We start from the raw sequence: 70603 nt of genomic DNA, 5'->3' as shown, positions 1-70603 counted from the left end.
TATGTATCTTTTCATAATGTATCTTTTTATTTATCTATTTACAATGTATCTTTATCTTTTTATGTATCCTTTTATAATGTATCTTTTTACACCTGTTTGGAGGCTGTAGAAGCTCTACACAGTGCTGAAAAAAACCCGAATTTTTCCTCCCATTGACTTTAATAGTGTTCGAATTCGATGTTCGACGACCCGAATAATTATGCATTATTGGGCCGAATATCGGTCGAATCGAATAGTGACCTATTCGACCAACACTAATGTCTAATCACAGAGTGTTTGTACATTTTTAGGGGAAATGAGTTGTGCTGAAACAGAAAAAAGACAGGTTCATCAGGGATATTTTGATCTGAAATCTGCTGAGCAATAAACCTAATTAATGACCAAAAATGCGGCAATCTAGGTCATTCCCTGAAAATGTGCAGTAAGGATCCTAGCTCTGTCTGACATCTACAACACCTGTCAGACACACAGGGGAGTAGCTGGTGTAATTTCTCCAGAGTGCGATACCATCTTGACAAGACTCTACAACTGGTTTCCTGGAACCTGCTACTAATGGACGCTTTATGTGTCCAATATAAAATCCTTTCCCAATGTTCTGAGGACAATGTAAGACCTAGATCGGACTCCCAAGATAGAAGGTAGTTAGGGGTGTATTCTGGGGGCATGGAATGTAGAAGCCCATATACAGCCGGATCCCTCCCCTAACCACACACAGTTGTTCAAAGGATATTCCGCTGCTGGTAGAACAGATTGGTGGAAAGTTGTACTGATCTTCAGAAACCCAAAATATAGTTACCAGATCTGTCACTTAGTTCCAACCTCCCCATCCATTTCTCGGATTGCAAAAACTGTTGTGCTCTGCAGATGCTCTGCAGATGTCTGCAGACAATAAAGCCAAGAACACCTTATCCTGCATCCAGGGGGTGAAGGACAGGTTGCTCAGAATCTGAAACAGGTAATGGGGAAGGGGAGAGACTCAATCTGTGGAAACTTTGTGCAACAATCCCCCATGTATAACTAATTGTGGGGTGTAACTTAAGCAATGAAATAGACGAAGGTGGCAGCCATGGCAGGAGAGGGAGAGGTGTAGGGGAGAAAGATTGTTCCAGCATCACACACTGTTTAGACCTGAATTGCGACACCAATCAAGTATACGTGCCAGGTGCGACGCTAGATAATGGTGAAAAAAGCTAGGAACCCCCAACTCATAAGTAGTGTTCTACAAATCTGTGGGGATTTGTTCCACCAGATAAACCTAAAGATTTTAGAAGTAAGGGTCTTAAAAAAGGAACCCAGGACCTTTACTGGCAGGGCTTGAAAAATATATAAGAACCTGGGGAGTATATTCATTTTAATGATACTAGTCCACCCAAGAATCCAGGAGAATGGCGTTTTATCCCACCTCTGCAAATCTGCATGTAGCGTGGAGAGAAGGGGAAGGTAGTTTTCTGAAAACATTTCAGATAGGTCTCTGGGTATCACAGTACCCAGATGTGTGATTGAATGAGGTTCCTACTTGAAGGCAAAATAGCTCTTCAAATGGCATAATATAATTACTGGTAATGAATTATCTAGTGCCGCCGATTTGGCATAATAAATCCTTAAATTGCATAGTAAGCCATAGTCACCAAGGGCTTTTTATGAGGTTTGGCAGGGAGATCTTAAGCTTGGTTATGGCAAACTTCGCATAATCTGATTCTCGGCTCCCAAGTCTAAACCTTCAATGTTTCCGGAAGCACGGATGGTATGGAGCAGAGGTTGTAGCGTAAAGATGAATAATAATGGCAATAGAGGCTAGCCTTGTCTTGTGCCATTGGAGTCATGCAGGGGAGCTGAATGTACCTCATTCAATCTAACCGTGGCATTGGGATGTGAATTTATGTCACGGATCCAGGATAACATGTGTGGCCCGAGACCGATATGGGTCAAGGTTTGGTTCATAAAAAGCCAATAAACAAGGTCGGAGGCTTTTTCAGCATCAGTGGATAATAACATTAAAGGGATATTTCTGGCTTGGTCGTAGTGTATCCAATTTAGAACCCTGGTTGTGTTGTCCCTGGCTTCAATCCTACATGGTCATTATGAAAAAGGCCATGCATGACCCTAAGCAGTCTAGTCGCAAGAATTTTGGTGAAGAGTTTGAAGTCCTGGTTAAGGTGGGAGATGGGACGATAATTAGCACAAAGTGAAGGGTCTTTGCCTTTTTTGGGTATGACAGTGATTGTAGCCTGTATGGAATCCAGGCAGAACCTACTCCCTTCAGAATGGTATTATAGACATGCACCAAATGAGAATCCAGAATACCCTGAAAAGTCTTGTAGTATGAGTGTGGCAGGCCGTCAGGACCTGGAGTTTTGCCCGTGGGAGTTCCCTTTAAGGCTAGTGAAGGTAGGCCCGATTTAGAGAGGAAAACCTAAATGGTTCTAAGCCTTTCATCCGTCCCAGAGGGGGGTTGGGGGTCCGAAATGTTATATAAATTCTCATAGAATTTGCGGAAGGCCTCTGCTATATAATTAGTATAGAAAAGTTTCTTCCCATAACTGTCCGTGAGGAACGGTATGAATGACCTGGACCTTTTGTGTCCAGAGTGCATTGGACAGCATTCCGACACATTTGTTGCCATGTTTATAAAACATGCACTTGCATCTGGTTAACACAGCCTTGGCTTTTTCAAGGCAAACCAGGGAGAGTTACTCATGGAGAGCGTGCAATTCTCTGGCCTCCGTGTCCTCTAAAGTGGCTTTATGGGAGAGTTCAAAGGCAGTGTTTTGTTGGTGTCCACTATTTCTTTTTGGTGTTCCCTCTTTAACCTGGCACCATGTTTTTAAGGACAAACATTCAAAAAGGAAAGGAAGAACGGACTTTAAAGGCATACTTAATCACATATTTTACTGACTGATGTTGCATAGAAAACAATGATTTACAGTTTTTATTTTGTACTAAAACCAACTTCCCAGATCCTAGGGGTGGGGATTTTGATAAAATTATATTGCAAAAAGAGACTAAGTGGATCTTTGATTTAAAAGCAAATAAGTATCCTGGACTAAATGAATGAATGACCACTATATGGTCTATGAGACATTGATAAACAGAATTGGCAGAACAGAGTTCTGCTACATGATTTTTGTATTCAATATAATTTTTTGTTCATTTTCTATTGAATAAATTCTGTACTTTACAAAGGAATCATTTGCCCTTTCTGCTGTGTGTGTTTTCCTTCTTCCAGGATGGCGCCTTCTTGATTTTTTAATCAAACAGAGGCAGCTTGGTGGAAGCTTACTGTGGAAAACTTCAAAGAGAAACATTCTAACAGGACTAAACAGGGATTAAGCTGAAACGATATAGCTCTATTTAATGTTTGCTGGTATGCCGTGCATCTATAAGAGGAATTAATTAACCACCTGGCCGGTAAACCCGACCTTGGTACGGGGTAATAACACTTGCAAAAAGCGTTAAACCCATACTTTTTTCAGGTGGATAACAAACGTTGTATTGTAATCTGATTGTCATACATTGTATGACAATCGGATTACAATTGTAAAAATATACTCACCCGGTCCCCGCAGCTCTTCCAGACACATCCTCTCTTTTGCTTCTTCTCCCGGCGAGTGCAGTGACGATCTCCGGAGTTTCCCGGTGACGTCGCTGCATGCGTCGGTGCGGGAGGCGGGAAATTCAAATAACTTTTTGTATTGAACTCAATACAAAAAAGCTGTATTGAGTCCAATACAAAGAAATCTTTATATATTATATATATAATTGTATTTAATATATATTATATAAGCTACTGTACACATACATTACATTTTACACATTTTTTTTTTAAGATTTTTTTTTTATGTTTTATAGAAAAAAAATTTATTATTAAATTTATAAAATTTTGGACATATTTCGGCGAGTTATGCGGTAATTCGGTGCATTATAGCCTACAATCTAAAATAAATTTCCATGCAAAAAATTTAACACTTTTTGCATGGAAGTTTGGAAAGAATTAGAATACCCGGCGTTCGCGTATGCGCCCCTCGGCGATTCCTAATGATGTCCGTGCGTGCGCCCGTCGATGGGGGTCGTAGCGGGAAATTCAAATATTTTGTATTGGATTCAATACAAAGTCCTGTATCCAATCCAATACAAAATAATACAAAATATATTTATGTAGTTTTGTCTATAGCTTTGTGACGTTGGACACTAGGGAGGTGTTTTAGAAAAATATATTACTATACAGTATACCAAATTATTGCATTTTCAGTATTTTTTTTTTGAAATTGTATTTTTATTGAAAAGTTTTATAATAGGGTACAGAAGGGAAGAGAAGTTACACAAAGGGAAATTAACAATCTTAAACCAGAACAGAACACAGCTGAATTTCAAACAGCCAATAACCATGTCACAGACATAATGTATAATATAACCATTTTTAAAAAAATAGAAAGGAGGTAGGAACAATGAAAGATGTTGTGACAATAGCCAACAAGAAGAACGACTGGAGGGTCAATTGGACAAGTTAGCATAATAACGGTCCCAAGCCTCCCAGACCACCTCAAATTTATCCACTGTATTTCTAAGGAGCGCCGTAAGGTACTCCATTAGACGAATCTCTTGGATCCGTGCATGAAGATCACCCATGGAAGGAGGCATAGTCGTCTTCCATCTAGTGGGGATCAGTGTTCGTGCTGCAACTAGAACATGAGTTGCTAGTTTGCGAGACACGTTAGGCAATGTTGGGGAGGGTTGACCTAGGAGGTGTGAGAGGGGGTCTAATGGGACCTGATGCTGGACCACAGCTGATAATAAATCATTAACCCGTGACCAATACGGCTGGATAAGAGGGCAGAACCAAAATATATGTTCTATCATACCTCTATGTTTTCCACATCTCCAACATGAAGGGTCTACATCAGGAAACAGTCGGTGCAGAACTGCCGGAGTGTGGTACCACCTGAGCAGAATTTTATACTGATTTTCTTTATATAAAGTGCATTGAGAACGTTTGTGTGCGGCTTCCCAGATGTCCAACCAATCTTCTGGGGGTAAGGATCGACCCAGCACCTCCTCCCATTTGAGCATATAGCCAAACTTATTTGATAACCCCTGTGTAGAGGTGTGAAGTATACGATAAATAGCCGAAATTGTACCTTTAGAAAGGGGGCCTTCCATGCACAATCTTTCAAAAACAGTGAGGGGCTGGAAGGTAGCCGTAGGTTGAAGAGACAAAATATAATGTCTTATATGCGTAGAAAGAGGTGCGGGGGAGCTCCACTCTGTCACTGAGTTCAGTAAAAGAGAGCAACCGCCGTTCAATTGGATCTAGAATCTGATTTGGAATAGACCTCTATCCCTCCAGGGGCCTGACATTGAACCAGACAGACTATCTGGAATCTGTGGGTTTAGAATTATAGAGGTTAATCTCGAGGCTGAGGATACCAGGCCAAATTTGTCCTTGCAGGACCTCCATATGCTCCTCGTAAACACCATCGGGGCCTTTAGGTCCGACTCCGCTAGTAATAAGGAGGAGCTCCACAGCATGACATTGGGGTGAATAGGGGCTATCCATTCCCCCTCCAACTCTACACCGATACTAGGAGGGTGAGGGGATGTCCACTGCAAAACATGCCGCAGGTGGGCCGCCAGATAGTATTTGTGAATATCCGGGCCTCCCAGTCCTCCCCCCTCCCTAGGAGCACAAACAATATGTTTAGGTACCCTGTGTCTTTTGTAGGCCCAGATAAAGCGCATAAAGTCAGTTTGAATTTTTTTCAGTACATGAGACAGGACTCTGATTGGTAGTGTCTCAAATAAATATAAAATTTTAGGGAGAAGCATCATCTTCACAGAGGCTATCCTACCCAGCAGCGACAAAGGATGTGCTTTCCATTTAGATAGAAAGTTATTCACCTCCCTTAATAACGGGGGAAAGTTGTGGGAGTACAGTTGAGAGTATGTGGAGGTAATTTGGGTCCCCAGATAGCTGAGAGAGCCCGCTTGCCAGGTGAAAGAGAAAGAGTCCCTCAGGGCCTGTAGCTCCGTTGAGGTGATGTGGAGTGGTAAAGCCTCTGTTTTAGAACAATTAATCTTAAATCCTGAGACTGCACCGTAATCTTCCAGTACTTTCCATAAATTGGGGAGGGAGACAGTCGGTTGGGAGAGAGTCAAGAGGATATCATCAGCGTATAGTGAAAGCTTATATGGTTTCCCTTTTACGGGCACTCCATGTATACTAGGGTTGGAGCCGATGCAGGCTGCCAATGGTTCTATACACAGGGCAAAGAGTAGGGGCGATAATGGACACCCCTGCCTCGTTCCATTTTTGATAGAAATCATAGCGGAAAAGGCATGGGGCATTTTGACCGAGGCCGAAGGAGCCGTATATAAAGATGTAATCGCCTTAACAAAGGGACCTGTAAAGCCCATTTTATCCAGGGTGGCTAACATAAAGGGCCAACTGAGGCGATCAAAGGCCTTTTCGGCATCCAGACTGAGAATCAGAGACAGGGTCTTTCGTTTATTAATGATATCAATAATCTTGACAACTCGTCTGGTATTGTCACCCGCTTGTCTGTATGGAATAAAGCCAGTTTGATCTCCATGGATGAGAGAGGAAAGGAACCTGGACAACCTAGAGGCCAGAATTTTGTAAAAATGTTTAAATCACCATTGAGAAGGGCTATCGGTCTATAACTCGAACAATCCAGTGGATCCTTGCCCGGTTTCGGTATCACTGTTATATGAGAAGCCAGCATAGAGGGGGGGATCAACTTGCCCTTCATAAAATCATTAAAGAGCTTCAGGAGATATGGGGAGAGCTCTGGCAGGAACGTTTTGTAGTAAAAGTAGGGCAACCCATCAGGGCCAGGAGCTTTAGAGGAAGGCAATTGGGCAATAATTTTTGTGAGCTCCTCTTCTGTGATGGGACTATTAAATTGCTCCAGATGGTCCGACTCAATCCTAGGAAGGGCAACCTGTGCCAGGTACGAGTCTATTTTAGGTCTCAGTGAATTACTCAAAGGAGCTTGGGCGCAGTGAACCGTTTGGTATAATTTTGAATAATAGGCCTCAAAACAGGAGGCGATTTGGGAGGGATCGTACCGCACCTTCCCGTTCTCATCTCTAACCGCTCCAGGAAAAGAGCGGACCTGCATGTCCCTCAGTTTATGAGCTAGCAGTGTATCCACTTTGTCACCTTTATAGTGGTATTGTTGGCGAGTACGTTACATCCACCAACTAACCTTCCGCAGTTCCAGAGCCCGCAGCCTAGACCTGAGGGTGATTAATTCCCGCAAAAGGCCCAGGGATGGTTTCGTTGAGTATTTTGCCTCAGAAGACTTTAAGGCCTGTGTCACAAGTGTCCGCTGGAGATTAGAGTCCCTCTTAAGGCGTGAACCCAGGGCTATACAATGTCCTCTGAATACTGTTTTATGAGCTTCCCAGAGCGTGGAGTTATGGGCTACAGTGCCTTCATTTTCTCTAAAGAAGGCTTTTATCGTTGTCATTAGGGACAATTTAGAGTCTAGATGCTTCAATAGGTACTCATTTAGTCTCCAGTGACAAATTCTCACTGATTTGGGGGAGAGGGTCACATCCAGCGTGAAGGGGGCATGGTCAGACCAAGTAATTGGATGTATCTCCACGGAAATACTGTTCCTCAGGAGAGGAAGGTTAGTGAAAAGGTAGTCAATTCGGGTATGAGTACTGTGCGGGGGGGAGTAAAAAGAGTACTGTCTCCCGGAAGGGTGGTGGATCCGCCAATTGTCATAAAGCTGGTATTTTCTAAGTAATTGCCTAAAAGCCCTGGACTGTTTGGACACCTGCGCCGAAGGCTGAGAACGGAACAGGGTATGTCTGTCCCTAGAGGGAGAGAAAATTAAATTAAAGTCTCCCCCCACTATCAAAAAGGTATGGGTGAAATCTTGAAGGCGGGAAAATACTTTACTGATAAAGAGAATTTGATTGGTGTTAGGGGCGTAAATGTTACACAGTGTAGTAGGCACGCCATGCACCGCACCATTTAAAATAATATATCTCCCTTCAGAATCTACAATAGAGCGGGACAACGTGAATTTGAGGGAGTCCTTTAAGAGGACTGCCACTCCAGCCTTCTTCTTGCCTAGGGAATTAGCAAGATACGTCTGAGGGTAAAGTCCAGAGGCAAAATTAAAAGTACCAGATCTATCTAAATGGGTCTCCTGCAGGAATACAATATCTGGAGCTATATGTTTGAACTCTCTCAGGGCCAGTTTTCACTTCTTGTTAGAGTTTAAACCCTTTACATTAAAAGATAATATCCTAGTAGCCATAGGGAGCACTAGAAGACCAAAATGCCACACCCAAGATCAGCCATGCATGACAGTAGCCAATAGAAAACCCGCAGAGTAGTATCCATAGCCAAATTCTGTTCCACAGCATGTCACATTCAGGAAAGGGGAGGAAGGAAACGGGGTCACAAAACACCTCCATAACATCAAGAAATAAAACCGAAAAACAAAAGTAATAACATTTAAACCAATAGGTGAGTACTCGCCAAACGGCAAGTGGGAAGGAGTCAGCATCCGCCGGTCCCGACCGTCTACAAGATGGGGACAGGGGACAAAAGCGCCTGGCGGATGCACGAATCCCCCCAGAAGGATCATGGAACCAGAGGGCCAGAGGACGCCAATCAGTAAGTCCCATCAACAACAGAATGGTGCCGGCCAGCGCCGACCACAATAAGTATCAGGCCTCTAGGGTGAGGAACAGGACCGCCCCACCAAAAGTTGGGGATCGGCCCGAACCCCCCCCAGGACCTCGGTGTACCCAGACATTTCAATAATAGAGCAAAACTGTACATATAGTAAAGCTTTTGGGCAAGACAGTTATAAAAACAGTATCACATCAATTAGAAACCATAGTGAGATGCACAAATAAAAGGTTATGAGGACCAATAGTGTAATGAAAAACCCAATATGAGGCAAGGTGTAGCGTGTAATAGGCCAAGCCACCATAAGGTAGCGATTTGCGTTATAGAGGTGTAAACCAGATATGGGAGACCTTTAGAAAGAGTGACCAGAGCAGCTCCAACATAACAAACAAAGATAGCATCTCAAAAAGGGCATTTTGCAAGACATTAGTCCATTGCTTTAACAAAAATTAAAACACAAGAAAGGCATTTTGCAAGATACCAGTTCAATATGTCAGCGATGTTGGTTAGGGGAACGATCAGTCTGAGATGCGGAGCCCCGATGGTTGCCCCTGGATCTTTTCCGGGGCGCCACTGTCTGCCATGGTGGGGAGCGGGGTCGCAATAATTCCTCTCGCTCCCAACCCGGGAGTTTAGGGCGGGATAATCCCAAAGCACTGCAGAAAGAGGGCAAGTCCTCTGGAGACCGCAGTGAGGCCGTTTTCCCTTCATGGTGGGCTGAGAGGCTAAACGGGAATCCCCATCTATATGGAATACGTTGATCTCTGAGCACAGTCAGCAGGGGTTGAAGTAAACGGCGTTGCTGTAATGTATGCCAGGACAGATCCTGATAAAGCTGCAATGGGGCTCCATCAAATTCAAGATTGCGCATATTTCTAGCAGTGGTCATGATTGCATCCTTCAGATCCACATCCATTAGTTGGCAGATAACATCTCGAGGTCTGGCTACAGTCCCAGGTTGCTTGGATGTACGGAATTCTCTGGATATTTGTACCTCCTGGGAGGATGGGCTCCCCAGCACCCTGGAAAAAAGGCTTGCAGGACCGCTTTAAGATCCGAGTCTCGAGTTGCCTCAGGGAGGCCCCGTACCCTAATATTATTTCTTCTAGTTTTATTGTCCAGATCCTCAAGCGAACGTTGAAGCTCTCTTATTTTCTGGTCGTTATCCCCTACTTTGCGTGAGAGCATTGTAATATCCTCTTTGGCAAGTTGTACATTTTCGTCCAGGTCATCAACTCTAACAGCCAAGGAATGCAAATCAGCACGCAGGACCCCAATTTCAGAGCGGCATGTCGCCTGGACCTATGCCGCTAATTTCTGGAAATCGTCCTTAGTAGGTAAGGATTGTAAGTAATGTTGCCATGGGGGGTTGGGGCAATCATCCAACAGGCTATGATTTTTCTCTCTCCTCATATTAGGGCCTGGCCAGGCCTTTAGGCCAGGTGATGCTATCAGCAAATCTCCACCAAAAACTGAGGGGGCACCCAAAGGGGGGGTCCCAGGAACCTGAGGGGGAGCCTGGCTCCTGAATATCCCCGATCTCCTCAGGAGAAGTGGCCTGCTTAGATATATGGGGGCCGCTTGAACGAGCTGTAGACCCCCCTGTTCCTCTAATTGAATCCCGGGTGTCAGCTAGGTGGGCATTCATCCCGGTGGGGGAAGCTGTGGGAGAGCAGGTGTCCCCATTGTGATCTGTGTGACTCACTGGTTCCAGTGGAGGAGAATCCGGGCTGGGAGGGGGAGAAGATGATGACTCCCTGTCATCCGAGTAGCGATCTGCCGGCTGCTGCTCTGTGTTAGCTGGGCTCCGTTCTCTCTCTCCCCGCTGCCACGTGTGCAGGGAAGGAGTCAGCGCCATCTTAGATGCCGGGGAGGAGGCCGGAGAGGGATCCCCAATGTAAGCCCGTATGGAGGGCTGAAGCGAGAACTGTTGCGGCGCTCGGGTGGGGGGAAGCTTCCCCACTCTCGCCCTACGTTGTTTGCCCATGATAACATCTGCTGCTGTCGGGGATGCCACGGATTGTAATCGGCGCCAGCGGAGGACACGGATCAAGCATCCATCTTAGTAGCCCGCCAGGCCACGCCCCTGCATTTTCAGTATTTTTTATTTATTTATGTATTCTTGTTTAAGCTGATTTTTGTGTTTTTTATTTAATTCTATTAAAAGTAAATTTTTTTTTATTTTTTTTACATGATCGTGTTTCAAACTTTTTTTTATATTTATGATATCTACTAGACCCTTGTTCGGACATATTTCTGTAAGTTACAGGTCTACAATTAAAAAAGAAAATTTCATGAAAAACAGTGTACCGCTTTTGGTACAGAAATCTAGACATCAGTGTAACGCCCAGGTGGTTAATATGAGAGTCATATATACAGTGGTCACTGATATGATTAATTGGTGGTTGGATGTTTGTATGGGCTGGGGGAGATGGCTGGTTCTGCCCCAAGCATGGAGATTCACTAATAAATGGATGGCTAGTGGGAATGGAAAGGTGTTTGGAAATGTGATATATATGATGAATTATGGGTTATTTTTATTATCATTTTTGATATTTATTCAAGTTGGAGAAATTTGTTTAAAACCTAGAGGCTCTTTTATTACTAGGGGCAGATAGGGGATGTCTATATGAATAACTAAGGGATTGAAATGAGAATATGACATTTTTAGCATTGAATCACAATTGATCTGTTTATTAATGGAATAAATATGGTCGTTAAGTCAAAAATATGAACTCATTATTAATTAATAACAATGTATGACAAAACAATGAAAGAAATCCATTATTAAATAAATATAGTAAAATGAAAAACATTTATTTGTACTAAAAGGATCTCCAAAATCCAAAATATTAAGAGCTACCTGTGGATGCGTGTTACAAGTGTGTGTTTCTACCGTGTCTACTGTGTCTCTCACTCTGTGCATACTGGAATATCCAAAGGAGTTTGATTCCACTGAATCATGGGGTATGTAAGAAAGCAATGAACACAATGCCCCTGATTTATCAAGCAGAATCGGATGATCGCTCGCGCAGTCGTATTCGCGCAGTCGTATTCGCGATCCGAAATCGTACGCCGTCGCGCTATTCAGCAACTGAAAAAGCTTGAGGCCGGAGCCGCGCATCTCTGGCAGCTTTACACTGGTGAGCTTGCATTAAAAGTCACTGTTCCCCTAAAAAATCATTCTTTCTATTGGCACACATATTACCCATAGCCCTAAAAAAAAATGTTTGCGCTGTTTAAATGGTTTAAACATTTATGTGCGCTAAGATTGCTATGATGGCACCATTGAGCTTAACAGATCCTCCTTAATCGCGCAGCTGAAATCTAATCGCCTTAATTGGAAAGATTCGCGCCCCCTATTGCTCATTATTATGAAGGCAGGAATCCGGCTGGCAGTGAGGAGGCGCGTGTACGAGCACTCGAGTCCGGACCGCGGTAAACCGCGATCGCTGGCCGCGCGTACTTTCGCGCTTCCAGCGAGCGAGGATTTTATTGATGAATCAGGGGCACTAAGTGAATGTATGTATTATGAGGATTTGTATGTAAATATATATGATTCTAATTGAGTACTATTATATTAGAACTTACTTTATGTTCCTCCTGAGGAAGTGACCAAGGTCATGAAACGCGTTGAGGTAAAGTCCGATATGTCAATGTAATCAGGACAACATAAACATAAGTCTGGAAAAATTATTTTTAAAAACATTTTATTAAAGTTGGTTTAAGTACAAAATATAACTGTAAATCATTGTTTTCTATGCAACATCAGTCAGTAAAATATGCGATTAAGTATGCCTTTAAAGTCCCTTCTTACTTTCCTTTTTGAATGTTTGTTCTTAGAAAAATTATGGGATGTGTCATTGAGAAATTAGAGCTGAAGCTCAATTGTGCTGTTCTGGCACCATGTTTAATAAAAGCGCCACGTACAGTGGCCTTATGGGCCTCCCGGATCGAAAGCGGTTCACTTTCGGGAATTGAGTTGACATGAAAATAATGGGTAAATTCCGATCTTATCAATTTGGGTGAAGAATCTGCCACACATCCATCAGCTGGTAATTAGAAAGAACTTTCAGTTCATGATCAGAGTTGCGTGAGGGGAGGCTGCAGGCAACACGGGACGAGTCTATTAATGGGTCAGGGGTGAAATTAAAATGTCCACCCAGGATTAGAGTGCCCTCCCAAAAGGTCCCCAGTGTCTGACCCAGAAAGGTAGCCTGACAGGTGTTGGGAAGACACACCGCGGCAAAGAAACCACACAGATTTCTATTGAACCTTTAGCAAAAACAAATCTGCCCTCCGGGCAGCACAACTGATCTCTATGTTGCCAGGCATCCGAAGAGGCCACCAGAATACTGACTCCGTTGGATTTGGAAGCATCAGAGCAGCTATGATAAACCATGGGGAACTTTCTGTTTCCCAACTTTGGTATCTGAAAATGCATCTCCTGAATAAAGGCCACTTGTGCCCATTGTCTATGAAGATCTGCTAATAACATGGAGCACTTTTCAGGGGTATTCAACCCCTTACCATTCTATGAGATGATATTCAGGACACCCATATCAAATGCTTAAGGCCCTCTAGAGAGAGGTGGGGCAAGGTGGAGGGTAAAAGAGGGGGGAGATAGACAAACACATAAATACAATACAAAACGATGTAAGCGCAAGTCATCTGTGTAAATTCCCTTAGGGTGATTCAGATGGTTGGAGCGGGGCTTTCACCACCCGGCCTGAGCTATTATCTTGCTAGTGTAACGTTCAGTGATCAAGCCAATAAAAGCAGTACAGGGGGAGTACTAAAAATATTTATCAATCAGCTTGGAACAAAATCTTAAGAACAACCACTACCCAAAATGGTAGGCATAGAAACCTAGAGTGGAAAATATAGGAAAAAAGCCTTTGAAGTAATAACATTTACAGAAAATGACAGTAATGTGGTATACATAAAAACCAGTCCCTGAGAATCAGGAAAGAGGAATATGTCTTTAGATCCCATATATAGAAGTAGCAGCCGCATGTAGCTTCTTTGGATTAATTGCTTCCGGAAGATTCCTGATATTGTGACGGCTGCGGTTCTCAGGATCATCCTGTTGGTACAGTAATTGCTGTAGCAGGACTGAGTGCTCTTTAAGGGTATGGGCATGATTCTGAACATGGCTGAGGAGGTCCTCCACAACCTGCTCCACCTCTTCAATTCTAGAACCCAGGTCGGATCGCAGGGTTGTGAGTTCAGAGCTGAAAGAGTTCTGGATACAGTAACTTTTGCTTTATAAACAATTGAGGTTTTTGTCCAGCAATTAAAGCAGTCAACTGGTATTTGGCAACAAAAATATTTTCTTCCAATAGGAATTGTTGGATTTGTTTCTCTCATAATAGTGTATCTTCTCTAGTCTTGGAGAGCTTTAATAAATCAGGCCTTTAAGTTTTACCTTCCATAAAAATATTGATAAAATTATGTGATACAAGCTGCTACAAATAAACCTAGATTTAGACTAACAATAGACCTGGATGCTAGGGACAATGTAATTATGGTGCACAACATAAATCAGCAGTGGCTGCCCAGTGGCCAAAGAGAATCATGATAGACCTAGAAGAGCCTTTGGCAAAGATGTATCATCAAAGATCGTGGCTTTGGGACATGCATCGTGACAGGATCCTGGACCTGAAGTACGTGCTACAGTGCTGTTAATAGGTAGGAGTGTGCCATGATTATAACAAAAGCTATCCCATATCAATGGGAGTTTAGTTCTGCTTCATCAGCTTTACCATTTATTTCTGTGATCTCCTGAAGACCTCCATCTATGTAGTGGAGATGAGAACAGGACAAGGTCCTTGTAGTTTAAATAAAGAGATAGGTACACTACAATCAGTGAGTGCTGTCGCCCTAGGACAAGAAGTGTAATAATTGTAGGTTAACTAGGTAACAAAAAAGATAAAAAGCCTAAAAAGAAAATATATTACATATATTGTCCTATATTACATTTTTGTTTTTGAGTATGGATACAGTTTAGCCCCCAGGGCCAAATATATATTTGAAACTATTGAAAATGATCTAAGTCACATACATAGTACAATGTTTTTAATTTACAAGCTTGTGTTTTAAGAAGGAGAGTTAAAGCATAATATTAAATAAATATATATATATATATATATATATATATATAACATGCAGTAAACAAAGACATTTTAATGGATAAACACATATTGATAAGAATTGTTACATCAAGTGGATCGTTTTTAAATGTACATCGATAAAATAAATGAAAGGGCAATGCATCCCTATAAAAGAAAGGATGTACACATTTTGTGTGTGTGCCAGCTGTACTATTATATTCAATAAATATCATGTAATAGTAAAACCAATAAAATTTACCAAGCAGATCATTGTAGAGGTAGAGTAAGCCATTTGGGTACAAATGCACGCAATGTACTTTAAAGGTTTGGCTCTGACACCCTAGGATTGGTTCATACTTAAATCAGATATTTGATATGGTTAGAACTAAATATATACTTGACCACAATGTGAGACAAGGAATTCTTTTTGTATGTGTGCCAGGCTTCCATACCACCAACGAACATAAAATCAAATCCAGACAGAAGTTATGAGCTATATCACCTAATTTATCTAAAGCTTGTGTCCACCATTAATCGTAGTGTATTGCCACATTTACGTCATTTGTGGCTGTTGAAAAGGAGCCTTGCACTGACCAAAACTGTTTTCTCTGTCACTTTCATATGCAAACTGAGTTAATCGTTTGAACTAAGTCCAACCACAAATTCCTCCTTTTTAAAGTAAATCAAGTAACAACATACAGTATAAGAGTTCGGGAAGTCAACATCTTTCAGACTCACCAAAGCCCCTAAAATTGGGTGTTTCTGGGTAATGAAATCTACAGAAGTTAACTTTTTTTCTTCTTGTGCATTTTTTTTTCTTCTTTTCATCCACAGTAAATCATTTCCAAAGGAAAGCTGAAAATGTAAAATCTATATTTGTTTTAAATACCCTTATAAAATAGGATAAGCAAAGCAATGTTTTTCAAATAGCTCTGTAATTTTTAGTTGTGGTTTCAATGACTACTAGAAAATATACTGTTTTACTTCTCTAATGTGGTTCAATATACATTTATAGTTTTAAATGTATAGAATAAATTAAAAATGTTTGTGCATATTTTTCTCTGGAAATGGGAACCTAAACCATCCAATAAATGGGGCAGGAATTGTTAAGCAGAAACTTTTATATTTCTAGCCGGCTGAAAAACAATAAGTTTGACACTCCAATGTGAAATCTATACTTTACAGAAGCTTGTGTGCCTTGTTAATTGCAGAGTCTGAGTTAAAAACCCCAAGTCATAAAGTCTTTGTTCCTTTATGCACCAAGTATGTTATTAGCTCTCTTCCTAACATCTGATAGTATATTTTTAGAGCAGGTGGTGAAATCTCAGAACAGTTCTTAAGCCTGTGTGTGTTTTTGTCCATGTGTGTTTGTAAATGCCCACCCAAGTAGATCTTCTAAAACATGTATGATACTATCCTAATTTGACTTGTTAAACCACAGAAAAGAGTTTTTGCAGTAGTTTATAAAGCTCTCTTTAATATATGTTACTGAATGCTTTTATTGAACATCTGTACTTCAGAATGTACTTATTAATTTCCTGATCGATGTAACATGTGTGTACCTAAAAAAAAAGTCTAGTATTTAAAGCCTATGCCAGTAAAAAAAATTGGTAAATAATGTTATGTTTATTAATTGGTCAAAATCCTTAAAAGTTAGGGTACTATTGGGGTACCTACCAGTTTTGCTGGGTCAGAGTGGTGCTTTAGTCAGAGGAGAACAACTGTAAAATGCAGCAATAGTCCTCATCTAGATAGAAAAATAGTTCAAAAAGTTTTTTTTTGTTAAGTTGCCTATAAAGAATGAGGTATAGTAAAGTATAGTATTGTACCCTAACAGGTACACTTACTGTGCTGCAGCAGCTGTCCAAACAGGTTGTCAATTAGTTGTCCAGCTGCGTTGCATACTCATTCTAACACACCTGCTGGTAATGGAAGGAGGTCCAGGTTGCCAAGCACAACATCAAACCACATTGATGCCAAGCTCACAAGTAGGGTCAAGTGCTCCTAAAAATGAACAGATGTTTTAATGTCTAATTAAATGCTGGATTGTATGCATTATTTAGGTGTTTACATATATTTTAATTGTTTTATTGATGTACATAAATATATATGTGTCAAAATATAAATGTGTGTGTGTGTGTGCATGTGTGTATATATTGTGAGGGGTTAAGCTCAGGATGGCCTTTGCTGGGGTCAAAGGACACTTGTCTGGTTCATCCAATTCAGATCACACACTGAGGTATAAGTGTTAAGCTGACTTGTAGCCAGGTTTATTTGAAGGTTGCAGATAAAATAAAAAAAACAGCAAAAAAAACCTCGCCTGTCCGGCAGGAAGCAAACAAGAATGTGTGTGTGCCTGTGACTTTTGTTGAAAAAATCTAGTTCGCTGGCAAAAGCGAGCTCTCGCACTCCAGAGCTCGCTGGAATTTATCACCAAGCGGATCTTCGGGTCCGGCATAGTATGTGTTTAGATAGGTAGATAGGCGCCTGTGTAAAGAGCTGAGATCAGTTGACTCTTTCTGAACCTAAAAATATTAGGTAATTTAAAAATATGCTTATTTCTCACCTAATATAAATGTTTGAAACATTTGAACAGCCCGAGCATTTTTATTTAGGTCTAAGTGAAAGATGTGTGCCACTGGAAAGATGTTTTGGAGAACAGTGACTTTTAATGCAAGCACGCCAGTGTCGAGCTACCGGAGATGCAAGGTTCGAAGCGAGCGATCATTTCAGTTGATAACTGGTGGGAGAATACGCCAGCATATTATCACTGTCCGAAATTTGTTGATAAATAGGTTTTTGCGTCCGATTGTGGAGTGCGATTACGCGCACTTCTCAATGACTACCAAGTTAAGAAGGCCCCTATCACCAACCATAAATTACCACTGTATTTTCTTTGTGTCTATTCATATTTCCCCTGCTGAAAACAAATTTGTGTTTATGGCTTTTAACTTCCCATTCTCTAATGAAATCTAATATTTCATGTGCTCCCTAGAAATTCCTGTCTAGAGCATTTTCTTATCTCCTACTAAAGGAAAATCTTTTCCAATAAATTTCAGTAGAAGGATAATTGCATGTTAATAGTAAAGAGATATGACTAGAGTGACGGTTATGATGTTTCAACTAATAATAATAGTAGTGATCTATAAATAAATCTGCCTGGATACCTTGGAAAATACATTTCCTGTAATTATCTCACCATACGCATCCACTGTCCATAAATCTTTTGAATGTGACTACTTTCTAACAAAAAAAGAAGATACACTAAGCCAATGGCATGCTCTAATGAATGCTAGCCAGCCAACAATGTTTTAATCCTGTTAATTTAGAAAGGTGTTGCACACCAGACTGTGTTAGCATTACTGCTGAGGTGATACGGATTGGCCTCATGTTCTAATACTAAAACTAGGAAAAGAGATGACAATTTTCTAATTTTTGTTTAAACTTATAGAAGAGCATATCAAAGAGATTACAAACTGTGTGGTCCACAAAAGAGGCCACCACCAAAGATTTTCATGATTCATTCTAAAAAAATAAAGCCTGCTTCAGTGCTACTTTGTCAAGCATATGTAGATGAAGCTAGAAGGAGTGTGCTTAATAGGAGAATTTTCTGTATAATAGGGCAATTTATACCACACATTTGATTCTAAACCGGCAACGCTCATGGTAAATTGCTGTTGTAAGATGTCACATACTGATATGGTTAGACATGCACCTTAATGGTAAAATCAGGCTAGTGTTTAGTAGTCAAGATCAAACAAGTTTTGTTGGATTTAAAATATTAATTTTGTAGCACGAATAATTGAGATCTATTGGGTAAATTTTGTTTAAAGCAGTGGTCCCCAAACATTTCTATCTCGCGGACCACTCAATGCATTGACTCCAGACCGCGAATAAACGGGGGAGCCGTGCGCCACTCAAAGGGGAAGAAACTTTCCCTGTAATGATGCTGGAACTAGTGTTGGTGTTTCGAATTCGGGTTGTCCTTATATTCGACCCGAATGTGGCTGTTCAAATTCGGATAGACCCGAACCGAAAAACACGGGATTTGACTGCAAAAATTAACATAAAAAAAAATCTTTAAAAAAAGTTTAAAAAAAAAGTGTATAATGTAATGTACCTGTACAGTAGCTTATATAATATATATATATAATACAATTATATATATATTATATAAGGATTTCTTTGTATTGGACTCAATACAGCTTTTTTGTATTGAGTTTAATGCAAAGGATTTTGAATTTCCCGCCCCGCCTCATGCAGATCGTCACTGCACTCGCCAGATGAAGAAAGAAGACAATAGACGTGTCCGGAGGAGCTGCGGGGAGAAGGTGAGTATTTTTTTTTAGCGATCGACGCTGGAACAGAATGGATCATCACAGCAGGGACCAGGTAAGTGAGGGGATTTAAACAGTGAGAAAAGTTGCACTAGAGGTTAAATGAGGACAAGGCTCTCCATTCATCCCTAGTGCTCTGTGATTGGCTGAGGTTTTACGTTTCTCAGCCATTCAGCACTAGACTTGAATGGGGAGCTCATTCATCTCTAATGCTCTGTGATTGGGTGAGAAATAGGAAACCCTGATGACAGCTCCAGCATCATCAGGATTTCCCTTTCCTCAGCCAATCAGGGAGCAGAGCAGTCAGCAGGGCTCTGCTATGCTTACAGCTCCGCTCCCCTGATTGCTCCCGCAACCCTAGAGGAGCTGTGACATGTTCTGTATCTGTACCACATACTACAGCTCCTCTAGGGCTGCGGGAGTAATTACATTACCTTTATAATGTATCTTTTTATAATGTATCTTTTTATGTATCCTTTTATAATGTATCTTTTTATATGTGTTTGGAGGCTGTAAAAGCTCTACACAGTCCTGAAAAAAAAAACAAATTTTTCCCCCATTGACTTTAATGGTGTTCGAATTTGACATTCGACCACCCGAACAAATTTTCTCTATTCGAGCGAATAGCTGATGAATCGAATAGTGAGCTATTCGACCAACACTAGCTAGAACCCACCCACTCAGACTCAGGCTCAGACCAGCGATGGGAGAGTGGGCGGGTTGTGTCCAGAGACACAACCAGCCCACCACCCCAAGTCTGCGGTCCGTATGGCTCTGGCTGGTGCGCCCCCCCCCCCAGTGCGGAGCCCTTGTCCTGGAAAGGTTGCCAAAAGAAAGCCTCTTCTTTTTAAAAAGAACATGGCATCACAGCTTACATTTACAAAGTTGTATCTGAACAAACCACAAGACTTCTTGGACAATGGCCTTTGAACAGATGAGACCAAACTTGAGATGTTTGACCATAATGCACAGCGCATTATGTGTGCTATGCACAGTGTGCTGGTTATTATATGTGTTGAGAAGGTTGTGCTGTATACAATGATGTGTGCTGACTGTTCTAGTAATGTTGAGTTGAAATGAATATTGTGCTGGGAATTAAATGTGTACAGTGTGTAAAGAATGTTGTGTGCTGTGTACATGTGCTGGTTTATATGCTTTGGAAATTATGTACTGTGTACAAAAGTTAGGAATGATATTTGCCATGTGTGGTGGAAATGATGTGTGCAGTGTTTTTATCATGACTGTTTTTTTTGTACATTGTGTTGGAATGACATATATTAAATACTGTTTGCAGGGAGTGATGTGTGCCCTGTACAGTTTGCTCAGAAGAATAATGTGTGCTATGTACATTGTGCTGGTTAAGATATGCGCTGTGTACAGTGTGCTGTGAATGTTGTATACCACGTAAAGTGTACTGAGAATGATGTATGTAATGTACAGTGTTCTGAGAAAAATGTGTGCAATGTACAGTGTGCTGGGAAATATATATGTGTATTGTGCTACAGTATGCGTGCTGCTTTGAGTAACTAAAACTGTACCTGTAGTACTTCGCCTCAGGTTACAATAATTATCTCTAATAATGAGATCACTTTAGCTCTAATTGGAAACAATCAATACCAACTGGAATGTGAAAAACAAATGGCTATGGTGTCACTTAAAAAACCTTTATGTAGTTTTATTTCTTTTTTTAGAAATACAAACACTATTAGATAATTCTGTTTTGGTGTGATTTCATCAAATGTAGGAAATCAAAACATTATTAAAAACATATGATATTGAGGTAATAATAAAATCAAAAATGATTTTCACTACCATTTAGTTGGTTTTCAAGCGAAAGTAATGTTTCATGAGTATATAGAAGAAACAAAATGCAGTAAAAACATTATCAATATGTTTGTACAACACAAATCATAATAAATCCAACATATATCTAACATATCTTGCAAAAAAGTAACCCAATTATAGAAATGTTAGCTTAGTGCTGCACTATAAATAGGAAATACATTGTAAGGTAAATGCCTGTAAATTGAAGTCTGGCTGTGGAATTACAATATATATTAGTAAAACATGTTTTGTGGACTGAGTGGATTTCATAGGTCATATATTACATTCAACAAACATAAAACAGTTTGTACTGTTACCTTAGCTCAACTAAAACAATTTTTAATGGAATCAAGAATTACATTTTCAAGTGAAGTGCATCCACGTAGTGCAACATATGCTGCCTGCAGCAAACATCTGCAGCAAACATCTGACAGTCAACCAATGAGCGGACCACCAGAAAGGAGATTGTGTCCAAACCTCCTGAAATCTGTCTGTACAGATATAGGGGAAAAATCAAACACTGGTTCTCATCCAGCATACCTAAAACCTATTTTCTGGAAGGTAAAACGTACATTATGACCCGTTCCAATTAAGAAAAAAAGGTTATGAATGTCTAGAATATTTTTTTTTCTTTGTTTTAAATAAAAGGTAAAGAGAGGGGAATGAGTAGAGTTAAATACACTAAAAATCCGAAATCCTCAGGGGTAATAAACAGACTGGCAGGTGTTGATGAAGCATTGTAGTATCTGCCTCTCTTATCGGGTCTACTGCTGTAAGTGTTGTATATAACTTTCTGTTCTGTCTGAGCTAAAACTTTATTGAATAATGGTGTGCAAAGTGTTACATTTAGAGACACAGATAAGTTGTCCGTTTTTGAATACCATATATTGGCTGCTACATAAGGGATGATTTGGGGAGCCATGAGGATAAGACAAGGCTTTGATTGGTTAAAGATGAACTAAAGTCGTTGTTGGGTGTTGAGCTACTGCCATAATGCTATGCATACTTGCCAATTATGGCACATACCATAACCAGCTTTATTGCCAAACAAGACATAAAGAAATAAAATAAAAAATGATCCACCTGTAGCTGATGTACTTTTTACAACAGCAAGCAGCTTGCTCCCTTTTCTTTCCTTCACATTCATGGCTAGTTTGTACAAATGGGTAGATTCTCATTGTAGGTTATTTTGGGATTGAAGACAGTAAGCTAACACATTAGCTTCCCTTATCCTTTATGAAATCTCTAAAACAGTTGCTTTACCTTCTTATTTTTATATAGTGGGGGGTTGATTTCCTAAAGGAGAAGAGTAAGTTCTTTTTGCAAAGGTAATGTTTACTGTATTTCATAAATGAACCCCAATAAATCTTACTTATTTTGCATTGATACAGTAACCAAATAATTTATGCTATGAAAAATAACAACACTGAACATATATTTCACAAATTAACACCCATAAGTGAAAGCAGGCACTCATAAATAATTGCTCTGGGAAAGATTGTGTAATAATTATTCAGACAATAGATTTACTGCCAGGGTTCAAAATGGGAATGTAAAGTTGCCTGCTAAACAAATACCACTGTTCGAAAAAATACCCATAGCCTATGCACAGTTTTCCAAAATTGAATTCCTGTAAGACACAAGAAAATCAGATCTGTATACAAAGATTGTTCTGTTTTGGAATCATCTTGGCAGCAAGTTTAAGGTATAGTGTATAATGTTTTTTTCATTACAGAGAAAATCCCCCACCTTGATCCTAAGTTTTATTAAGATTGGAGACAACAGGATTTAACATTTAAATAATGAGAGACAGCTCAAAAAAAGCAATAAGCAGAACATGGCACAGAATGTGAAGTAAAATGATTTACCTGGAACAAATTTCTTTTTATAAATATTATCTTTATAATCTCAGTTTTCTGTGTTTATATTAAACGATAATCTTTTTACTTTCCCTGAGACGTATTACTCTAAAACATATCAGAGTCTCCATGAGAGTGACAGACAGCAAGGCTGTCCAAATTTTCTTGCATTAAAAGAGTCCTGGACCCGGAGTTGGGAATGCCTGACAATATCCCCTACTATCAAGCCTCTTTTTGGACGCGGCTGGGAGCTGGTTGGAATTGGACTACTCCCTGGTCCCACTGGATTTATGCTTGATCCTCTGGATAGCTCAACAGGCATAAAGGTCTTGATATCATGATCTCCCTCTAGTTACTGGGGCCCTTCTAAAGTTTTTGAACCACCTCTTGCACACCACAACTAAGCTGGATCCGCTTGCCCCACTGTTTAATAACCCCGCTTTCCCTCCTTTTCTGGGCATTCTGCAATACTTTGAGCCATTTGCCTACAAATTGTGCAGGCCTCTTGCCCAAATCACATGCTTTCGTGGTCCCTTTACAGACAGGTTCTTTATTTCTTCTTTGTCAGAGCTACAGAGTCTCTTCTCTCGCGCCACTTCAACACTCCTACAACAGCAGTGCACTCAATTCAGTTGATGCCCATATCGCACCACCTATTTTCCTTCGGCAATGAGGGCGGGCATTGGATCACTCCCTCTCCGCCGAGGACTGGGGGAAGTAATTTCAATTGATGCATATCCCTTGATTGCAAAGCTCAAGAAAGAAATGATAAAATCCTATCTTGTTGGTACTGTTGCCCCCTTAAACTCCTGAATCTCTGCCAACTGTCAGAGATTTTCTGCTTTGATAACATCTTGATAACATCCTATATACATGATTTGATGATGACAACGTTGGGCTGAGGTCCCTGTTCGAAGTGGGCCAGCATGCCCTCTATGTACTCCTGAATCTCTGCCAACTGTCAGAGATTTTCTGGGGATGCTGAGCCCACAAGGGCACCGTGCTACACATTTGGTGGTAGTGCTCGATGATACATGCCTTTTGGGACAAAGGATTTATGTATGTATATGTTTTGGTACCAAACAAGCCAGCCCTGACTCTGCTATCTTTGCTTTCTTGATCTCTTAAAACTGTAAAGAAAGGTATCCTTAAAAATGTCCTAACTGCAGAACAAACTGTTATACTGGAACATTGGTGTTTCCCTTATCCCCTCTTCCTCTATGAATGGCTTGAGGAATTATGGTATATCCAACGTATGGAGGAGTTGGTGGCTGATGAGGATTATTGTAGATAAGTGTTACTTTGGTACTAGTGCTGCTTGGCTAATGTTTAAACACTCACCCGCTTCAATAAATTACTGGGATGACATGTTGAGTTATAATATGAAACAGGGCCGTCTGGCTGGGGATGGACATGATGTGGCACCTCCCCCTATTTTTCCCTTTCCTCCCTACTCTTATTCTCCACTTTTACCCTTCCAGATCTGTTTTCTCTACTTTGCTCCTCTTTATTTCTGGTTCTGTCCCTTTATGTGTGTTAGGCTCCTCATACTCCCTCCTTATTATCCCCTACTTCCTTGTGGACCAACTGGCTGATGCCTAGTGTTTCACAATTGGGGTCTTGGCTTGATCTCAGTTATTTGCAGGGGGACTTTTTCTAGGCAGCCTACTCTGCCAACACATTGAGCCTGATTTATTAAAGCTCTCCAAGGCAGGAGAGGATACACTTGTTTAAGTGAAGTTGGGTGAACCACCAAGTAATTTGCTATTTGTTAGCAAATGTTTTGAGTAATAGACCAGATCCATTCCAAGATCCATTCCTCTGATTAAAGTGTATCCTCTCCAGCCTTGGGGAGCTTTATTAAATCGGGCCCATTGTATTGGGCCCACGAACACTTTATTATTATTAATAATAAACAGGATTTATATAACACCAACATATTAGGCAGCGCTGTACATTAAATAGGGGGTGCAAATGACAGACAGATACAGACAGTGACACAGGAGAAGCAGAGGACCCTACCCCAAATAGCTTACAATTTAGGAGGTGGGGGAAGTAACACACAATAGGAGGGAAGATATGTACTGTGGGAAGTAGTGAGGGTTGAAAAAGACAGGAGAAGACGGGTAGGCAACTTTGCAAAAATGGGTTTTGAGTGCTCTTTTAAATGAGCAGAAAGTAGGAGCAAGCCAAATAGGATAAGGAAGACCATTCCAGAGAGTCAGGGTAGCTCCAGTATTCTCCAGACACCAGTCCCCCAATCTAACACCGCAGTCTTCATACCAACCCTCGCTTAGCCTCGGGAGACTGGTTTCGTCTCCCAGCACTTGGTTGCCCCCAGGACAGCTGACCAGGAGCCCACAGATGCACAGTACAGAAATGATCATGGAATCCCAAACACAGGAGATCAGTCCACCAAACAAGGTACAAAGGACAAGGCACAAGCAGGGTCGGTGTCACAAGCAAAGGTCCATGCAGGCTGAGTTCAAGCAGAGTGCCAGGAACAGATAAAGGTCAGCAACAGAAAAACATTTAGAATCTTTTTTTTTTTTTTTTTTTTTTACACATTTTTATTAGAGTGTAAATTGCCTATTTACAGATAAAATATTTTATCATATTTTTACATATTATTATCATTTTACATATTACAATAAAGTACCAAAGCAGAGCAGAAAATTTGCATACATTTTGCATATTCAAATCAAAGAATCGGCACATTTTTTCCAAAAAATAAAAGTCCATGATCCATGGCTAAAATAACAAAGTCCATTTCATAGCAGAAAAAGAAAATAACATAAAGTCCATTTCGTAGCAGAAAAAAAGGAACATAAGGTTCATTCCTGAAAGCAAAGTATGAAGTTTCAAATTTCCCTTTTCCTACATTTGAAAAAGAATCAAGATTATCTTTTGAACAGATAAGTACATAGCATTTTCCAACATATACAGAACATTTTTTACATATATTTTTGACCATAACCAAAAACCATTTTCACAAACACACATTTTTTATTTACCTTTTTCACAAAAAAAAACATTTATTTCGGAAAATACACAAAAAAGAAATTACACAAGTGTATTCCACTTATACATTCCCCAGGTTCTCTGGGCTTCTAGCTTACCCATTTTTGCAATTAAAAGAAATCAAACATTGCTCAAGGCATACTTAATACGCTCCTTTTCATTTATGAAATCATCTTTGTACAAGAAAAAAAGGAAAGAGGAGGACTGTACATGACAACCTGGTAGTCAAGTGTTTGAAGGCCTGTTAAAGTTTTCAGCAAAGGCCCGGATGACCGCAACACAGCCCTTACATACAGGCAATTCCAGAAGAGATGTAGGGTTGATTTTTCCACCATACATCCAGAAGGGGGACATACAGGAGAACTCACAAATCCCCTTCTATGCTGAAAGGCAGGCAGGGGCAGGCACTCATGAACACCCTGCCAAGCAATGTCTTTAATTCCTTTGATATAAATTTTTCGTCTACTTTTTTCAGATTTGTGCTGACCTTTCTGTAGTAAAAGTGGGTATAAGTGCAATTTACTCATTTTTTTTTTTTGCATCCAATAGGGTGTTTTGGTCCATGTTTTGTAGGTTTCAGATATGAATACATTTTTCCAAAATTGTGTACAGTTTTGAGGAATGATGAGTGTTGGAACTGCTTGGGGTGGTTGATATCATCCTATTCTCCTAAACACATGATCAGCTGCATACTTGAGAAAATATGACCATTTATTAGATTCGGTTTTTGAGGCACATGAAGCAGAGGGAAGAAAAAAAGGATCACAGAAAGATCTTAATATCCAGGAGGTCTTTACTAGAGTTGACCGAATAGCTCACTATTCAATTCGACCGCTATTTGGTCGAATAGAGCAAAATTATTCAGGTGAACGAACGTTGAATTCGAACTCCATTAAAGTCAAGGGGGAAAAGTTTGGGTTGTTTTTCGGGACTGAGTAGAGCTTCTACAGTCTATAAATACTTTTAAAAAGACATGTCAAGACTCCCCCAGCTCTGCACAACACTGTACAAGTAAAAAGAACAAATATAAGGAAGGCATTTTTATGTTGCTATCAAGACCATTTTATGGGGCCGTCAAGGAAACATGCAGGATTTTATACTGGCCTCCGAGTAGAGGCAGAGAGGGCCACGAGGGGGGTCCTCTGGTCCAAAAATTAGCCACCAGGTTTCACCACTCCATTACAAGCCATACACAGGCTTCAGTGTACAGGGAGAGGTCCCCGAGGGGGGTCTTTCAGTCAAAAAATTAGCCAGTTACACCGCTCTGTTATAAGTTACAACTGACAGGTGGCACCAGCAGGAGGAGGAGGCAGTGGGCACTGAGACAGAGCAGGGACTGCATTGGTAACTGGCATCTAGAGCTGGGTGTAGTGCATCATCAATGCCATCTGGATGTCTGTAATACCATTTTTAAGAATGGAATACTGACAGGTGGCAGCAGCAACAGCTGGAGGAGGAGGCAGTGGGCCCTGAGACGGAGCAAGGACGGCAATAGAGGTTGAGGCCATCACCTATATGGACCATGTAGAAGCTGTAGCTATTGGAGACATGAATAGATGAATGAGATTTCAATCTGTCTCTACCTACTATGTAGCGAAACCACATGAAAGGGAACGGGTTTGGCAGAATCAGCGGGGAAAGAAGACCCTGTTGAGCTTGAGTCTAGTCTGCCATCTAGAGCTGGGTACTGGGCCGTCCTTGCTCTGTCCTCATGCTGTTACTGCTATCGCCTGCCCAGTATAAAGCGCTAGATGCCAGTTACCAATGCTGTCCACACTCTGTCTCAGAGCCCACCGCCTCCTCTTCCTGCTGCTCCTGCTGCACGCCCCAGGCTTGATCAATGTGAGCCATCAGAATGCAGGTATACTTCCGATGAGCCAGCTGGTTCGAGTGGGTGGCATCTTTAACCCTGGAGCGCATCTTGAAGCGGAAGTGGAAGTGCATGTCATCAAATTGGTGCAAGTCTGCCAGAGTGGCGCTGTAGAAATTCCCTTCTATGATGTCCCAGCGCACATTAGGAATTGGGTACTCTAGCACTTCACCAGCTTTGATAACATCTTGATAACATCCTATATACATGATTTGATGATGACAACGTTGGGCTGAGGTCCTTGTTCGAAGTGGGCCAGCATGCCCTCTATGTACTCCGAAGAGACACAGGTCAGGAAATAGAACCATACAAGGTGACGGTCAGTTCTTTAATGACGCACTTCGTGGTAAATTATGCCATTGTGCATTTCACCCAGAGATCCCACAACGTGTCGTTTGCAAATGACATCTCACCCTTCTCTTTCAGCTGGTTCTCAGTCTGAAACTCATCATTCTGCAGTATTTTCACAAAACCTTTGTTGACTGATCTTTGAATGGAGTCTCACAAGACGGCCACATACTTGTTGTGGAGAAGTCTCTGGACATCTGCTGAGCTAAATAACTTCATGGCTCAATATGGTCATTCAGGACCTCTCGGTTCCCGTTACACATACCGGTGTCTCCCATTTTATCCCCCCGAAATATACAGAGGGACTGCTGTCCCAGTTCCGGGGCAACAGACACAGAAATTCAGTCCGATGGATGAAGAAGAAGATGTGGCTTTCTACATTCAATCACAAATTTCAGGTAACACACTTGCATTACACACTTCAGGGTGTCATTAAAGATTCACTGCACCCAGCTCTAGATGCCAGTTACTAATGTCGTCCACACTCTGTCTCAGGGCCTGCAATCTAGTGAAAGCACATGAAAGGGAACGGGCTTGGCGGAATCAGCGGGGAAAGAAGACCCTGTTGAGCTTGAGTCTAGTCTGACATCTAGAGCTGGGTACTGGGCAGTGGTCATGTGGCAGCAGGAAGAGTAGGCGGTGGGCCCTGAGAAGTGTGGATGGCAATGTTAACTGGCATCTAGAGCTAGGTACTGGGAGGAGGAGGCGGTGAGCCCTGAGACAGAGCAAGGACGGCATTAGTGGTTGAGTCCATAACCTTTATGGACAGTGTAGAAGCTGTAGCTACTGGAGACATTGCTGTGTAGGGGACTGCCTTTTCCGATCTTCTGATTTCGACAGTAACAGCATGAGGAGGAGGAGGTAAGCCCTGAGACGGATCAAGGATGGCATTAAAGATTGAGGCCATCACCTACATAGACAGTGTGGAAGCTGTAGCTACTGGAGGAGACATTGTTGTGTAGGGGACTGCCTTTTCCGATCTGCTAGCTGTAACTTTGTAAAATGTGTAATGGACAGCATTGTTAACTGGCTTCTACAGCTGGGTACTGGGTAGGCGGCAACAGTAACAGCATGAGGAGGAGGCGTTAGGCCATGAGACGGAGTGTGGACAGCATTTGTAAGTGGCAGCATCTATAGCTGGGTGCTGGGCAGGCAGCAGCAGTAACAGCAGGAGGAGAAGGAGGTGGTGGGCCCTCAGACGAAGTGTGGACGGCTTTAGTATCTGGCATCTAGAGCTGGGTACTGGGCAGGCGGCAGCATCAGTAACAGCAGAAGGAGGAGGCGGTGGGCTCTCAGACAAAGTGTGGACGACATTAGTAACTGGCATCCAGATTTGGTTACTGGGCAGGCGGCAGCATCATTTACAGCAGGAGGAGGAGGTGGTGGGCTCCGAGACGAAGTGTGGACGGCATAAGTATCTGGCATCTAGAGTTGGGTACTGGGCAGACAGCAGCATCAGTAACAGCCGAAGGAGGAGGCGGTGGGCTCTCAGATGAAGTGTGGACGACATTAGTAACTTGCATCCAGATTTGGTTACTGGGCAGGCAGAAGCAGTAACAGCAGGATGGAAGCCTTACCAAGTAGTCCTAAAGTTGTTCCAGATGGGGAAGCCAGACCAGTGGAGGCATCTGCAGGGACTAACCCCCCGACACCTAGACAAAGGAGGACCAGGCGTGAGTCTCGGTCCAGTTCGGATGAGAAAGAAACCACAGTTAAGCGCAGCTGCAGTGGAAAGTCTGCTGCAGTTGGCGTATTGGCACAGGTTAAGGACCAGGAACCCTATTCAGTTGTCATTGAAGAGTTGACTGTACTGAGTGAACAGGTTCCACCATCTGTGGCTATTCCACCTTCGATCAGTTTAGACGAGGAACCGTTCAGTCCAGCACCCGGTGTCTGTATAGAGTCCTACCACTCTAAAAATGGGGGAGTTTAAAATTTGTTCCCTGAATGTCAAGGGTCTGAAAAGCAGAGGGCAGCAATGTTTAGCTATTTAAGTAGCATTAGCTGTGAATTTTTTTGTCTTCAGGAGTGCAAAATAGACCACCACCCAAATTATGAAGAACTCAGACAATCCTGGACTCACGGCCCTTCAGTGTGGTCAAGGGACAATGGAAATTAAGCTACAGGTATTGGCATCCTTGCAAAGGGGAACAAAGTCACTTTTTCATCATTTTGTTGCTCCCCTGCAGTTGTTTGTGGTGATTTTACCTGCGTATTACCAGGTGAAAAGCGAGCCGGCTGTAGAACAAGGAGACACAATAAAACATCAGTACAACTGAAAAACATGATGGCTGATCTCGAGTTGCTAGAGGTCTGGAAAAAGTTATATCCAAATGATGCTAGTTATACATGGTCCAGCAATGTAAGCAAGTCTCGCTTTGACTTTGGTTTTTGCCATCACTCTATCACTCCAGGGAAAATCACTCTTCAAATCAACCTTTTCTCTGATCACAAGTTATTGTACATTCATCTGAATTTATTAGTTACATCCAAGGGACCAGGGATCTGGAGGCTAAATACCACTCTTCCAGAGGATCCTGGGATCAAAACACAATACAAATCAGTATACAAGTCATGGCGGAGGGACATAGGAAAATTTCCCAACCTCATAAGTTGGTGGGATAACATCAAAAAGAAAACTAGGTCCTTATTTATCCAGAAAGAAATACAGGATACAGGAAGCAAAAAGGAAAGTAAAATGGTTCCAGAGACTAAACACACAGCTCCAAATCTTTATCAAGTTTAGCAAAAATGGCATCCCAATGGAGGAAGAAATTAATAATTTAAAAAATAAAAAAATAGCAGAGGCCATAACTGCTAAAGGGAGACAAATTATTTACAATGCAAAAAAAAATTGGAAGGCAAGCAAATATACAATTGTATCACAATATTAAAACATACATATATTTTCGAATAATTATTTTTGTGTGTCTAATAAATCTCTACAAGTAAATTGTGTTGATTATTTTTGTGTGTGGCTAGTAATAAGACAATCATATTGGATCATATAGGCTATACAGCAGTATTATGTGTTATGGACTGTCCAATAGATAAATACACTTGAAAAACTGAAAAACTTGAAAGTACACTTGAAAAAATGTTTTTTGCTAATAAGACAATCATATTAGTTCTAATAGTTTGCAATTTTGTATGGTAATGGTTTGTTAAATCAATGATAGTCAAATGACAGTCAAATGGTTGTATTTTTGGTAATTTTTAGTAAATAAGGACATAACTAACAGGTAATTACAATTAGAAGCTTATGCAAAGAGATTGCAAAGAAATCAGCGGTGCGGCTCATCCATCCAAAAACCGGAAATTGTAAACATAATGTAGCATTAATATCTGGGAATAATATTTTGTGGGAGGAAAAATTGATTGAGATGGAGTGTATATATAGGTTCCTGAAGGGATGTTAGTACATTGGAAATTTACGCAAATTTATATCTGGGCGAGTGGGAGAGGGAAATGTTTACTAACCTAGACATGCATCTTAGTACTCACATCCTCTCATCGCAAAGATATATCAACGATATTCTCATGTTTTGGATGGGTCCCACCCACCTCATTAAACAATTCATTCGAGTCATCCAGGCAAACAGTTACAACCTCAAAATCACGTTTGAATACAGCAAAACCAGTCTTCCACTCTTGGATGTCCAACTGTTTATAGATCTGGATTTAAAAATCTTACCTCCCTGTTCAGAAAACCTACAGCCGGCAACACAATACTAAATGCCAAAAGATTCCATCCCAGACCTCCAGTGAAAAGCATCCCCTACAGTCAATATCTACTTTTGAAATGCAACTGTTCCAACAATTCATCCTTCCACAAGGAGACATAAGCCCTACATGTAAGGCTCTCCCAACGAGGCTACTCAAAAAAACCCCCTCAAAAAAGCATTTCAGAGAGCCTGAAATTTATCAAGAGACGATCTTCTATCCAATATTCACAAACCACTAAGGGAAACAACCCCAGTGACCAGAATCATCACAACATACAGCCAACAATAAAAAATCCATTCCAGGACATCTGCTCAAAACATTGGCAAATCCTTAGATCCGATCCGACAGCAGCCAAGTTTATAGGACCAAATCCATCAATGGTCTACGGAAAAGCTCCATCGCTTAGGAACAGAATAGTTTCCAGCCATTTCTCTGGCAATCCTACTACTATCCGGAATACAAGGGGAACATTCAAGTGTGGCCGATGTCCAGAATGCAAGTGGATATACAAATCCATGAACATCACTCTCCCAAATGGCACCACACACAGACCTAGACATTATATTGACTGTGCCACACCTGGGGTCATCTATTTACTTCTTTGCCTATTTGGGGCCTTCTATATAGGTAAGACCAAGAGGCCCTTACATAAACAAATTTGTGAGCATATATATGCCATTACGAATGGAAAAATCACCACTCCCGTTAGCTACCACGTAGCTATGAAACATAAAATCAATCCCCAAGGGATAAATTTCTTTGGCCTAGAACATATCCCCCCCAACCCAAGAGGAGGGGACATCAACACACTCCTACTACAATTGGAATGTAGATGGATTGTAAACCTGCAAGCAACAAAATATCCAGGACTAAATGATGTATTAAGCTATAAACCCTTCCTACCGAAATTATAACACACATTACGGGATATGTTTTGCATAGAAATTTTTTATTTTTATAAATCTTTTTAGAATTTTTCAGAACATACATATAACAGACAATGATAAAATAAAACTATCATTATACATAGAAAAAGAAAATATAAAAAAGCATAAGTAAACAATTCAACAAAAACAGAGAAACAAAACAAATACAGGTAAAATGGGTGTACTCCAAACCTGCAGTAGTATAGATAAATTGAGAAAAACAAATACTACAAAGCCAAATTAGGGACAACAAAAATGAATAAACAAAAAGGGGGAGGGTGGCTACTCATCATAAATTAAAAAGTCTGCGATCTAACACCCCACAAATTCCAGATAGTTTGTTGGGGGTTATGTCGGGGCCATGGAGGGAGAGAAGCCTTTTTCAAATCAGACATCTGTTACACCCTGTGGACAAACGTTTGCTTACTTTTGAAGAGCTCTGTGATAAGGTTGAGCTTAGTGTTGGTCGAATAGGTCGCTATTCGATTCGACCGCTATTCGGCCGAATAATGCAAAATTATTTGGGTCGTCGGATGCCGAATTCGAATCCCATTAAAGTCAATGGGGGAAAAATTGTAGTTTTGAGAGATAGGTCATTTTGATCGCATGTATGCTGCCCAGCCGCGACAGTGGGAGATGTTGCCACTTGGAACGTAAAGTAGAAAGTTCACAAAATAATGGCGGATAGTTGGCTTGATAAATGGAAGACAAGCGAGGCTTAATCTTTATACTCAAATAGGGGATGACTCCCAACCATTTATAGGCAAAGTGGGATTGCAAGGCTTCGACTACTGAGGGTGGCAAAGAAACATTAAGCGTCTTAGATTTTTCATCGTTCACCACTAAACCAGAGATCTCTGAAAACTGAGTAAGCAATTTATGCAGGTTAGGCAAAGTTGTAATTGGCTCTGTTAAGCTCTATAACATATCGTCTGCAAAGAGCATGATGGTATGTTCCATCACACATCAGGCAGTTTTTAAAGCGCCAACGCAGCAAGCCTCTTGTTGTTGCTGCTCTCCTACAACAGCACCACCATCTGGCGCCCGCGCCCCCAGGATTTTGCCTTCCATCCACCACAGGTAATACTCAAAGACCACTCTTCAGAAACTGAGATAATTCCAACTATTCCATTTTCTCCTTACTAAGACTACCTCCCTAATCCTCAAACTGCCATCATCTCTTGTTATATTCAGTTTAACTACACCTTTTTCACTCACCTGCTTCTTTATCTTCTTTATCTTGATACCATATGCAATATACTAATGGCCCTTCAATAACCTATATACACTCAATTTCAATCACTTTTTCCCCCCACAATAATATTCCCAGATATTAATCCTACATTATATTTACAATTTCCAGTTTTTGGAATGCATGAGCCTGACCAACGAACTAATAGTAAGTACCTGTTAGTTATGTTCTTATTTACTAAAAATTACCAAAAATACAACCATTTGAGTTTCATTTGACTATCATTGATTTAACATACCATTACCATACAAAATTGCAATTGTCTAATACCGCTGTATAAACTATTAGAACTAATATCACTTTCTTATTAGCAAAAAACATTTTTCAAGTGTATTTTATCTATTGGACATTCCATAACACATAATACTGCTGTATAGCCTATCTGATCCAATATGATTGTCTTATTACTAGCCACACAAAAAAAAATTAACACAATTTACTTGTATAGATTTATTGGACACACAAAAAGAATTATTTGAAAATGTATGTATGTTTCAATATTGTGATACAATTGTATATTTGCTTGCCTTATATCATGAAGTTAAATGTCAATACATGGTTTGTCTTTCGCATACAGTTGCACTTTTGATGTCCACAAGTCCCCTGAGAAAGCCATATAGGGCGAAACGCTTCGGGACAGGATATCTACTTGCTTTTCCCATTTAGCTCATGTGCACCTAGGAATCAATGTCCAGTATTTATACTCTATTTCACTGAAAATTAGGTGGCAACGTTCTATATATATATAATTGATACGTGTACTATTGTGAATTGTAACATTGTACATGCTTTATCCATACGGATTAATACATTGCTGCTTCCAAAAATACCCTGTGTTTGTCCTTCTCTCATTTAAATTTTACTGTGCTTTCACCAGGGTATGCAGCGAACCACAACTTAGAGGAGAGAAATTAATGTTACTTACAACTTACACATTCGACTTTCAAAAAGCGTTTGATAAAGTTTCACATATCTATCTGTGGAAAGTGTTAAAAAAAGTGGGTGTTCCTGTTACACTAATAACCAAATCTAATGTCTTTACAGTGGAGTTTCTAGCAAAGTCTTAGTCAATGGCTTCCTATAGGATGACATTCAACTCAAGTCCGGAGTTAAACAAGGACGCCCTCTCTCTCCTCTTCTATTTATCTGTGCCTTGGAATTACTTCTGTCATCTTTAAGAAAGAAGAAGGTAATCCAGGTAGTTCCTATATCAGGGGGTGGTGGTTAGTCTGCCAAAATTTGTGCATACATGGACGATGTTACTGTCCTCTGTACCACAGAGGCTGCTCTCAGCAGGGCAGTACTAAACATTGACATTTTTTGTACAGGCTCAGGAATCAAGCTAAATATCAGCAAGTGTAAATGTTTTTATCTTGGCAAAGGGCAGCTTTAACATCTAAAAATTGCAACATCTTGTCAAGCTATTAAATTTACTGGGAGTGTACTTTGACCATCAAAACAACGGGCGCCAAAGCTAAAGCATTGTCAAAGGAAAAATAAGGAAAAATAAGGAGAAAATAGTAGTGAAAAGAAAGATATCCAAAGAACAAAAGAGAGAAAAAGACAAAAGAACATAGAGAACAATCTTTTGCCTGGACTCGTACATTAGGATTCCTGCATCCTGCAAAGAAAGAAAGAATGAAAGAGCATAGAGAACATTCTTTTACTAGGACTCGTACATTAAGATTCCTGCATCAACACAATCAAAAATGGGTATCAATAGCACATTTAAAGTAGGCAAACCAAGCCTACCAGGTCTTAGAAAAAACAGCATATCTCCTTTGAGCTAATGCAAATATTCTTCCAAATGAACATTGTACATTTATATCGGAAATCACTTCAGTTAGCTTGGGTACTTCTATATTTTTGTTTTTTCGTACAATAGCCAACTTGGCACTTAAAAGAACGTGTATCACCACCGGTCTTGCTTTCAATGATACCTTGTCCATGTGTAAATGTAGTATCGCCATACCCGGATTAGCCTGCATGGAACATCCCGCCAAATCAGACATCAGCACAAAAATCTGATTTCAGAATTTTACATAATGTGTAGCAAAGTGCCAAGATCGCCACACTCCCTCCAACATACATTAGTGCCTGAAGTGGAGAAATGTGCCATCTTTACTGGAGTCAAATACTAATGGTTGAGAACCCTCTGAAAAAAATCCCAATGATCTGCGCATCTAGAGTAATGATACATAACCATCAGAAAGTTTAACCACTCAGAATTCGATAATTGCAATTTAAGATCATTTTCCCGTTTATGCATTGTTTGTTTTTTTTCAAATTCCAGATTGGAGCTGTACAGTGAGTAAAACTTAGGTATCTCTTTTGCCGCTTATGAGGATTGGTTAAATAGCCATAAATGGAGCTTTCCACAGGGAGTCTAGCATATGTAAGGAACTTACCTGTCCTGCGAGCCCGCGGCGTCCCTGGGGATCCCAGCCGCAGAGGGAGACGCCGCTGCAGCAGGCAGCATGGCCGAGGCTGCTGCCCTGCTCACAGCGTGTCTCTCTCTGCAGGCGGAGGGATCCGTCCTGGCCAAACTACGGTTCGGCCAGGCGGCAACCCTTGCATCTCTATGGACGTGTTTACAGAAATTCCTGTTCTCAGCACTCCCTTGGATATGCAAAGTAGTGCAAGTCCCAGGGGTGCTGTGGGAAGAGGAGCGAGCGCTACCACGCATGCCTCTTGTACCCCCCGAGGGCGTGGCCCTCGGCTGCCTTGCCACGGGGCGGGACATAGTTAGTTTGAATTACCTGCGGCCAATCGGCCGCAGGGGATTCAGTTAGTCTCCAATCAAATGGTGCCAGGTGGTGCAAGGTCATTGGTCACTCTGGCCATTTAAGGCGAACCTGTCCTGACAACCATTGCCCGCTATAAGCCTCTGTGAACACCGTGTGCTTGGGTGCGTTCTTGTGTTGGTTTATGCTAATCCCGTTTGTCATTTCCATAGCGACCTGGTCTGAAACCTGACTCTTGCCTGAACTCTGCCTGCCCTGACCTCAGATTGTTTGTGACCATTCTTGTCTGCCGCCTGCCCTGGCCTCGGATTGTTCCTGACCTGCCTTTGCCTTACCCTTCTGTAGTAAGTTTATCGGACTTAACCCTTGTCTTGTTTTATGACAACAATAAAACTTGATAAAAGGATATTTGGAGTTGGCTGTGGTTTGTGTGCCCAGGCGCATTACAGTATAGCGGGCCACTCACACACCATCCAGCCCTAATGGAGGAAATCCAGCGGTGCCTGGCTGAGTACACGGCCCGCCTTTGTCTGGGAATTTTCTCCTTCACGATGGGACTTTCCATGAACTGGTAGCTATGTTCAGCGATCTTTATGTGTTTACTGAGGCTTTTCCTGCTGTTAATCTGTGTTTCATTATGTTTTGGGCCCACTGGGGGGGTGCACAGGCTATATTGCTCTCGCCTCTCCAGTTAACCCAGTTCATGGCACATGGGATATAGCATCCCAGTTTCACCAAATTACTTTGGACAGGAACCCAGTGCGCTGCTTACTATATGTTAATGTTATTTTTATTTATGGTCCTCTAGATTTTTATTTTTTGTTTTTTTTAATTGTGGTTGATATGCAGTAAGGCTTCTGGAGGGCATTTGAGCTATTGGAGCCTTGCCTATGCTGCCTAGCACAATCGGACTACACCCGATCCTGTGCAAGACGTCTTTCCTCCACGGTGGGACTCCTCCATACTGGTAGTTATGTTGAGCGTTATTTCTCTAGTGTTTATTGCTGCAGATTCTGCTAGTTGTCAGATTGCTATTCTTGAATGCCCTCTAGATCCTATGGTTGATTATGTTTGGGGCGCACGAGCTATACTCGCCTCCCTAGTTGGCCCTATTATGGGACCTGGGATGTTGTTTCTAATTGTTTAGTATATTCGGCAAATGCTAAGAATTTGCTCTTATTTTATACATTATTTATGGTCTTGCGGGTTCCCCCAGGCGGGATACACATGTTTGTTTCTGATTGCTTGTTTGCCTTGCCCCGCCACTCGCAGACACTTCCCCACATAGGCCTGCTGCCCTCTTGGGCAGTGACCTGGGACCTTTGGGGTCCCGCTTTAGTTTTTTCACCCCACGGTCGAGGTTTTAGCCCGCCTCACCCGTCTTGTGCCCCTTCCCGTGCCCCTTCCCCCTAATGTCCTCGGTACATACCCCAGCAAATGCTTTGAAAATTCGTACCCTTAATGCGAAGGGTCTAAACAGCCCGAACAAATGCTCTCAATTGTTATATGCTCAACACAAAGCACGGGTGAATATCTTACTCCTCCAGGAGACCCACTTTCATTCCACTAGACTTCCCTCTCTCTGCAATCGCTATTATCCCCTGTGGTACCATAGCTCCAATCCTGAATCTAGAACTAAGGGAGTTTCTAAAGCTTTTCATAAATCGTTACCAGTACAGATACTAGATTCTCGCTCTGATTCTCAGGGCAGGTATTTGTTTTTAAAAATTTCTCTCTGGGATAAGAAATTTACATTGGCTTCTTTTTATGCTCCCAATCACCAACCCACAACGGCCCTTTCTCAATATTTAGAGTTACTGAAAGGGTTTGCCGAGGGATCTATAATTGTGGGTGGGGACTTTAATTGTGTTTTGGATCCCCGCATAGATACGTCATCAGGGAAAACCCCGATCTCATATTCCAAATTGAACACCCTTTGTTATGTTTACCTGTTATTTTTTTTTATTTCTCTGAAAACCTAATAAAACTGATTGAAACAGAATATGCAGCAGAATTTCGGCGCTGGGCCATGTGTACCCATTGGGGAGACGCTGCTCTACTCCATCGCTTCCGTCAAGGTCTCAGCGATCAAGTCAAAGACCTGCTGTTGGGTCTCCCTTCTCCATCCACCCTGGATCTTGCGATACAGCAGTCCATCTGTGTTGACCGGAGGATCCGGGAAGGGTGTCTAGAAAAAGCCGTCCGTAGAACCAGGAGTCATTCTCCTCCTCAGTTGAAACCTAGACCTCTGGTGAATACTTCCAACGCCTCACCACCTGCGAAGTTTCCATTCTCTATGCCTGACCTGGGAGAACCCATGGAGATTGGGTCATCCAAACTCGCCCCCGCCGAGCGCAATCGGCGTTTGCAAGGTGGACTTTGTCTTTACTGTGGCGATCCCAGTCACAGGACAAGGACATGCCCTCGCAAAGGACCTGAAAGGTTCCAGTGTATCGGGGGTGCAGAAGGGAGCCTCTCAGACCCGTTGGCTTGGTCTACTTGACGCATCCTGGTGCGGGCTACCCTATCCTGGAATGGGAAGTCCCGCCAAGTCATGGCCTTTCTTGACTCCGGGGCAGATGGTAACCTACTGGACCACCTTATTGTGATCAGGATGGTAAAAACCCCCCTGATTCTAGGCCTCCCTTGGTTGAAATCCCATAACCCTATCATTAATTCAGAGTTGGGACAAATCATTCAGTGGGGAACCAAATGTCAGGCTAGATGCCTGACTCCAGTAATGCCAGTATGGGCCCTTAAATGGGTGTTAAAAAAAACTGCCCGAGCCTTACCAGGAGTTTGCTGATGTCTTCTGCCCCCGATCAGCTGACAAACTCCCACCTCATCGTTCCTATGATTGCCCCATTGAGTTACTCCCGGGTACCATGCCCCCTAGGGGTCATTTGTTCAATCTCACTGGGTCAGAGATAAAGGCCCAGAAGGAATACATCCAAGAAAACTTAAAGAAGGGCTTCAACCGGCCATCCTCTTCCGCTGCGGGTGCTGGCTTCTTTTTTGTGGAGAAGAAGGATAGTGGGTTAAGACTTTGTATTGATTACAGGGGCCTAAACAAGATCACTGTAAAGAATCGGTACCCTTTGCCCCTTATGGATGACCTGTTCACTCAGGTCAATGGTGCCCGATACTTCACCAAGTTAGACTTGAAGGGGGCTTACAACCTTGTCCACATTAAGAAGGGTGATGAATGGAAGACTGCCTTTAACACCAGGGATGGGCATTTCAAATACTTAGTAATGCCCTTTGGTCTGTGTTATGCCCCGTCAGTCTTCCAGGAATTTGTGAATGATGTATTCCGAGAATTTCTGGGTAAATTTGTGGTTGTGTATCTTGATGATATTTTGATTTATTCATCTGATCTCCAATCAAATGGTGCCAGGTGGTGCGAGGTCATTGGTCACTCTGGCCATTTAAGGAGAATCTGTCCTGACAACCATTGCCTGCTATAAGCCTCTGTGAACACAGTGTGCTTGGGTGCGTTCTTGTGTTGGTTTATGCTAATCCCGTTTGTCATTTCCATAGCGACCTGGTCTGAAACCTGACTCTTGCCTGAACTCTGCCTGCCCTGACCTCGGATTGTTTGTGACCATTCTTGTCTGCCGCCTGCCCTGACCTCGGAATGTTCCTGACCTGCTTTTGCCCTACCGTTCTGTACTACGTTTATCGGACTTAACCCTTGTCTTGTTTTATGACAATAATAAAACTTGATAAAAGGACATTTGGAGTTGGCTGTGGTTTGTGTGCCCAGGCGCATTACAGCATACATAATAATTTGTAACAAACTTTGCCTAATTCGCAGATATGTGAAATATTCTTTTGATGGGAGATCATAGATCTTTTGCAAAGATTGACATTATTTAACCCTCTGAAAAAAATATAAATCCTTAGTTTTGTTGATATCCGGTTGACTCCAAGAAGAGAATTTAAGATGCGGAATAAATATTTCCAAAATTCGCAAATCAGGGGTCAGGGATACAGTGTTGTGCATGGATGGTGCGTAAAGTAAATAACTTTCCCAAATCTGAAGTGTCACTTGAATAGACACGTGTGTTATTAGGGGCCTGGTGTCCCATTTTCATGGCAACTAACAGCCACTGGAGGTTAGGGCAATTAAGAAACTGAAGCTCCATCTCAACCCATATTTTAGTGATATCATGATTCCAAGTTTCTCCTGTTTCTTGATGCCTGCTAATTCCACTGGCAAAGAGGATAAGAATGTTTTATAATTATAATCATATAATTTGTGAGAATGCACTGTCAATTTTATCCCCAAAAAAGAGATAGATTCATTTTCCCATAAAAAAGAGGAATCTTCAGAGCGTAATTTAGCCAGCATATCCTGCTTAACATTGAGTGGCAATATGTGTGATTTAGTCATATTCAGTTTATAGTGGGATGCCCTGCTATACTGCAGTAGGAAATCTAGAACTGTCTTCGGGGAGGTTGGATGATCTGCTAAAACCAGCATAATGTCGTCAGCAAATAGGCTAATCTTTTGTTCCCTCCCTGTGATACACAAGCCCTGCACTCCAGAGTCTAAACGTATTCGCTCAGCAAGGGGTTCCACTAATGAAGTGAAGATAATCGGGGACAATGGGCATCGTTGGCGTGTCCCATTAGTTGTATTAAATAAACACCGTTGCAATGGGTACAGAATACAAAGATAAAATAGCTGATTTGATCCACCCAATAAAACCAAATTTGTCTAAAACAGCTGATAGGTATCCCTAACGTACTCTTTCAAACGCCTTCTCTGCGTCCAAAGAAAACAACAGAGAAGGACATTTATGTAGTTCGGCATATCGTATGATCTTAATTAGTCTCCTAGTGCCATCAGGAGCTTGTCTGTTTTTAACAAAGCCCACCTGGTCGGGTTGAACTATATATGGGATAACTGAGCCTTTGGCCTTAGCGCAGATTTTTATGTCTGAATTTAGCAGCGAGATAGGTCTATACTGGGTAGTGAGAGTGGTATATTTGCCTTCCTTAGGTAATGTGATAATCACGGCTTTGAGCATTTTTTTTTTTGGAAAGATCCCTAACATGGCTGCTTTATTAAAAATTTGAGCTAAGTATGGAGAGAGCTTGATACTAATTTTTTATGGTACTGATTTGAAAATCTGTCACCCCCCGGGGATTTATGATTCGGTAGTGTTTTGATGACAGTTTCTATTCCAGAGGCCATAAAGGGCTGAGATAGAAATTGTAGCTGGTCCGCCGTTACTGTGGGTAGTGAAATGGCATTTAAGAAATTACTAATAGAAATATCGTTTGGTTGATACATACTGGTGTCATCCTGTAAATTATATAAGCCTTTGTAGTAGTTACAAAAGGCCTCCGCACTCCCCTGAGGACTAAACAAACTCTTTTTGCCGACAGGGTCAGTCACCGAAAAAATATGGGATTGGCTCTGCAAATCTTTATTTTCCTAGCCAAAAGTGGCCCCGGTTTATTCCCTAATGAATAATGGGTAGCCTTCAATCTCTTAACATATGATTCAATGACTGAAGTCGCAATCTGGCTTTCGCCAAACTTGCTGATACTTGAGGAGAGGGATATCTCTTATTTACCTCCTCCTGCCCCTCTATAAATTTCAGCAACTCATTAATCTGGCGTGTCCTGCATTTCTTTTCATAGGCACAATATTCAATGAATACTCCCCTCATGTACGCCTTATGGGCGTTCCATTGACTAAATGGATCAATGTCCACCGTATCGTTTACAGAAAAATACACCTCTAGATCGTGTGCAAAAGTCCCTTGGTACTTCGAGTGGTCCATAACATAAGTATTCAACTTCCACAGTCTATCTGGTCGCAATGGTTGTTTTCCCCATGTAACCGACACTGGTGCATGGTCCGACCAAGTTATATTCCCAATAGCCGAGGAGCTGAAATGCGGAAGAGACCAAAAATCCTTCAAAAAAAAGTCAATACGCGAGTGGGAGAGATGGGTAGAAGAAAAATAGGGAAATCCCTCTCAGATCCATGCTGGCATTTCCACACGTCATGGAGTTCAAATTCAGTCACAAGATTTAGCAGGTCTCTATGTTTCCTCTTAGCACTGGAGTTAGAGTCCATAGTGTAATATGGGGTCATATTAAAATCTCCTTCGATTCTTAACGCTCCTTGCTTAACTTTTTTAAGTAAATTCTTGAGAAACGACTGTTGATTGTAGTTTGGCGCATATACATTCACTAAGGTGAAAAGCTCAGACTTTAATTTACAAATCAGAATACCATATCGCCCCTCCCCGTCTACAATATGGTCTAGATGTTGAAAGATTAAGGAGTCCTTGATGGCTATTAGAACTCCGCATTTCTTTTTAGGGATGCTTGCCATGTAGACATTAGAAAATGACTTGATGTTCCATTTGGGCGTCAAAGTACTATGAAGATGCATTTCCTGGGCAAAAAGTACATCTCTCTTTAAACGATGAATCTCCTTTTGCAGTAACGCTGTTTTAAATGGGCTATTCAGGCCCCTCACCTTGAGGGACACAAAACATGTCATCTTGTATGGGGATATCCGCAATGAAAATCAGGGCCCATTCTCAATTTTTGAGACCCCACAGCATGGTGACATTTGCATACACAGAAAAGCCTGGCACCTGTTGGCCTTCCATTTATTTTTTATATAAAAAAGGAGAGGGAAAGGGAAAGAGGAGATCATGTGTTAAATGCTCCCTTGTGAAAACGAAAAAAGAACTGGCAAAACATACTGAAAATAAAAGAATTTTTAAGAACAAAGAAAGTCTCCCTGGTTGAGAACCAGGTGAATTGGGCAAAACCAGAACCTGGTAGAACATTCACGTGAATCAGGCGAAAAGCCAGAACATAGCCTTTACTGGGCTTTCTTTAAAATAATCACTCCAGACGGCTTCAGGTCCACTCATGAGCCACTTTTCTTGGGGATCTAGGTGAGCTTGTCAAAAGATTAATGTTGCCCAAATTCCAACTTTCGATAAGTTTCATCCCTGTTTCCACAGATAACACTAGGTGCAATTTCCCTTTATAGGAAATCAATCGCTTAGTCGGAAAGCGCCATCTATACACAATTTGCTTTTCCCTCAAAATTTTTGTAAGATGTGCAAGCTTCCTACGATTTTGAATCGTTAAGGCTGACAAATCTGCAAAGAGTTGTACATTGCGATATTGCTCCGGTAGAGTGGCCGCCTTCCTTGCCACAGCCATTACTTTTTCTTTGACATGAAAAAAATGCATACGAACTAGAACATCTCTGGGTACATCCGCAGATAGAAAGGTTGGCTTGGGAATTCTATGCGCCCTTTCAATTGTAAGATCCAGTTGCACCAATACTTGGCACATGGATTGGACACAAGATATCAAGTGCCCTTGTGCTACTGTTTCCGGTATTCCTCTCACTTTGATAATATACCTTCTAGACCTGTCCTCTAGGTCCGACACTTTTGATCTAAGCCAAGTTATCTCATCCTCATGACCATGATGTGCATCAACTAAATCATTGTGGGCCTGATAGAATTCATCCAACTTAGATTCCATATAGTGGATTTGTTTCCATCAAATCCATCAAGCGTGCTGTTAAACTTGCCCAACATAGAATTTAAATTTTGTTGAATAGAGTGTCTGAGTGACAATAACATCACTCAGAGTTGCTGTAGATAGTGAGGACTCTCCTGCTTGATAGTGCTCTAACTCTATTCCCCCTATAAGGCCTGTCTGCAAAGTAGCATTCCCGGTCATGCCTACAGCGGTATCCAGGGCCCCCCATAACTCTTGCTGTGCTGAGGGGGGAGATACTGAGGGAGATACTCGTTGATGTGGTATGTGGTATTCGTATGCAGAGGCGACTCCTGTGTTTTATGTGCAGATGATGATGCGGTCTGCCGTGTCGCGGCGCCATCTTCAGAAGCGTGGGAGTGCTGGGGCCAGGAAAAAGTAAGAGAGCTTTTGAGCTTTTTACATTTTAAGGAACCCCAATTTATCTGGAATGGTGGGGTGCATAAACCAGAAAATGTAGGTTCAAGTGGAGGACACTTGCTCTTTGCTATGTAAGTAAGTGGGCCCGGGGGTCCACTTTTGCAATTAAGGACTCCTCTGCACACTTTGTTTGGACAAATCTTCCCAATGTAGGAATTTCTAGAGTGTTTTAAATTGTGATCACCTTATCATCTTAAAATCTTAAAATCTGGTGGACTGTGATTTTGTATATATATTTTGGGACTAGTAGCTAAGAGGGTCCTTTTTGCTTGTACACAGAGTTGTAAAGGCTGCAGAATCTAACATGCAGCATTCCCACATACAGCTATCACATTGTGCCGATGATGTTATTACACATGCCCACAGAGTGAATATATTTTCCCAAGTATTTTTTTATTTACAAGCCACAGCACAGCTCTAGAATGGGGGAGGGACAGCCTGTGCTCACTGCCCAGCTCTTATCAGCAGCTGGAATCCTCTGCATGGATGACAGCTGAGAATGTAGCGGCCTATCTATTGTCTTTTCAATGGATTAGAGCGGCGGATGAGAGCTGGGTAGAGGAGGCATGTCAGCCGTGCTCTCCACCCACCTCAAGCTGGCTGTTGCCAACTATGTACATGCACATATTTGTATGTGTGTGTGTATACGATGCCGAAAAACCCTTCCAGTTATCACACAAGGCTGGAAATTCTCTTTGTCCGAAGGACATTTGAAGCCTTCTGGGAGAATGTCCTCTGGATAGATCAGACCACAATCCAGATTTTAGGGAAGGCACATCATTGGCCCGTCCCACATAGCTATTTTGTTTTGTATTTATCTTCTGTTTTGATGTTTTTCCTGTGTCAACAAAATAAATACACATGTGCTGCATTTTCGGACATAATGCAACAGTGCCAATATTTTTCCCCTAGATTGTATGTATGTATGGCACTTGTGCTTCACTCAAATACACATACATATCTACACACAATATTAACAAACAGTTCACAATTACAAACAAACTATGTCACTTTGCACCAGAAAATAAATAAACCAATCAGTTATCTTTTTTTTTAAGAGGTGTTTGGTTGTTTTTAAAATCACTAACATTTGGCTTATCTTTTTCTTTAGATAATGCTTATGCGGCGCAACGATCAGCAGCTGTCCATTTATGCCAAGCGCCAGATTCTGGAGAGGCTGGCAGATAGGCTCTGGACCCCAGCAGGTACGCGGCCAACTGTGGGAAAAATCCAACACAATTGGAGTGACCTGAAGCAGAGGAGACCGGTTTGCTCCGCGAAGTGGGGGACCGCATACTGTCTGGTAAGTTTGGCATTTTGTCTTCTCCTCTTGTTAGAATGTTTGTTGTTTGTTTGTTGTTTGTGGAAAGTAGTATTGTCTAGCCTAAAAGTGTTTGGTTTTCCCTTCCTATATTTTATTACCTTTAATAATTTGGGATGTTTGTTTTTGTTATTACAGACAACTCTCCATCATGCCAGCGGGGGCTGCTGATTGTACAGGCGGTTAGCGGTTGCCCAGGAGCTGGAGAAGAAGTATGTGTTAGAAGTTCAGCATTAATCAGTTCTCGTTGACAAAACTTCCAAAAGTCTAATTTAGTCTGGCCCACCCACCTTTACTTATGTTGTTTATTTTTCATCTACAGCTATTGGAGCGGCCTTGCCACCACCTCCGCCAGAGGACATAAGTTCCTCATCTGTATGTATGCCACGTAAGTATTTTTATATTTTATATATTGTGAACATTCCTTTATGACCATGAATATAAACTGGGATATAGTTTGTTAGGCCTAGCTCAAATAAGTATCATGAGTGTATGACTAGCTTCATGTCTAGGCATCTTTTAACAGAAGCCAAAGGTTAAATGTCACATAGCCAAGTTTGTGGCTTGTGAAAACCCACAGCTTTCATTGACAACAAACTGCATCACTTTAGTTCCATTGCTATAATTACCTTGGCCCGAGCAATCAGCTTTCTTTCTTGTTTTGCTCAATGTAAACAACAAAACAGTCATAACATGATGAGTTCTAGTTTGCATTCTTTAGCACTGTGCTATTTAAGAACTAGCTGCTGTATATTATACTATTACAATCGCTCAGTACTTACACCTCTAATTTTTTTGTCTCCTTCTACATAGACAGCCAGTTCAAGATCGATAGAGGCAGCCAGCCCTGAGGAGGTTCCAGACCCACCCCAGCGACATCGTAGACATCCTCCTAGTATGTTTCGAGTTTAATTTGTTTGGTTTTTACAAGGACAGTACTTTTTGAAAATGTTTTTCACAAACTCATCTGGTTAATATATTCTTTGTTATTTCTTCACCCACCAGGAAGTGTACCGGATAGCCAGTATTGGCTTCACAGGAGGATGTCTGTTTTGTTTACTAAAAATCAGTTGTGTGTGTGGTGGGGGGGGGGGGATAAAACCCACCAAAAATTTCTAAAAAACAAAAGCAATTTTTTTTCAAATAACAAATCCACACATTTAAAAAAGCTACATCCTACTGTGACATCCATTGTTCTCCTTTACAAAATTAAAAAAAAAACAGTTTTTACACAATAGTTGTTTGAACAGTAAATATCTGACATGCTCTTATCCTACACCAACCTGTTTGGAAGCTTGGCAGAGTTTCCACCATTCCTGCATTCCTCTCTGGTCATCTCTTACAGACTATCATGTGACCTTAAAAGTAACATAGTTAGGTATGTTAGATATGTCCTCTTCAAGATACATGTAATTGTAACATCAGTGGAGAATACATTTTGAATACTATACACAGCTGCACAACTTAGTATGTCAGTTTAAACAACAGAAATGTAGTTGTCCAATTAGCAAGCACATTTATCTCCTAGAGGCAAGTGAGGTGTGCCAGATTTAGTCCCGAGACATAACTAGATTTTTTGCTCATTTAGTGAACAATAATTCAATTGTGTTTTGGTAAATAATGTTTACCTTTTAAGGTCATTTCAACCATACTAGTAGAGTATTGAGTTGAGACATCATACTTGATTAGAATCACTTTTCCACACATTTACAAACTTTAACATTTTTCTGGGAATAGCTAGCACAAAATGCATTTGGTCATACTTGGGCCACATACAAAGAAATTTATATAGGTAAAGTGTTAAATAATTGTGAGGGACACTAATATGTGGACATTGGGAAAACACAAAATAGAGATTAGACTAGCTTATACAAACAAATGTCTTCACGCAGGATAACTCAAAAAAATACAGTCGGTGTCATGGAGTCCTGAAAACATTTAGTGATGTTACTTTGTTGAAGAATAAGACAGGAATAATGTCTCACCTGGCACCGGCATCCACCTATCAAAGTTGGCCAGACTGGGCACGGCTGCAGGCGGGGAACACCTCAATAGCCTGGCCACGTCCACGGTCGCGGGGCACCTCAACAGCCCGGCTGCTCGTCACCTCAACAGCCTGGATTGCTTGGGATCTGGTGTTTGGAGATGGGCCTGCTGGAGCCGGGGGGCCTGCTGGAGCCGGTGACCAGTAAGGAGCCGGGGACCTGCAGGTGCTAGGGGGCCTGCTGGAGTTGGGGGGCCTACAGGAGCCAGGGGGCCTGCAAGAGCCGGGGGGGGGGGAGCCTGCAGGAGCTCTTGGGGTTTTCAAACCCAGCATGTGAAGTACTGCCTGAATTACTTGAGATTGTTGGCCCAGGGATTCACCTAACATGTTACAGAGATGGTCAACTCGGAAAATGTAGGCACCCAAAGTGGACGATTGTTGTTGAACTGATTCAATCAGGACCTGTCCCAAATTAGTGGAGCTTGGGGCAGACATCCTTGACTCCGCCACTCTCACAATGGCCAATCTGCCACTGAGTGAGGGAAATGTTAATTCCCCCCAACCCATCCCAATAAAAATACAAATGGACCAGTTTTTTGCCTACCTCCACAGTGGATGCAGCCCGTGAAAACTCTCCAGAACCACAAACCAGCAGACAGTGATGTTCCAGAAAGGCACATGATATATGACATCAAAATGAATGAATGTGTAAGCAAATCTTCACATATCTAAAGTCCAAAATAATTAGCTAATGCAACCCGAAATTTTACAATCAGGCAGAAATTGGAGTCTAGTTTATATTTTTACTTAACAAGCAGGCAGACATTTCCAAAGTAAGGCAGCACCAAAAACATGTTAACCACCCTAGCAGTAATCCCGAGTGTGACTCAGGGTGGATTTAGATGACAAAAGCGGTAATCCCCAGTCACACTCGGAGTCGCTTTAAGCTATGAAAAACCCCGCTTACCTTGCTCCATTGTCGTCCCCCCATCATCCTTCTGGTCCCCACAGGTCCTGGGGAAACGTCTTCTCTCTCTGATCTCCAGAAGCAAAGTGAACAGCCGAGATAAACGGGGTTTCCCATGACGTCGGTGCGGGCAGGGCAGTGGGAAATTCAAATAATTTTGTATTGGATTCAATACAAAATAGCTGTATTGAGTCCAATACAAAGAAATCTTCATAAAATATATATATCATTATATAAATTATTTAAATTTATTAACTATTGGACATATTTTCGAGAGTTATGCCTAAGAATTATAGCCTACAATGTAAAATAAATTTCCATGCAAAAAAATTCTAATGCTTTTTGCACAGAAATTTGGACAGAATTTGAAGGCTGAGGAGGTTAAAAGTAGTGTTGTTGTTCGAATTCGGGTCGTCCTAATGTTCGACCCGAATATGACCGTTCGAATTCGGGTGGACCCAACCTGAATTTTGCTGGATTCGAAGCCCCAAATTTTACCCTCCCACAATGTTTAGGAATTTCCCCCATGATGCCTAGGGCCCTCCAATAACAGCAGGGATGCTCCCCTCCATGTTTGTTGTAGCAGGCAGCTGATTGGCTGTCTGTCACTGCATCCCACACAGCAGCCATTGGCCTATATAAGGCCAGGGCGTGCCTGCATTTACCACTCCTGACAGAGATTTGCTAGCATCACAACCTTTCTGTGCTGCTTGGCTTGCTTTCTCAAAGTAAAAAAAAGTGCTTTACTTAGACTGTGTCATACTCACACTATTAGTCAGATAAATTGTGGGATTGTACTGTATTGGTGCAGTCCTGAAATCTACTGTAATCAGATAGGTAAAGTGTTTTACTGTTAGCTAGCTAGATAGGTAGATAGATAGATAGATAGTCAGTGTGTTAAGGTGCATACACACTTCCAATTTTTATCGTTCAAAACGAACGACGAACGATCGATTGGGCAAAAAATCGTTCGTAAAAAAGCCAAATAACCGTAAATAACCAACGACGCTGGGTCAAGTGATTGTACCCCCTCTTCATCCCAGTCCCAGACACAGGCCTTACAGGTGTCCCAAACAGTCCATGATACACCTGTCCCTCTTAGTTCTTCATCAGCCACTGGAAAGTCACGTGTACAGCAGTATGTAGAGGAGTCCCACCGAGGGGTTGGAGAGGCGGAGCTACAAGCATTCCTTCAAGATTCTCAGTGGTTTCACTCATCTGACGAAGAGAGTCAGTTCACAGGCTTTACCCCCACTTACTTTTCACCTGAACACTCTGAGCCAGACGATCCAACTCAAATTTGCTCTAAAAGGCTGCTGCTTCCTTTCGGCACATATAGGGAAACTGTCTCTTCTGATGATGATGATGATATCCTTGATCCGACATGGGGCGTACAAGGAGATCATCATAGGCAGGAAGAAGAGGAGGAGGAAGAAGAGGAGGAGGAGGTTGCAGAGCGCCCTCAAAGGGGTAGAGGGAGGAAGAGAGTAAAAGCTGCCCACACTCTGCATTCTTCAAGTACCAGTGAGGCAAGTCATAGTCGTAATTCGTCAGAAGCTGTCACCACAGCTATGCCTCAACAACCGCGGACCGCCTCCACGAGCACCAGCTCCAGAGCACTTTTTCGGCCCAGTTAGATGTTCACCAGTGTGGACATTTTTTAATGTCCATAGTGATGACAACACTATGGTCATCTGCAAACTGTGTGCTCAACACTTGAAACGAGGCAAAAACACAAACAAACTTGGAACAAGTTGCATGAGTGTAACGTGGCAGGAACACCGGGTCAAAGCACTGAGCTCTGTGCGACCACCTCCGGCCAAGAAGCAAGCTCAAACTGCTCGATCTTCCTCCGCTGCCTTTCCTCCTTCTGCCACCAAAGTTACCCGTGCTGCTGCCAGCAATTTGAATAGGGCATGTAGCCGAGCATTACCTTTTTCAGGCTCCACCAGCGGTGAGCAGGATCTCCAACGCAGATCAGCTGCTGTTTGTTGCATTGCTAGCAGTCAAGACCAGGCATCATTGCCATGGAGTGCAAGAGGAAATATGGCCCAAATGACCCCAAAACAAAGCTAATTAATGTGGCAATTGCACAGCTGATTGCGTTAGAGCTCCCCCCTTACCGGCTGGTGGACTCCAATGCGTTCCGTTCCTCATTCCTTTGCGCAAACCCACAGTACGTTATGCCTAAGTGACAGTATTTTGCAGAAAAAATGTGTTCCTGCTTTGCATGAACACGTGCAGAGCAATGTGTTCATGGCCCTGCAGCACTCAGTTTCTGGAAAAGTACACCTGACAACCAACAGTTGGTCGAGCAAGCATGGAGTGCGAAGATTTATTTCTTATACAGCTCACTGTCACCCTCCCGTGACTGAGTTCAGAAAATCTGAGAGACTGGCTGCACGTGAGGTTATCTGACAGTCTCTTTGCTTTCACTTGTTTCAGGGTTGTTGTTGGTAATGACCACACCCCTGGTCTCAGCTGCAGCTTGTTATCATTTCTCTTCCTCTATTTAGCCTGGCCTTACTATTCAGGCCATGCGGTTGATATTCACAGGCCTACACGGCATCCATGAGGGTACATGGCATCCATCCACCCAAACACAAGGCGGCATGTTCCATGGATGGCAAGACCAGGCGGAGGAGGAGGATGACCCTGTGCTGCTGCTCGACCCACAGGAGTGTGGGTCCAGAATTACCTCAGCTGTGAGTAGTTTTAGCCACATCACAGCCTTCATGCAGGAGTACATAGCCAAAGATCTACGCATACAACACATAAAAACAAAGACTGACGACTATTGGATTGCAGCGGTAGTGGTCATCTAAGCCAAACCATGCAGGCTTTTTTCAGCAGGACCAAGCTGCCAGTCGTGCAGCAATTGCCAATGACACTAAGCAGCGGTAGTCAGACATTGTGCAGGAATACCTGAGTTCTGCATGGGACATCTGCAACCTGCAAAGCCAGGACCCACTGGGCTACTGGGTATCTAAGCTTGAGCAGTGGCCGGAGCTGGCAGAACATGCCATTCAGATCCTTGCCTACCCAGCCGCAAGTGCGTTATCTGAAAGAGCATTCAGTGCAGCTGGGGGCGTAGTGAGTGACAAGTAGATTCGACTTTCCGCAGAAAATGTCGACCAAATCACTTTTATTAAAATGAATAAGGCTTGGATCGGCAATGACTTCAACACCCCCTCTGCAGAGAGTACTGATTAGTCGTCAACTGCTGCACGGCCTGCTGACACCTTGATGGGAAGAGCACGTTCACAGCCTTCGGCATCTCCTTCTATTCCTCCCCCTAGTTGCCCTCTACCTCTACTCTGTCTCTGAGGTCTATACCTTGCAATGGAGCTGTGTAACTGGTTAATTTTTTTTACCAAGCACCTCCCTCGGGGCCCTCTGCCTCTATCTACTTTGAGGTCTATATCACTTGTGATGGAGCTGTGTGATTCATAATTAAATATAATTTTTTTTAGTAGAGAAATACATATATTTTTCTGTCCTTTTGAATAGATAGCAAGTGGTATCAAAAATAAATAACTGTATTTTTTTTACAGAAATACAGAAGTTTTCTGGCTTTTTTGATAGATAGCAAGTAGGATAAGAATGAAATACCTGTACTTCTTTTTACAGAAATACAGAAATGTTTCTGTTTATTTTCATATATTGCAAGTGATATCAGAATGAAATAATTGTATTTTTTTACAAAAATACAGAAATGTTTCTGTTTATTTTGATAGATTGCAAGTGGTATCAGAATAAAATACCTGTATTTTTTATACAGAAATACAGACATTTTTCTGTTTATTTTTATAGATAGCAAGTGGTATCAGAATGAAATATCTGTATTTTTTTTACAGAAATGCAGAAATATTTATGTTTATTTTGATAGATTGCAAGTGGTATCAGAGATAAATATCTGTAGTTTTTTTTACAGAAATTCAGAAATGTTTCTGTTTATTTTGATAGATTGCAAGTGGTATCATAATTAAATATCTGTTTTTTACAGAAATACAGAAATTTTTATGTCTTTTTTGATTGATAGCAAGTGGTATCAGAATTAAATATCTGTATTTTTTTAACAGAAATACAAACATTTTTATGTCTTTTTTGATAGATAGCAAGTGGTATCAGAATGAAATATCTGTATTTTTTTTACAGAAATTCAGAAATTTGTATGTTTATTTTGATAGATTGCAAGTGGTATCAGAATTAACTATCGGTATTTTTTTACAGAAATTTTTCTGTTTATTTTGATGCTGGGCAGCACGGTGGCTCAGGGGTTAGCACTCTGACCTTTGCAGCGTTAGGTCCCAGGTTCGATTCCCTCCTAGGACATTATCTGCATGGAGTTTGCAGGTTCTCCCCGTGTCTGCGTGGGTTTCCTCTTGGTATTTTGGTTTCCTCCCACATCCCAAAAAAGTGCAGTGAGGTTAATTGGCTTCTCCCTAAAAAAAAAAAAAATACCTGGGACTACATTAATGACATATGACTATGGTAGGGACATTAGGTTGTGAGCTCCTTTGAGGGACAGTTAGTGACATGACTATGGACTTTGTACAGCGCTGCATAATAAGATGGCGCTAGATAAATACTGTGTAATAATAATAGATTTGCAAGGGGTATCAGAATTAAATATCTGTATTTTTTTTTTGAGAAATACAGACATTTTTCTGTTTATTTTGATAGATTGCAAATGGCATCAGAATGAAATATCTGTATTTTTTTACAGAAAATCCAGAAATTTTTCTGTTTATTTTGATAGATTGCAAGGGGTATCAGAATGAAATATCTCTATTTTTTTACAGAAATACAGAAATGTTTATGGCTTTTTTGATAGATAGCAAGTGGTATCATAATGAAATATCTGTATTTTTTGCAAGTGGTATCAGAAATAAATATCTGTATTTTTTTACAGAAATACGAAAATTCTTAGTGCTTTTTTGATAGATAGCAAGTAGTATCAGAATGAAACATCTCAATTTTTTTACAGAAATACAGAAATTTTTCTGTTTATTTTGATAGATTGCAAGTGGTATCAGATTTCAATATCTGTATTTTTTTACAGAATTTTTTTGGCTTTTGTTATAGATAGCAAGTGGTATCAGAATAAAATATCTGTAATTTTTTACAGAAATACAGAAAATTTTCTGTTTATTTTGATAGATTGCCAGAGTTAGCATAAATTATGATAACTCTTGCAATCTATCAAAACAAACAGAAACATTTATGTATTTCTGTAAAAAATACAGATATTTCATTCGGTTACCACTTGCTTTCTATAAAAAAAAATCCATAAAAATGTCTGTATTTATGTAAAAAATACAGATATTTAATTCTGAAACCACTTGCAAACTATCAAAATAAACAGAAAAATTTCAGTATTTCTGTAAAAAAATACAGATATTGAATTGTGATACCACTTGCTATCTATCAAAATAAACAGAAAAAGTTCTGTTTTCTGTAAAAAAAAAAATACAGATATTTAGTTTCGGCTACAACTTGCTGTCTATCAAAAAAGCCATAAAAATTTAATGCATTTCACTCCAAAAAATACAGATATTTAATTATGATTCATAATTAAATATCAGTATTTTTTAGAGAGAAATACAGATTTTCTATGGCTATTTTGATAGATAGCAGGTGCTATCAGAATGAAATAACTGTATTTTTTATGGATAAATATAGAAAATTTTCTGGCTTTTTTGATATATTACAAGAAGTATATTTCAGGATACCTCTTGCAATCTATCACAAATAAACCTCAAAATTTCTGTATTTCTATTAAAAAAAAAATACAGATATTTTATTATGATAGCATTTGGTACCTATCCTAAAACCCATAGAAAGTTTGGAATTTCTCTCCAAAAAATAGATATTTCATTCTGATCCCACTTTGCTATATATCTCCAAAGCCATAAAAATTTCTATATTTCTCTCCCAAAAATCTGGATATTTTATTCTGATAGCACTTGGTACCGATCCAAAAGACTATAAAAATTATATATTTCTCTACAGAAAAAATAGATCTTTAGTTCTGATCCCACTTTGCTATATATCTCTAATGCCAAAAAAATTGATGTATTTCTCTACAAACAATACAGATATTTAATTCTGATAGCACTTGGTAGTTTGTATCTATCCAAAACACCATAAAAAATTATATATTTTTTTCCAAACAATACAGAAATTTTATTCAGATAGCACTTGGTATGTATCCTAAAACCCATAACAATGTATGTATTTATGTGAAATAAATACAGATATTTAACTGTGATAGAACTTGCTAAATATCCACAAATGATAAAAAATGTATGTATTTCCCTGCGGATTCCACCAAGCCCGTTCCCTTTTATATGGTTTCACTAGATAGTCTAGACTAGTAGGTATGGAAAGTGTAATTTTTGTTAATCCATTCATGTCTCAATTAGTTACAGCTTCTACACTGTCCATAGAGGTGATGGCCTCAACCTCTAATGTGGTCCACGCTCCGTCACAGGGCCCACGCCCTTCTACTCCTGCTGTTACTGCTGCTGCCATCCCAGTACCCAACTCTAGATGCCACTTGCTAATACCGTCAAAACCTCGTCTCAGGGCCCACTGCCTCCTTCTTCTGCTGTTACTGATGCTGCCGCCTGCCCAGTACCTACTCTAGATGCCAGTTACTAATGCAGTCCACACTTTGTCTCAGAGCCCACCATCTCTTCCTCCTGCTGTTACTGCTGCCTGCCTAGGACCCAGTACCCAGCTGTAGATGCCAGTTACAAAGCTGTCCATGCCGCATTTTACAAAGTTTCAGCTAGCAGATAGGAAAAGGCAGTCCACTACACAGCATGTCTCCAGGACCTACAGCTTCTACACTGTTCATATAGGTGAAGGCCTCAAACAATAATGCCGTCCTTGCACCGTCTCAGGGCCCACCGCCTCCTCCTCCCAGTACCGAGTTCTCAATGACAGTTAACAATGCCAACCACACTTCTGAGGACCCACCGCCTCCTCCTCCTCCTGCTTTAACTGATGCTGCCGCCTGCCCAATACCCAACTCTAGATGCCAGTTACTAATGCCGTCCAAACTTCGTCTCAGGGCCCACCGCCTCCTTCTTCTGCTGTTACTGATGCTGCCGCCTGCCCAGTACCCTACTCTAGATGCCAGTTAGTAATGCCGTCCACACTTTGTCTCAGAGCCCACTACCACTTCCTCCTGCTGTTACTGCTGCCGCCTGCCCAGTACCCAGTACCCAGCTGTAGATGCCAGTTAACAACCCTGTCCATGCCGCATTTTACAAAATTACAGCTGGCAGATAGGAAAAGGCAGTCCCCTACACAGCAATGTCTCCAGGAGCTACAGCTTCTACACTGTCCATATAGGTGATGGCCTCAACCACTAATGCTGTCCTTGCTCCGTCTCAGGGCCTACGGCCTCCTCCTCCCAGTACCCATCTCTAGATGACAGTTAACAATGCCATCCACACGTCTCAGGGCCCACCGACTACTCTTCCTGCTCTTACTGCTGCCGCATGACCACTGCCCAGTACCCAGCTGTAGATGCCAGACTAGACACAAGCTCAACAGGGTCTTCTTTCCCCTTTGATTCTGCTAAACCTGTTTCCTTTAATGTGGTTTCGCTACATAGTAGGTAGGGACAGATTGGAATCCTGTTCATCCATTCAGGTCTTCAATAGCTACAGCTTCGAAACTGTCCATATAGGTGATGGCCTCAACCTCTAATGCCGCCCTTGCTCCTTCTCAGGGCCCACCGCCTCCTCCTCATGCTGTTACTGATGCCGCCTGCCAAGTACCCAGCTCTCAAGAATGCCCCGGGCCAGCAGTGGTGCTGGTGCTGGTTGTGGTGCTGATGATGTTGCCAGCAGTGGTGCTGGTGGTTGGCCTTAGGCCATACATGGTCCTAGAAGGAAAAAAGAAAACCAGCCATGGCATAACAAACAAAACAAATTTGGGAGGAATAAAGTAAATGGTGGATTCTTACCTTAAATATATTTTTTTGATGTGTTTGACACAAATCTATTTTTGGGTTCAACAGCTTATCAAATGTTGCAAGCAGAAGGGGTAAGACGTTCTGTGAAAATATATAGGCATGCAGTGCATGCACACGTGGACATAAATGTTACGCGCAGACAGCTATGGTATGTGTGCAGTAGTACACGAGTGCGCTTACGCGTCAGAAATATGCACCTAAGCGGTCGGGGATTGTGGGCTTGGTGATTATGGAGTACATGGATGAAATTATATTACTGGCTAGTGCTGTTGTGGCAACAACTGCAACTATTTGGGTTGCTGCACAAGAGGAGCAGCAACAACCTGAGGAGCAGCCTTCAACATCACTCCCAAAACAAGAAGAAGCCAGGTTGTGTCAAGAATGACGCGGCTCCCGGCAACTCTGTATATATTAGGCTGGGGCTCCTTACAAACAACTTCAGCCTTAATTTGTGGACTGAGCCAGCCTACAGTTTCCAGGGTGTTTATGAAGGTCATAAATGCCATTGTGGACCTTGTCCCACTATATATTCACTTCCCTCCAACAGCTCAGGAGTGGAGGAATGTAAAGGATGGATTTCTTTAGGCGAGCAGGATTTCCTAATGTTTTGGGTGCCATCGACTGCACCCATGTGGCAATTCAGGCCTCAAAACGTCAGGAAATCTAATTTCGCTACCGGAAGCAGTATCATTCGCTGAATGTACAAGAAGTCTGTGATGCCAAGTAGAATCATGAGTGCATGCACAGGTTTCCCAGGATCATGCCATGATGCCTATATCCTCCTTTAGACCGGCCTCTACCAAAAATTCAACTCTGGCCAAATGCCTGAGGGCTGGTTAATAGGTAATGTATAATGTCATTACTGTATTACAACTAACAGTAGTTAAATCATAAGAAACACCTATTATGTTGCTAAGTAGTTGCAGTCGTACACCTCAAAGTCCCCTTGCATTGTCTGAATAAAAGCTATTACCTGGATTGTATATATGTAATATTTTGTGCTAATATATAATTTAGAAAATAGTTTATAAATATTGTCCAATATTGTGACCATGGGGGAACCCTTGAGCTAACTTTCAGATATTAACGAAAGCCCTACTATAATTACTATGTCCACAGATCACAGTATGTTAGTGTGGTAGTCAGTAGTAACAATTGCTCCTAACAACCAAAAAGCACTAAACTGACCTGAGAGCACAACCCTTAGCAACCTTTGCAACCTAAGAAACTCTAGGGTTACACTGCACCCACAGTGCAGTGTAATTTGCTCTTTTAACAGGTGACAAATCATACGGGCCGCTTCTATGGCTTATGAGAGCTGTGCATCACCCCTGGACAGAAGCAGAGCATAATTACAACAAGGGTCTGCATAAAAGTTGCGGGGTTGTGGAGCACATCATCAGGCTGCTAAAAGCATGGTTTCTGGGTTTGGCACGGCCTGGGGTGAACTGCTCTACGCACCCTGGAAAGCTGCGTGAGTCATCATTGTATGCTGCGTCCTACACAATCTGTGCATACACCATGGTAATACCTGGGACATTAAAGAGGTAATCGAGCCAGAGTGCACCAACAGAAAAACCAGGACAAAATAGTCATAAAAAGAATATGTACATAATACATTTAAATACCAATATATGACAATGTGACTTTGAGAATGGGACAAAGGCAACAAGGAGGGTCAGGTAGCAGTTTGTAGTGGAAGATATGCATACATTTGTACTAATTAATTGGGGATACAATGTCCAAACATTGCTGAAGAATTGCTAAACAACAGAAAGCATAATTATAAACTAGGCACAAAAACATTGCAGCAACAAATGAAGCTAACAATTAGAAAAAGTACTAAATGTCACATCAACTCATGCTGGACAACCAAAGTTTCTTGAATAGTCCCCCCCCCCCAAACCAGCCCAGTTTAACTAATCAAAATGAAAATGAATATGTATCAGGATACATTTAAAAGTATTTTGACATACACACACAAGTAAAATCACTAAATGTTCCTTGATACATGTATTAGAACATCTTTGCCAACAATCCTTTATTAAAATATTGCATTTCAAACACAAAATGGTTGATGCCATTATTTTTGGACATTCATACTATTGTGTGATAACAGATTATAAAGTGCTTTTTAGTATGTATTCATCTTGACATAAATTAGTTTGCAGTGTTGCAACCAAATAAAAAACTAGGAAAACAACAACTGCAACATTGCAAGTATAAATGAAGCAATTTTGTGAATTAGTATAATGTAACATAAAAAATGTAACACCAAAAAAAAGTCAAGCAGTCAAGATTAAAATGTAATGTAATGTAGATGTAATCACCTGTAATGGAATGTGGATGCACACAGAACAGGGGCAGGTGTGCGCTAAATAATTGCTTTGGCATCACCAGTGCCAGCCTAACAGATCCTCCTGAATTGCACAGCTGCCACTTAATCACCTTAATTTGCATATTCTCAACCTCATAGCTCATTTATCAAGCCAGATTCAGTCTGGTAAGTGAAGGCGAGTGTACTAGCACTTCTCTCTGGCTCCGGAACCAGCTCGTGGAAATGTGCCTCGTATATTGGCCCGTATATACACGCAGTGATAAATCAGGGCCAGAGTTGTAAGGCTGCAGAATATGACATACAGCATTCCCACACACAGCTATCACACTGTGCCGATTATGTCATTACACATGCCCACAGAGTGGATATATTTTCCCAAGTATTTTGTTTATATAGAAGCCACAGCACAGCTATAAGGGGGAGTGACAGCTCCACCAACCTCAAGTTGGCTGTTGACAACTATGTACATGCACATATGTGTATGTTCACATGTGTGTATACGATGCCGAAAAATCTTCATGATTCTACCCCACTAAGCTCAATCCTATGTAGATCATTTGAAGAGCACTAATTGGCCTCCTACCTATCAGGCAATGCTGGAAATTCTCTTTGTCAGGAGGACAGTGGAAGCCTTCTGGGAGAATGTCCTCTAAATAGATGAGACCGTAATACAGATTTTTGGGAAGGCACATAGTTCAACCATCTCACATAGATAGTGTGTTTTGTATTTCTCCCCTTTTTTGTTGTTTTTCCTGTGGCAACCAAATAAATACACATGTGCTGAATTTTCGGACATAACGCAACTGTGCCTATATTTTTCACCTAGATTGTATGGATGTCTGGCACTTATGCTTCACTCAAACTTAAACAGGGCTAAGAGAGTTTGCATCTAGAAGCCCAATTATTTTGTTTACAATGATGTAGCTATGATTTAGCTTTGTGTGGTGGAATTCTTAGTAATAGTATACACATACATATCTATATATACATCTACACACATTAGTAACAGTTCACAATTGCAAACAAACTATGTCAATTTGCACCAGAAAATCAATCAGTCATCTATATTTTTGGGTGTTTACGAGGTGATTGTTGTAAAAATAAATAACATTTTGCTTATCTTTTTCTTTAGACAACGCTTATGCGGCGGTATGATCAGCAGCTGTCCATTTATGCCAAGCGCTGCATTGTTGTGGAGCATTGTTGTGGAGAGGCTGGCAGACAGGCTATGGACCCCTTCAGGTACGTGGCCAACAGTGAACCAAATCCAGCATGTTTGGAGCGACCTGAAGGGGAGGAGACCGGATTTCCTCTAGGAAGTGAGGGACCCCATCCTGTCTGGTAAGTATTGCATTTTGTCTTCTCCTCTTGTTAAGCTGCGGTGTTTTAGAATATTATTGGGTTGTGGAAAGTAAGTATTGTTTACCCTTAGAACTGTTTGTTTATCACTTCCTGGATTGTATTACCCTTATTAATTTTGGATGTTTGTGTGTGTTTTTCTGTTTTTGTATTACAGCCAACTCTCAATCACGCTGGCTGCTGATTGTAGAGCGCCCATCTAGGTGGTTGGCTATCCCACAGCACGTAGAGGAGGGGTCATCCGCTGTGGAGGGGTTGTCCGCCGTGGAGGAGAAGCCCATCGTGGAGGAGGAGCCTGCCACAGAGGAGGAGCCCACCCTGCAGGAGGAGCCCACCACAGAGGAGGGGCCCACCTCGGAGGAGGAGCCTACCATGGAAGGGGAGCACCCCACTGAGGAAGAGCCTGCCTCTGAAGACAAGGGAGAGAAGGCGCCCAAGGTCAAGGACATTGCCCGTAAGCTAACCTTCCAATCTTCTTTTGCTTTTTCAAATACACATTCACACACTACTTTCACCATTTTTACTTACAAATTCAAAGATCGACCTCGATTTCATGTAATCCTGTATATGAAGGTTCTTTCTAGGTTGTTGGCTAGCATGAATAAAAATAGTCATGAATTGTTCAGTTGTACCTTACTGGAAAATGTTTAAGCCCAATTTTTGCCAAAAGTATCAGTTAGAAGTTAGTAAGCATTAATCTGTTATCCTTGACTAAAATACAAACATCTACTTTAGTCCGGCCAACCAACTTTTACTTATGGTGTTTATATTCATCTACAGCTATTGGAGCAGCCTTGCCACCACCTCCTTCAGAGGACACAAGTTCCTCATCTGAATGTGAGTATTTCAATATTTTATATATTTTGAACATTCCTTTAGGACCATGAATATAAACTAGGATATAGTTTGTTAGGCCTAGCTCCAATAAGTATCATTATGAGTGTATGACTAGCCACTAAGCAAGGGACTAGTTTGTTCCTTGTGAAAACCCACAACCTTCATTGTGAACAAACTGCATCACTTTAGTTCCATTGTCATACCTGCCTTGGCCCCAGCAATCAGCTTTCTTTCTTGTTTTACTCGGTGTAAACATAACAACAGTCACATCTTGATGAGTTATAACTTGCATTCTTCAGCACTGCGCAATTTAAGAACTAGCTGCATATGATACTATTACATTCGCTCAGTACTTACCTCTTTAATTTTTTTGTCTCCTTCCACATAGACAGCCAGTTCAAGATCGATGGAGGCAGCCAGCCCTGAGGAGGTTCCATCCCCACCCAGACGAGATCGCAGAGATCCCCCTGGTAAGTTTCTAGTTAATTTGTTTGGTTTTTACAAGGACAGTACTTTTCCTAAATGTTTTTCACAAACTCTTCCAGTTAATACATTCTTTGTTTTTCTTCGCCCACCAGGAAGTAGACGGGATAGCCTGTATTGGCTTCACAGGAGGATGTCTGCTGTAGAGCGTCAGCTAAGGGTGGCCCCTCCACAGGGTATGCCCAGTTGCTACAGGTTTTAAACCCCCCCCTAAAAAAATTGTTCTGTTAAAAAAGATGTACATATGTTTTTAAAACGTTTTTATATTTTAAAGTTTGTATATTCATATTTATATATTTATTTTGTTCAAAAAAATTCAGTTTGGGGGGCAGAATTAAAAGAAAATCTAAGTAAGATGTTGTTGTCTTTTTCTTTTTGTTTATTGGTTTCAAACAAATGCAAAACACAAAGTCACACATTTGAAAACATCCCCGCCGTCTTTCCTTCACATCCTTGGTTCTCCTTTACAAAACAAAAACACCCCAAAAAATTAGTTTTTACACAATGATTGTTTAAACAGTAAAATATCTCACATGCTCTTATCCTACACCAACCTGTTTTGAAGCTTGGAAATGTTGACACCATTTCTGCATTCCTTTCTGGTCATCTCTTTCAAAGTATCATGTAGCCTTAAAAGTAACATACTTGGGAATGATATATATGTCATCTTCAAACTAAATGTGATTGTAACATCATTCAACAATACATTTTGCATACAATACACAGCTGAACCCCTTAGTACAGGAGTGCCCACACTTTTTTGGCTTGCGAGCTACTTTCAAAATGATCAAGTCAAAATGATCTACCAACAATAAAAAAGCTAAACAAATATTTATTTATATATATACCGAGTATACTTAAATATATATATTGTTTACCCTGCATAACAGCATAAACATGTATAACACAATACAATTCTTTCTTTCTTTTTTTTTACTTTAATTCTTCCTAAAAATGATGCTTTTGCGGCTTAAAGTTCACTTAAATATTAAAAACAAATGAACATGTGCAAACTCCTGGCTCAGATAGCTTTATGTATGTATGTGTGTAGCTGTGTGCAAGTGTAACAGGGGGCTTTATGAGTGGAAGGGCATGCCAGATAGTAAATGAATGATAAGGATTTTTAGTTAGGTCCTCACATGAAATGATAATTTATTAATTAAATTATAGTTATAGGCAACAGAATACAGGCTAGGGTTGTATTCATAGTAGTAGTTAGGATTGGCAAAGCTCTAAACCACCTAAAAAACTTTTTACTCAAATGCTTTCCAAGTGCAATGAGCTGACTTTTAAACTTTCCACAAAGAGCATAGCTGCATTTTAGAACTTATTGAACCAGCAGCACTTGATGCAAGTTCGTGCCCAATAACAGCTTGTCTAAGCTGAGGTTGAGGACTCCACCATGGGAGCTATCGTCCTACACAAGGCCACCAGTTCCATACATAATGCGTACCTGCTTAATAGTGCTATACTGCAATTGTGCTTTGCTGGTTTCTTGTTACAAGCAGTATAATAACCTGTAAAATACTATTTCTTAGATTTGTCTGTCAAAATCACTTACATTACAAAAGAATCCCATTGTTCTTCCTGGATTTTTCAGTTTGTATATACAGTCATCTGCAAAAACCTTACAGATTAAACAATACAATTCAATTTTCCTTGTTAAACAAGCCAATTAGAGTATACAGCTAGTGATATATATAATAGGCCTAAGCAGTTAGAATGGCCCAGGTGATTAAAAGGAGAGAACAGAAAGGAGAGAAAAAAACAGATGTATCTGGACTCAAAAGAGTGATATGTTATGGTTTATGTTCTATGGAAACTTGTTAATGGTGGAGACTGGGGGATGAGCTCACTTCCTAAGGAAATTGCTGTAGGGGGTGTCTGCCAGATCAGGCTTAGAAAACATTTAACTGATCATTATACCCCTGCAGTACAACTTGGTCTTGTATAGAAATATGTAATAAATATTTGATCTGAAATTTGAGGAAGATCACCTGCATACATGAACTCACCTAAGCTTGGATAGACATGTCAAATACCTAAATATGTTTCACCTACTGTGTGTTTAACTTTTTAGATCTCTCTATAGTCATCCTGAATGAATCAGTGAAAAGTAAATTATTACCATATTTTGTAAGGAAATTTCCACTTCATTTGTTTCAATAAATTTTTATTGATTTTCAAAATATTGTATAAACAAATAACAAATGACAAGATTAAAATTTAATAACAAAGACAACTTTGTTTATATGTTATGTAGAATAATAAATAGGTCAATATAAGCGGACATATTGATAAAAATAAGAAGAGAAAAAAATAGTCCTTGAAGTCCATATATTCAATTCTATTTTTGGGTCAGAAATAAAGTCTTTGGTTGATGATAGCATGGTGTCTTAACATTAAAAGGAGGCAGGTTTTGGTAGAAGTCCAACATCCTAATACTTATAATCTAGGTCATATTGAGTAAAATTCACTTTGTGAATAACATGAAAATAAAGAAAATTATCTCTTGTAGCCTAAAAGCATTGTAAATCAACCCTAATACATTACCACTAAAATGTACTGTTATATGCTGTAGTAGTAGCTGTGTAGTGTGAGTAGTGTGTAAAGCCTGAGCCCAAAGGTATTTATGTTCCATATATTTTTATGTAACTGCATACATATAACAACTAAAGAAAAGAAATTCGACTTATAGGAAATAGACAGAATATGAACTTATTGATACAGACAGCAACTAACAATGAGGTGAGGAGGGCTCAAAGGTGACCCACCAAAAAAGTTTAATTGAACCTTACAACCATATCAATAAACCATCAGGGCAGTTCAAAGTTTTTTTTTTTTGTTTGGTATGAGTTGGCAAGGTGTCAATAAAAGATTCCCAGACAGGTCAATGCACTTACCGTAGTTTTATTTAGTTGTGTTCCTAGATACTATATTGTGGATCTTACTTGTTGGTAGCATCGTTTTATAACCAGGATGTTGGTAACTATTGCTGGGATATACCCTACCTCAATGACCACACATAAGAGAGCAATGCTTTTGGGGAATTTCTATTCAATAGGCTATACATTGGTATACATTACTTTTCTCAAAACTTTCAGAAGAGATTGATGCATGTAAATATGTCTTAGAGGCTAATGCATTTTAGCATGTTTTAATTTGTGCTTTGATGTATTTTGATGCATGTGCAATCAGTAAAACATACGTACATTATTATGCATGTGTAGAAGCACATCTATTTAAAACGGTAAATAAGACCTTTTTATAATATAGAGTGCACTTCGTAAGATATGGGCGCACTTTAAGCACATCTAATCTTCTCAAACCACCCCTATCCCCCCAGTATGTTTGCAAATATAGTAAAATGATGCTGATGGAAAACCTTTTATTGGTCACAGTAGACAAAATGTAACACGGGGATGAATCCGTTAGTCCACGCCACCTCATTCAGCTCCCCACAGTAGCAGACATCCTAAAGGGTTAAAAAATGAAAGGCAAGCAGCCCCAGAAATCCCAAGAGAGGCTGATTCGTGGAGCCCCCAGCTCAAGCAGGATGGCGATTGATCCGGGCGTCATCTCCCAGCACGCAGGACACCAGCTCGTTCTGCAGAATCAGAATACAAAAGAGGATCCAACGCATCCTGCACTTCTGCAGCTATGGAGCTCTCTGTGCAGACATCAGGGAAGGAGGTGAGAACTCCCCCTCCTTCACGAAAAAATGCAGGCTGCCATGTGCTCTCCTATGCACATGGATCAGCTGACATTTCCTCCCCCTCATCATCAGAAGACAAGGGATACAATGTTACAAGTTTTCAGCCTCCCCGCAACTATAGATCAGGGCTCCTTTAGGCTGGGTCTACATGGACGTTTTGTAAAAAGGCATGTAAACGTTCCTACTGCGTTTATAAGCGTTTTTATGCACTTATTCTAACGTTTTAAAACTTTTTTTTAATGCTGGAAAAAGCTGAAAAACGTCTATGCCGCGTTTATCCGTGTTTTACCGCGTTTTACCGCGATTCTACAAGCCGTTTTAGCACTTGTAGAAATGCAAATTGTAACCCTGGGCAGTGATTTCTGCAAGTACAGGAAGTACATACATCCCTGCATACATGTGATAATGTGATCATGCAACAGTACAGTGACAAATGTAACAGTATACACAGAATAGAGTGAAAAGAGTGCAAAGTGAAGCACAATTAAAGACAATGACTACACACAAGTGATAACGAATGACATCATTTGCAGGTGTGAAAAGCACCAAAAGCAAACACAATGGCGGACAATCTTCACACGTGCCAGGCATAGGTGTTAATTTTTACCAGCATAGTACATGGAATAGTGACACAGGACACAGGCTATTGTTAAAACGTTTGTAAAAGCCTCCATTGAAATCAATGGAAGCTTTTTTATTGACAATTTCTAGCATGCATAAACGCAGGAAAACGCTCCCATTAAAATCAATGGACGCGTTTTCCCGCGATTTCCAGCGTTTTCCCGCGATTTACCAGCGTTTTAATTTTTTAAACGTTGCAAGCAACGTTTAAAATAAAGCTCAAAAACGTGCCTGAAGGAAACGTTCTGGTGTAGATTAGCCCATTGTAATGCATGGGGACTTCAAACAAGGGCTTTAAAAGCCTCAGGTTAAACGCTGGGGAAACAGTCAGTGTAGACTAAGCCTAAGCTCTGAAAGCCTTGCTAGTATCCCTGCAGCTCAACCTCACTCTGCTGAATATTCTGGCAATGCCTCTCTTATAGCCAGATTTGCAGCCCTGCTTGAAAGGGATTTGGATAGCTATAGTTAAAATCACTTCAGACCTAAAACAGGACTTCCAATCCCTGGGCCAACGGCTAGGTTTAATTTAACAAAATCAGATGAAACTACCCATCGGGTCACCCAAAATACCACAGCTATCTCTTCTTAGAAGGAAGATTGAAAATAGCACAGGACACAATAGAGGATCTGGAAAATCGACAACTTTAGAATTCAAGGTCTCCCTGAAAATATTAAAAACTTAGAGGCTATAGTAAAAGCATTCATAAAAAACACTCCTACCATCATGTGATGACTTTGGAATTTGATCGGCTACATAGAGCCACAGCAGCACCAAGGGCAGATGGCTCTCCAGGAGAGACATTTTAGTAAAGCTTCACTATTTTCATACCGAAGATGCCTTAATGAAAGCGGCCCGGTCCACTCCAGATTTGGCTATTGAAGGTTATCTGATACAGATCTCTCACCAGCCACAATACAAAAAAGGAGGTCCTTTAAACCTCTTCTTCAGGCACTTCTCTCTCACAGTGTTAGATACCACTGGGTCTTTTCCTTCAGGCTGTTTCAACTACCACAATAAATTTTATGCATTTTCAACATTTGCTGAAGGAGAAAATCTACTGAAAGACATGGGAATTATTTATGTGGATCCTACCAACAGCTGACCAGCAGGTGGAGCTACGTCAGCAATATCTCGCATCTGGTCCCAAGTGCAATCTTCCCCTAAAACAATAAGGAAGCGTTTGTGAACCTCTAGACTATCATCATGTTAAGGAGTCCTCCTTCTCAGAAAATTTGGGTTCTTCGCCAAAATTAGTGTCTAGCCATGGACATTAAACATCTTTTTCTCTGGAGTTCATATTTAGCCGTGAAAATGTTAAAATAATGTTGTTTTTGACTTTGATCTTTGGTTGATTTGTTTACTTCATTGGTTTGATATTCTGGCTTGATTATTTCAAATTCAACCTGTTATACTAGTTGAAATATGGGAGGGGAGAACATGGCATCCCCTGGCCTGGTGGTATGCTAGGTATGCAGATCCCGCTCACATTTTGGTCAGATTTTCTGTCCCTTTTTGTTTTGTTTTTTTGCCAAGAGTTTTTTTTTTAGAAATAATATGCTTTCCAAAGCACCCCCCTCCCCCTTGAATCCACCCCTCTCCCTTCCCTATGTCTGTCTGTTTGGTGCCCTCCATGGTCCATCTGTAGGTGGACAGGTCAATCAGGTTTATAACAGATCATTTATGGAGTTTACACATATGAGTCCAGGTTTCAGGTTTTTAACAAGTCTCTGTAATGACAATGGCTAATCAAGGCTTAACTTTTCTCACTCATAATGTGCAAGGGCTCAATTCCCCGGTTAAGAGGACAATAGCATTCCAATACTACCATGCCATGAAAATAGATGTTTTAGCGTTACAGGAAACTCATTTCTCTACTGATTCTTTTCACAAATATTTCCATAGAAACTTCCCTCTGATGTATTTAGCCAATGCCAAGGAAAAAAAAAGAGGGATTGCATTAGGGTTCTCCTGGTCAGTCTCATTCACTTTACACTGAACTCAAAAACCATGACGTCGCTTTGTGATGGTAGTAGGAAACTTGGGCGGGTCCCTAGTTTCTATAGTTTGTTACTACGCTCCTATTTCTGGTCAAATGAGATTTTTCTATGAAATGTTTGATAAAATCTGCCCTTCTATTGAAGGGGTCATGATTTTGATGGGCGACTCTAAATTGGCCCTAGATCAAATATTAGACAAAACTTCCAGACCAACATATAAACACCCCCTTAAGCAAATTTTAGCAAGATATTAGCAAATCACCTTTGCAAAGGAAATGAAGTACCTGTAGGAGATGATAAAGCCCTAATCAGTGTTATCCCCAAACACGGCAAAGACTCTGCTGAAGTCTCTTATTATAGACCAATCTCCCTAATAAATTGCGATCTTAAAATTATGACGAAAATCCTATCCCTGCCCCTAGATTCTTTCCTAGATCAGTACATCCATCCGGACCAGGTGGGATTTCTTCACCATCGACAAACCTCGGACCAAACTAGACGTACAATAGGCCTGATTCCAGCTGTAACTGGGTAACTGGGATGGCGGGCCAAAAAGAGAAGCAATGTTACTCTCATAAGATATACACAAAGCTTTTGACAGCTTATCATGGGACAATCTGAAAGCCCTTCCTCTTAAAATGGCCTTTGGCCCAACTTTTTGGTGGATTATATCCTTTCTATACTCCTCCCTCTCCGACAAAAAAGTAATTAAAGGACACTATCCCCCCTTAATTAAAATCCAAAGAGGCACCAGACAAGGCTGCCCTCTCTCCCCTTTACTTTTTGCTTTGGCTATGGAACCCTTAGCAATAGCTGTAAGGCCTAATCCTGACATTAAGGGCATCAGATGTAGTCTTATAGAGCATAAATGTGGACTTTTTGCTGATGACGCCTTAATGTATATAACTTCTCCTTGCCTAGCTTATTTAAAGAGTTGAGCACCTTTTCAGAGGTGTCAGGTCTAAAACTCAATAGAGCCAAATCAGAGGCCCTAAATATTTCACTGCCCCCAAACATAGTCACCCAAATCAAAGATAATTTAGACTTCACGTGGAAACCCAAAGCAATCACCTAGGAATATCCAAAACAAACTCATGAAATTTGTTTGGGGAGACAAACTTCACCACATTATTGCAACTACACTATATACTCCTAAAAAACTGGGAGGATTGGGGGTACCTAACATAATGTTATACCACAGAGCAGCCCAAATCACAGCGTTAGGCCAAACTAGTATTCCGTATCCAAGACTACAATGGACAGACCTGGAGGCCCTGGCTTGCCCCTCAATACTGATTGGGGTCCTTATGTGGATCCCCTCCTCTAAGAGACCTGTGATCCTCTGTCCTTTACTTTCATTTGCTCTCTCAATATGAGATGGACAAAAAACTTATTTTAACCTGCACTCCCCCCATGCTCCACTTACTCTGCTATAGCATAATCCTGAATTTCCTCCAGGTTGTGAACCGGCTCAATTCTCTTGGTCTGACATTTTCTCGATGGCAAGGCTATTCTGACCCCCCTCCATTTACAAGAGAGCCTCTCCCTTCCATATACAAAAATTTTCCATTATCAACAAATCAGGTCCTTTATTCAAAATAAACCTTAAGGGTTGAAACCACCCTACCAGAGTACAGGATTTAAAAAAACCTGCAGTTTTATAACTGAATTTAAAATGAGGCTCTCGTAGTATATAACACTATACACACAATATTCTCACACGATAAGAAACTATCCTGAACTAACAATATGAAACAATGGAAGGCAGATTTGGAGGTGGAGCGGAGTGCCAAAGAATGGCAGGATCTATCAGTGTCCATTTCCAAAATATCTCTGAACATTTCGAGAATAGAGGCCAATTATAGGATTTTGATGAGATGGTACCTCGTCCCAGTTAGGATCCATAAAGCTAATCCCTCTGCCTCTCCTCTTTGTTTTCAGGGATGTGGTCAGATTTTGGATCCGCATTTTCAACCTAATACGCAATACACAATATCACCCAGGTAAACATCCCGAGGAAAATAAAGTGTGCTCTTTTTTACCAATTAGAAAATATAGCTCCGAAACAGTTCACTAGACTAAATAAATATATCCTGTAAACTGCTAGGATTACCATTGCTTGTTACTGGAAAGCTTCCATTATTCCCCTTCAGTTCACCAAAAACAAACTTAACTGGATAATGGTCAAAGACAAACCTTCTCCTTTCTAAAGCTGCGTACACACTTCCAATTTTTAAACGACGAACGATCCTGCACGATATCTGCGAACGATCGTATGGCACCGATCCTGTACATACAGATAACGACACGATCGTT

General features: G+C 41.1%; 1 long non-coding RNA gene across 1 annotated transcript; it reads right to left on the bottom strand.

Moving 5' to 3' along the window:
• Window positions 1–34403: 34403 nt before the first annotated feature.
• LOC140333357 (uncharacterized) lies at window positions 34404–62079 on the bottom strand. Its single transcript, XR_011921341.1, has 3 exons — window positions 61828–62079; window positions 47276–47350; window positions 34404–35571 (listed from the first exon to the last, which is right to left on the bottom strand). It is a non-coding gene; the product is annotated as an uncharacterized lncRNA (long non-coding RNA).
• Window positions 62080–70603: the final 8524 nt, after the last annotated feature.

The sequence above is a fragment of the Pyxicephalus adspersus genome, chromosome 6 (genome assembly GCF_032062135.1).
Source record: "Pyxicephalus adspersus chromosome 6, UCB_Pads_2.0, whole genome shotgun sequence".
In the NCBI taxonomy this organism is placed as follows: Eukaryota; Metazoa; Chordata; class Amphibia; order Anura; family Pyxicephalidae; genus Pyxicephalus; species Pyxicephalus adspersus.
Note: the sequence above shows the minus strand (reverse complement) of the source record. Positions and strands in the feature narration are given on the sequence as shown.